The sequence below is a fragment of the Salmo salar genome, chromosome ssa03, assembly GCF_905237065.1.
Source record: "Salmo salar chromosome ssa03, Ssal_v3.1, whole genome shotgun sequence".
Taxonomy (NCBI): Eukaryota; Metazoa; Chordata; class Actinopteri; order Salmoniformes; family Salmonidae; genus Salmo; species Salmo salar.
In genome coordinates this window covers 20,560,069-20,623,989 of record NC_059444.1, presented here as the reverse complement: position 1 = coordinate 20,623,989, position 63,921 = coordinate 20,560,069, and the positions used below count along the sequence as shown (strand labels likewise).

Genomic DNA, 63,921 nt, shown 5'->3' with positions numbered 1-63,921 from the left:
TAGCTCATTCAGGACATCTACATTAGATACATTTAATTTAGATACTGTAATTGTATTACACAAAGGGAAAGGGAAAGGCAGCCAAAAGAGCAATGACACAGACAAGACAAGATGGCAATGTCCCAAGTGACCATCCACTGGATGACTTACTGGAAAATGACACGTCTTTACCGAAATTCAGAACAAAGATAATATTTCTTTATTTTCAAATTTCCAATCAAAGATCCATGTTTAACGTTCAATGTTTTCCCTGCAATAGGATATGTTTGTTTTCCAAGAAAATAAGTAAAAGAATCTTCCATCCACCAACCCCATCCCTGTAAGCACACACTCATGCACGCACGCACCAGGGTTGGGGTCAATTCCATTTCAGTTCCAGTCATTTCAGGAAGTAAACCAAATTGTGGTCTTCCTAAGAACAAGCATTCTCCATGACTGACGGCGGACCGTCAGTTGGTGCTCTCATCCTCTCATGTATTCTCTCCCTGCCGCCTAGCAGCTCCCCAACACTTTAAAGACTCATTCATAAATATATCCTTTTTCATAAACACTGCTTTCGGACAAATTCCTGCTCCCCGGGGGACCCTTCACACCCGTAATGATTAAAGCAGATCTCCCTGTAAACGATCTAAACACAACACCACAGACACATTGGGACATTAGTCACTGCCACTGTCTCTGGGGTTCAGATTGGGGTTCAGACTGGAACTGCGTCCCAAAAAGAACCCTATTCTCTATATTGTGCACTACTTTTGATCAGGGCCCAAAGGGTTCTGGTCAAAAGTAGTGCACTATGTAGGGAATAGGACACCATTTGTGACACACATGGTGTTCAGAGGGCTAAATGTTCTGATCCCAGCACCCCGGCAGAAAGAAAAACACTCAGCCAGTTGTCTGACACTTCACAAGTTATGGATATCGGTGTTTTTATCACTCTCTCATTCTTCTCTTCTTCATTCCTTATTTTTTTCTCTTTGTGAAGGGGGGATCTGGGGATCAGGTGTTTGCAGCTGGTAGTGTCACTCATTTTATATGGTGTGTGTGTGTGTGTGTGTGTGCGTTTTTGTGTGTGTCCATGTATAAATTCATACCAATGGCGGTTGGTGCCGTTTAAGATGAGGGAGGACAATTTTCTTTCTCCATGAGCATGGTCTTGGTCTTATTTCCTATTGGATGACTGTCATTCATATTCCATTCACCCAGTTCAATGTAACATCGATAGGTTTAGACTACTACACGATACTCTCATTTTCTCTATACCCATCATGAGGTTGCACAACCTAGCCTATGAATGAAAGTTTACATCATAGGCGCACAGGTGACAGACAGTGACACATGGACAGACAGTGACGCATTCAATACCGCCTTGCACACTCTTGCCTGCATCTAGGGTGTAATCATTAGTCCAACAGTTGCAAACAAGAGTTTCTATTGGACAAATTCAGGTATGTTTATCCCCGTTTCATTCCATTTGCTTCCATTTAAGAAACGTTTTTCAACAGAATCTGCGGAATAAATACACCCCCGATGACGTATAAACACAGTTCACTTTTATAGCAGCCATGTTGTATTCCTTCTCGCATCTATGCGCTATCCCCCTCTCACCTTTTCCTTTCGTTTGTGTACTTCAATGCACAACCCATCAGTTGTATGTGACCAGGCGAAAAAATACTTTCCAAGCCAAACCATATCATAACCTCTACACACAGCCTACATAGATGTCACCATATTAGCTAAAGTAACGTCATAGTCAACATAGCTAATAGAACTAATGCGTTAGTAAACCTGCTACAATCCTGCAGTAAAGTTACAGTGTATATTCAGTAAGCAGTTTAGCAGTTACACAAGCTGGCCCCGGTGGCAATACATTTGTAAAACCAAAAGCTTACCTTGACTTGGAAGAGTTCCAGTTTTGTGTTGGATAGTCATAGCCAGCTAGCTAACATAGCATCCCTCTGTTTGAGCAGGGCATTTGAGTAGGCTAAACTAGCTAGCTGCATTTTGTAGCTAAGTAAGTGAAACTGAAAGTGAAAAAAATGACAAAATCTCTCTCTCTCTTGCTTCTCCTTCATTTTTGAAGATATGAATTTGTCTTTCTCTCTCTTTGAGACAACTACTCACTACATGTTATGCACTGCCTTGCTAGCTAGCTGTAGCTTACGCTTTCATTACTAGATTCATTCTCTGATTCTTTGATTTGGGTGGACATCATGTCACTTCATGCTGCTAGAACTCTGGTAGTTCGGAGGACGTCCTCTGGAAGTTGTCATGGTTACTGTGCAAGTCTATGGAAGGGGGTGAGAACCATGAGCCTCCTAGGTTTTGTATTGAAGTCGATGTACCCAGAGGAGGACGGAAGCTAGCTGTCCTCCGGCTACACCATGGTGCTACCCTACATAGTGTTGTTGAGGCTACTGTAGACCTTCATTGCAAAACATGTATTTTAATGTGTATTTTAATCAATAATTTGGTGAGGTGAATATATTTGGTAGAATTTTATCTAAAAAGGATAACTTTCTTAATGTTTAACTTAAAAAAAAAAAAAAATCACTGAGGAGGATGGTCTTCCCCTTCCTCCACGGAGGAGCCTACACTGGTTCATACATCTTCCACTATATGTGTGCATGTGTTCCTACATTGTGTATTTACTTGCAATAGTGTTTGTGTGATTGTGTGTTGATGTTTTCTTGTGTGTCCGAGCTCTGAGGTAAACGTTGAGAGATAAAGGCCAGATATCATTTCACTGTTTTCTAAGTCTTTCAGCAAACTCCTTTTAAAGTGCTTAACTTGTTGAACACAATGGAAGTAGGAGAAAAACCTCCTCTGAAGCAAAGTGCCACTCAAGCAGCCACACACTGGAGACAACTTAACCCTTGACCCAACATTCTTTGAAATGAGTAGACTACTTGACCAGAGCTGACAACAACCCCTGTCTCTTGCAGCCTCCAAGCCCTCAAATAAAAAGTGAAGGAAGGCGAGGAGGTGTTTCAGGAGAGAGGTAGGGAGAGAGAAAAGGAGGGAGGGAGGTGTGAAAAATTGTTGATTTTAGAGAAGAGGCCGAAAGAGAAAATATGTTTTGGGTTATGCACAGCTATGATTCAAGGCAAAAAGTTGAAAAGGATAAATTGAGCTGACATGATTTGTCTGTATAGACAATGGCGCATGTATGTTATTTTAGCCTGGTGACATTAACTTTATCAATATGACATTTCAACCATGTTTATAACTTCGTTGAGAGACTGAACTCTCTCTGATATTTTGCAGAGAGTATCTTTGCCCTGTAGCTGCCATGGCCTTTTACTGGTAAGGGTGGTAAGTGGTCTTTATCTCAGCAATGTCTCTTTATCCAGTGTCAGATAGTTGCTAGGTTAGGGACAACATTCCTTTCCCAATGCGGCTCAGTGTCGTCACTTCTCCCTCTCTCTCTCTGTCTCCATTTTTCCATTTTCTCAATCTGTCTCTACACATCTTTCTCCAATGTCTTTCTCTCTCTAGGACTATATTTCTTCATCGTCTCTCTCATTCCATCGAATACTTTTGGATACCATTTGGATACCATTTTTATTTTCTCCGTCTCCTCTTCCTCCATCTGTATTTCTCTCTCTGCCTCATTCCAAACTCCTCTTTATCTCTTTCGCCATGAACCGAACCCTGCTTCTTGCCCTACTCTCCCGATGCAGGAAGATCATCCTAGAAGAACTGGAATCCAACAGTGGCAACAGTGTCCACCACCTCAACACCACATCATCATCATCCCTCCCCATGCCCATCCTGACACCCAGCCAGCCGGCTGTGGACCCCAGAACTTCCTACGACAATGCTTACTTCTACATCCTCTTCGTCATGGGATTCTACTCCTTCCTGGCTATCGCCCTCTTCAAGAGATTCATCAACAGTTCACAGAAGAAGGACCCTTATGAGGAGTTCATGGGCGAAGGAGGAGGAGGGAAGGAGAAATTGAGCGCAGATGATTTTGACTTGAATTTGAACGACAATGAGGCGGTTTAACTTTGAAGAGTAGAGGAGAGGAGGAGAGCGGACTCTGAGCCCTGGAGTTGGATTGGCTGGTGGGCTGGCTGTGAGGCAATGCTGCATGCAGATGTTTTGACAGTTGCCAAAGCCAGGAAAACGTCAATACGAACTTTTCATGGACCTGCTAGTGATTTCGCAAAACCTTTTGCTGCAAAGTTATTTTTTTCCCTCTACCATTCAAAAATGAGAAACTGAAAGCAGGAGGGGGATCAGGGGGGATCGGGGGGAGCGGGGGGTGGAAACATGTAGAACTGTGGGTCATCAGAATTCAGAATCTTCTCCTGTGAGGCCCTATCAGGATAAATTCCAGAGGGGCCTTTTACATGGCACACGCCACAGAACATAAGGGATGCTTAAACTGCCCGGTGCAACAGATAGTGTGTGTGTATGTAGAAAGAGACAAACCATTAAATAATTGTATATATAATCTTGAAAATTATGAAGACAAGCATGGGTAAAGAAACAATGTGAGGGGAATTTTATTCAACAATACGATAAGAGGTTTGTTTGCGTTAGACAGTTATGTCACAGCTTTCTATCATTATACAGCAATTAATATGTGCATATGAAATAAAGAACAATAAAGACATAAAGAGTGATTGCATTTGAGGCGCCAAATCATATAGTGCTCGTTCCACCTGAAAACGCACACGAAAGATGATTTCAACACCCAACATCTCAGATTGTTCTGAAATCGTTTCTGTTGTTAGAAACAGATAAGATTAGCATTGCAGCAACATTATTTTGTTGAAATATAATTTAATCTCTGAGAAATTAAACTAATTGACTGCACCCAAATTAGCCATTTTAATTTACACGATTCATATAATATTGAATAAATATAATACGTAACATCTGATTTGGGCCAAACTTTTCTCTAACAATGAGTTAGACATGAGGAATCCAAAGAAATGGTCAAAAGCCCCCCACGGAATCCACCAAGCCAATCCCACCCAAACAATGAGAATCAGTTCTCTATGTTTGACAAGTAGAATGGAGCTGCAGCTCAGAGTATTGTTTCTTCATCCTATGTAATGTATTCTCAGTGAATTTGGTGATGCTTTTTTCCCCAGTTCAGAGAAATTAGTCATTTAAGTTGTTGGATTTATGTCTCATCCAACATCCTAATGTTACCAGGTTCTGACCACTAGATGGTGCTGTTCCTTTTAAAGCCCCCCCCCCCCCCCCGACAGGCTCTCTTACCCTGTCAGCCAGTGGTCACCAATCAAGTCAATATCACTTTCTCAAATCAAATCAAATGTGATTGGTCACATGCACATGTTTAGCAGATGTTATTGCGGGTGTAGGGAAATGCTTGTGTTTCTAGCTCCAACAGTGCAGTAATATCTAACAAGTAATATCTAACAATTTCACAACAATACACACAATACACACACATCCAAAGTAAAGGAATGGAATTAAGAATATACAAATATTTGATCGAGCAATGTCGGAGCGGCATAGACTAAAATACAGTAGAATAGAATAGAATACAGTATATACATATGAGATGAGTAATGCAAAATATGTAAACATTATTAAGGTGATTAGTGTTCCATTATCTATCCAAGTCTATGTATATAGGGCAGCAGCCTCTAAGGTGCCAGTGATGGCTATTTAAGCTGTTTTTCAGTTGTGTCTCAATTGTGCATCTGTAAAAGTTTGTGAGGGTTTTAGGTGCCAAGCCAAATTTCTTCAGCCTCCTGAGGTTGAAGAGGCACTGTTGCGCCTTCTTCACCACGCTCTCTGTGGGAGTGAACCATTTCAGTTTGTCAGTGATGTGTACGCCAAGGAACTTGAAGCTTTCTACCTTCTCTACTGCGGTCCCGTCTATGTGGATAGGTGGGGGCTCCCTCTGCTGTTTCCTGAAGTTCACGTTCAGATCCTTTGTTTTGTTGATGCCAGGTTATTGTGGTGCCAGGTTATTTTCCTGGCACCACACTCCCAGGGCCCTCGCCTCCTCCCTGTAGGTTGTCTCATCATTGTTGGTAATCAGGCCTACTACCGTTGTGTCGTCTGCAAACTTGATAATTGAGCTGGAGGCGTGCGTGGCCACGCAGGCATGGGTGAACAGGGAGTACAGGAGGGGGCTGAGCACGCACCCTTGTGGGGCCCCTGTGTTGAAGATCAGTGAAGTGGAGGTGTCCTTTCCTACCTTCACCACCTGGGGGCGGCCCATCAGGAAGTCCAGGACCCAATTGCACAGGGCGGGGTTCAGACCCAGGGCCCTGAGCTTAAGGATGAGCTTGGAGGGTACTATGGTGTTGAATGCTGAGGTATAGTCAATGAACAGCATTCTTACATAGGTATTCCTCTTGTCCAGATGGGATAGGGCAGTGTGCAGTGCGATGACGATTGCATTGTCTGTGGATCTATTGGGGCGGTAAGCAAAATGAAGTGGGTCTAGGGTGTCAGGTAAGGTAGAGGTGATATGATCCTTGACTAGTCTCTCAAAGCACATTTAATTCAGTTACCATTGCTTTCTTGGGTACAGGAACAGTGGTGGACATCTTGAAGCATGTGAGGACAGCAGACAGGGATAGGGAGAGATTGAATATGTCTGTAAACACTCCAGCCAGCTTGTCTGAGTTGCAGATCCATACTATTTGTCAAACATAGAGAACTGATACTATATACTTGTTGCGGTGAGATTGGCGTGGAGTGTGGGGGTCCCTGAATGGCTTTTGACTACTTCTTTGGATTCCTCATGTCTTACTCATTGTTAGAAAAAAGTTTAGTCTAAATCTGATGTTAGATAGTATAATTATTGAATATTATATGAATCCTATAAATTAAAATGGCAAATTTGGGTGAAATCAATTTTTCAAAGATCAAATTATATTTCAACAAAATAATGGTTTTCTTACGCTATATATACAAAAGTATGTGGACACCCCTTCAAATTAGTGGAGTCGGCTAGTTCAGCCACACCCGCTGCTGACAGGTGTATAAAATTGAGCACACAGCCATGCAATCTCCATAGACATTGGGAGTAGAATGGCCCTACTAAAGAGCTCAATGACTTTCAACATGACACCGTCATATGATGCCACCTTTCCAACAAGTCAGTTCATCAAATTACTGCCCTGCTAGAGCTGCACCGGTCAACTGTAAGTGCTCTTATTGTGAAGTGGAAATGTCTAGGAGCAACAATGGCTCAGCTGCGAAGTGGCAGGCCTGAAGCTTGTAACGCGTAAAAACTATCTGTCCTCGGTTGCAACACTCACTACTGAGTTCCAAACTGCCTCCGGAAGCAAAGTCGTCACAATAACTGTTCGTTGGGAGCTTCATGAAATGGGTTTCCATGGCTGAGCAACCGCGCACAAGCCTAAGATCACCATGCACAACGCCAAGCATCGGCTGGAGTGACGTAAAGCTCGCCGCCATTGGACTCTGGAGCAGTGGAAACACGTTCTCTGGAGTGATAAAATCAGCTTCACCATCTGGCAGTCAGAAGCACGAATTTGGGTTTTGCAAATGCCAAGAAAACGCTACCTGCACAAATGCATTGTGCCAACTGTAAAGTTTGGTGGAGGAGGAATAATGGTCTGGGGCTGTTTTTCATGGTTTGGTAACTTATGTCATAGGCTTGAGTTGGGCATGATCAAGCCCAAAGTTACATGCTCCTATTCAAAGGATGGCCTGAGTGGCTTTCCTATGCCATTGCCTTGGGAAGTGATCCATTGAGAGCATCAAGCTAATATGTTCAGAGCAAAAACTCTGGTCTGATTTCAACCCCTAAGTGACCCCATATGATCTGAGTTTACAAACCAAACCGAGATGGCGAAAGGCGAACCCTTAGACTATCAGTCAAGATAATTAACATCAGTTGCATCTAGCAGGATTGTGGAGATGTGCTTGAGAACATACGTAATCCATTTGCACCACGTACAGCTATAGCGATGCTTAGAAAGAAGCAACCAGGATAGGGGGAAAAAGAACCTAAAGACCTAGAATTTTGAGTAACAGGCGAACAACGTGTGTTTTGAGTTCTACCTTTAGCGCCTCCTCCTGAGTCCGTAACACGAGACTCATATCATATCTCATTTCACCGTGGCCTTTGAGGCAAATCTGTATGCCAACAAACAAACTCAAATCACTGGTCACTTTAATAAATGGATAAAATAATGGTATCACTAGTCACATTAAATAATGGCACTTTAATAACGTTTACATATCCTATATTACTCATCTCTTATATATATATATACTGTATTTTATACCATCTATTGCATCTTGCCTATGCCGCACGACCATCGCGCATCCATATATGTATATGCACGTATTCTTATTCCATCCCCTTACATTGTTTGTGTATAAAGTAGTCATTGTAAATGTGTTAGATTACTTGTTAGATATTACTGCACTGTCGGAACTAGAAGCACAAGCATTTCGCTACACTCGCATTAACACCTGCTAACCATGTGTATGTCACCAATCCAATTTGATTTGATTTGAAATAAAATCAAGCGTTCGCGCATGGCCCACTGTGATAGTAGATTCCCTTTCCCGTCGTATTATTTTCTCCCCTCTCAGCATGGTCAGATTTCGCCTATCATTTGACATGCGTTCTTGGCTCACAGAGAACGTTTACAAATCCCAGTGGAAACGACAATAACATTCTTGTTGAATTTGGTCTATGAAGTTGCAAACGCAGCAATAATATATAAAACTGTATGTGTTTTACAATGAATCGGCAGAGCAGTTGGTTTTTAGCCTAGTTCAGTGTCTTCAGTGGTGTAAGGGTAACCATAATAGCCTTGGGTACCCCATTACTGTCAGCTCATGACAGCTCGGTCAAAGGCGGTGAGAGTAGGCCTTGAGGACAACCGAATCTCCCGGGTCAGAGGGAGCAGCATCCTGCTGCCCTTATATGATCTATGTAGCTAGTTATAAAAGACATCGATGTCCCTAGGGCGGAGGAATATCGTTTCTCCTCAGTCATAATTCGATTTCTGAGCCGTGCTCCTATCCTCACTTTAGTGCCTGTTGACCTATCTGAAGTTTGGAACATGTGCCACAGCTACTCCAACGAAAAAAACATGCAACTCTGCTCTGGCGGATAGTTTTTCTTTCTTTTTACGCGTATACCAATCTGTATTAGTTAAAAACTGCAAAAATTCTTGAACCTCAAAACGGAAACATGCTTGTCCGTTTATATATACAGTTGAAGTCGGAAGTTTACATACACTTAGGTTGGAGTCGTTTTTCAACCACTCCACAAATTTCTTGTTAACAACTATAGTTTTGGCAAGTCAGTTATGACATATACTTTGTGCATGACACAAGTAATTTTTCCAACAATTGTTTACAGACAGATTATTTCACTTATATTTCACTGTATCACAATTCTAGTGGGTCAGAAGTTTACATACACTAAGCTGACTGTGTCTTTAAACAGATAGGAAAATTCCATAAAATGATGTCATGGCTTTAGAAGCTTCTGATAGACTGATTGACATAATTTGAGTCAATTTGAGGTGTAACTGTGGATGTATTTCAAGGCCTACCTTCAAACTCAATGCCTCTTTGCTTGACATCATGGGAAAATCAAAAGAAATCAACCAAGACCTCAGAAAAAAAACTGTTGACCACCACAAGTCTGGTTCATCCTTGGGAGCAACTTCCAAATGCCTGAAGGTACCACGTTCATCTGTACAAACAATAGTACGCAAGTATAAACACCATGGGATCATGCAGCTGTCATACTGCTCAGGAAGGAGATGCGTTCTGTCTCCTAGAGATGAACGTACTTTGGTGCGAAAAGTGAAAATCATTCCCAGAACAACAGCAAAGGACCTTGTGAAGATGTTGGAGGAAATGGGTAAAAAAGTATTTATATCCACAGTAAAACAAGTCCTATATCGACATAACCTGAAAGGCCGCTCAGCAAGGAAGAAGCCACTGCTCCAAAACCACCATAAAAAGCCAGACTACGGTTTGCAACTGCACATGGGGACAAAGATCATACTTTTTGGAGAAATGTCCTCTGCTCTGATGAAAGAAAAATAGAACTGTTTGGCCATAATGACCATTGTTATGTTTGGAGGAAAAAGGGGGAGGATTGCAAGCCGAAGAACACCATCTCAAACATGAAGCATGGGGGTGGCGGCATCATGTTGTGGGGGTGCTTTGCTGCAGGAGGGACTGGTGCACTTCACAAAATAGATGGCATCATGAGGGAGGAAAATTATGTGGATATATTGAAGCAACATCTCAAGACATCAGCCAGGAAGTTAAAGCTTGGTCGCAAATGCATCTTCCAAATGGACATTGACCCCAAGCAAACTTCCAAAGTTGTGGCAAAATGGCTTCAGGACAACAAAGTCAAGGTATTGGTGTGGCCATCACAAAGCCCTAACCTCAACCCTATAGAAAATGTGTGGGTATAACTGAAAAAGAGTGTGTGAGAGTAAGGAGGCCTACAAACTTGACTCAGTTACACCAGCTCTGTCAGGAGAAATGGGTCAAAATTCACCCAACTTATTGTGGGAAGCTTGTGGAAGGCTACCTGAAACGTTTATACCCAAGTTAAACAATTTAAAGGCAATGCTACCAAATACTAATTGAGTAAACTTCTGACCCACTGGGAATGTGATGAAAGAAATAAAAGCTAAAATAAATCATTCTCTCTACTATTATTCTGACATTTCACATTCTTAAAATAAAGTGGTGATCCTAACTGACCTAAGACACGGAATTTTTACTAGGTTTAAATGTCAGGAATTGTGAAAAACGGAGTTTAAATATATTTGGCTAAGGTGTATGTAAATTTCTGACTTCGACTGTGTGTGTGTGTGTGTGTGTGTGTGTGTGTGTGTGTGTGTGTGTGTGTGTGTTATATATATATATATATATATATATATACACACAGTATATACTGTATATTTACATTTACATTTACGTCATTTAGCAGACGCTCTATATACAGTATATATATTGACAATCCAATTGTTGCGCAGATTTTCCAAAATATATTTTGTTTTGTAGCCAACAGGTGTATAGTGCCCCTTAGAGGCATTTTTACCTATTTGTTTTTAAACAAAGTCTAGTACCTCATGAATGCAAATTGGAAATAGCTGTTGTATTACAGCTTTTTGGGTGTTTTTAGATGAAAAATATAATTGTGACAAAAGGGGTAAAAACAAATCTTTTGAAAGTCACTTATGAAAGTGCATTTATGACAGTGTTGATCCAAAAGTGGAAAGCCTGTGCTTCTATTGGAGAGATGAAACGGTTATACTGCCTCCTTGTGACAAATGACTGAACAGCATTCTAAACCTATAATAGAATATGTCCATATGCTAAACTGACCAACATTCCTAAATAAGGTTAAATATAAATATAGGCTACAATTAATAGGCCATAGATGTAATTCTTCTGAAAAAGACTGAACCAAAATCAAAATGACTTAAAAGCGTAAGCTGGCATTGTTGATTTTCAGATGTAGGTTTATCTGTGGGGTCCAGACTATATTAGGGTTATATGATGAGGGTTAGTTCCAGGAATCTCATAAGATTCTTTGGGTTAGTGTAGAGACATGGTTTGGATTAAATGTTGGTCTCATATTCCTCTGATGTTCCTGATGCGCAGTGTGCAGTCGTTACAGTACTCTCTCTGTAGATTGGCTTGGACCTGCGCTGCAAGCTGGAGAGGAAGAGTAGAATCAAGCAAGGAATAAAGGCTCTCCTGAATGTTATCTCGAACGGGTTGATATAATCTAGCCTAGAAGCCTACTTCTAAATGGTTGATACTGGTTATGTAGTAATGTTTTAGAAACATTAAGCCGTGTAAAAGTGTGAGTTGATAATTGTGAGCTTCACTTACATTATGCAACGCCTCAATGATCTCCTCCTTACTTATGTCCCCAGCCGAAACTATAGAGACCCTCAAATGGGCGGTCAGAGTTTGGGTATCTGATTGAAAAAATCACAATGTAATATGATCCGTTTTGAGATGATGATCCTAGCCCTACTGAGCTGTAAACGATGCCCTTTACAAAATCAATCATGTTAATGCCATGATTCTTGAGCAACTTGGCAGTGGGAACTATAGCCTACCTTTATGAGAGGTTATGATGTTCTTATGGTCTGCCTCAGTTGTTTCCTTGGAGACAGTATTCTGGAACAAGGTTGTTGTGACTGGTGGTGTTGTGTTACCAGTTGTGTCATCAGAATGACTGGTAATGGTCTGTACTAGGTTAGACACAGCAGGGACGGTATGTGTGGCTTGAAGAGTCCATGTTGATCCAAGTTCTGAAATAATCCATGTATATAACTAACACCTTGTCATGAAACTGCTGTATTCATTCTTGGTCCATACAACTAGGGAATAGGTGAGACTAGATGTTGTTTGACAGTTCAGATACTAAACAGTGGTGTAAAGTATTTGAGTAAAAATACTTTAAAGTACTACTTAAGTAGTTTTGGGGGTATCTGTACTTTACTATTTATATTTTTGATTACTTTTACTTTTACTCTACTACATTCCTAAAGAAAACAATATACTTTTAACTCCATACGTTTCCCCTGACACCCAAAGGTACTCTTTACATTTTAAATGCTTAGCAGGACAGAAAATGGTCCAATTCACACACTTACCAAAATAACGTCCCTAATCATCCATAATGCCTCTGATCTGGAGGACTCACTCAACACAAATGCTTTGTTTGTAAATTATGTCTGAAGGTTGGAGTGTGCCCCTGGCTATTCATACATTTAAAAAACAAGAAAATTGTGCTGTCTGTTTTGCTTAATATAAGGAATTATAAATGATTCATACTTTTACTTTTACTTTTGATACTTAAGTATATTTTAGCAATTACATATTTAAAACCGAACACCAATAGACTTTACTCAAGTAATATTTTACTGGGTGACTTTCACTTTTACTTGAGTCATTTTCTATTAAGGTATCTTTACTTTTACTCAAGTATGACAATTGGGTGGTTTTTTTCAGTACTGATACTAACCTAGATTAGTGAAGGCTGGGACTTTTGTGACTGTACTGCCCTCTCCTGGTGACGGTGTAGTATTGCTGTCTTCTTTTATTGGCGCTGTTGTGTCGTTTTTGCCAGAACAGAATACTTGGATATCATCATACTCACCAACAGGAGTGGACGTTGTGACTTCTAGTGTGCTGCCATCTTCTGGTGAAGGTGTAGTACTGCTGTCTACTGCGTTAGACGGTAAAGGCATAGCACTGCTGTCTACTGATGGTGAAGGTGTGGAATTGTTGTCTACTGTGTTAGGCGCTGAAGTTGAAGTACTGCTGTCTACTGTGCTAGATGGTGAAGGTGTAGTATTGCTGTCTACCGTGTTAGATGGTTTAGGTGTAATATTGCTGTCTACTGTGCTAGATGGTGAAGGTGTAGTATTGCTGTCTACCGTGTTAGATGGTTTAGGTGTAATATTGCTGTCTACAGTGTTAGATGGTGAAAGTGTAGTACTTCTGTCTACTGTGTTAGATGGTTTAGGTGTAGTATTGCTGTCTACTGTTCTTGGCTCTTGTGTGACTGGCTTTGGAGTGGTGGACGCTTTAGAAAACAAGGAAATGATGGCAGTTAGAAAGTCACGATTCAAACAACCGACTGTTGAGAAAACATGTCATATGTTATGAAATAAGTATAATTTCAACTGGTTGCTTTTGTATGTACTGATAGGACTGGTATTCTATCTGTCCCTCACGTTGTGTGCAGGTGGTCCTGTAGTCATGACAGCAGTCTCCATACAGCTCACAGGCCTGGTCACAGAAACAGCTTCCTCTAATACAGCTGCTATTCGGCCCCAAACAACACAGAACTGGAGGAGATGAGCATCTGTCTGGAAAACAATGGAATAGTGAACACTGAGGCTTCACCTTGTAAAAAGCTAGCCACACTTCTTACAAGTGATCATTATACTGCAGGCCTTCTTAATGCGTTAATATCACTTAGGGACTCCCGTTGAACAGGCAAGTGGGGTATTTACTCACCCTGTGATAGGGTCGATTGGGTTGTTGTGGTAGGTAGGCTTGAGGTGTTGATGGTGGTATTAGAGGTGGAGTCACCCTCTTGGGGCCTGGCTGTGGTGCCTGAAACATGGCTGGTCAGACTACTGCTGGGGTCCTGGGTGGAAGTAGCCATGCTGGGTCGAGCAGAGGTGGGGGTAGAAGGGGTAGTTGGGTGGGATGCGTTCACAGAGCTGTAGTCAGTCTGAGTAGCTGTTGTATGGGTTGGAGAGATAGCTGTAACTAAAGAGAGAAGACAGTGAACACTATCTAAATGATGACACATCCCTTTAAATCATATCTTGTGTTAGTAGTGTGTGCCCATTGTATAGTAAGGCAGTTGACTGACAGATGGGCTGACATCCAGACAGACACCCACACAACACAAGCTATATTAAAGAGATGTGACAACAACAAGTTCAGTGTTATAGTGGCATTCTTCTCCCTAGACGTGAGGTCTCAAGTATCAAGCTATTCACTTATCAGACTAGTCAACATTCCTTACACTGATTTGCACCTTCACTATGATCTCATATTTTGAAGATGAAAAATGGACTGAACATACAGTGCTGTGAAAAAGTATTTGCCCCCTTCCTGATTTCTTATTTTTTTGCACATTTCTCACACTTAAATGTTTCAGATCAAACAAATTGAAATATTACACAAAGATAACCCAAGTAAACACACAATGCAGTTTTTAAGTGATGATTTTATTTATTAAGGGAAAAAAGCTATCCGAACCTTCATGGCCCTATGTGAAAAGGTAATTGCCCCCTAAACCTAATAACTGGTTGTGCCACCCTCAGCAGCAACAACTGCAATCAAGCGTTTGCGATAACTGGCAATGAGTCTTTCACATCGCTGTGGAGGAATTTTTTTAATTCAGCCACATTGGAGGGTTTTTGAGCATGAACCGCCTTTTTAAGGTCACGCCACAGCATCTCAATCGGATTCAAGTCCGAACTTTGACTAGGCCACTCCAAAACCTTCATTTTGTTTTATTTAAGCCATCCAGAGGTGGACTTGCTGGTGTGTTTTGGATCATTGTCCTGCTGCAGAACCCAAGTGCACTTCAGCTTGAGGTCACAAACTGATGGCCGGACATTCTCCTTCAGGATGTTTTGGTAGAGAGCAGAATTCATGGTTCCATCAATCACAGCAAGTCATCCAGGTCCTGAAGCAGCAAAGCAGCCCCAGACCATCACACTACCACCACCATATTTGACTGTTGGTATGATGTTCTTTTTCTGAAATGCTGTGTTACTTTTACACCAGATGTAACGGGACGCACACCTTCCAAAAAGTTGAACTTCTGTCTCGTCAGTCCACAGAATATTTTCCCAAAAGTCTTGGGGATCAAGATCTTTTTCCCCAAAAGTGAGACGAGCCTTTATGCTCTTTTTGGGCAGCAGTGGTTTTCGCCTTGAAACTCTGCCATGGATGGCATTTTTGCCCAGTCTCTTTCTTGTGGTTGAGTCATGAACCCCGACCTTAACTGAGGCAAGTGAGGCCTGCAGTTCTTTAGATGTTGTTGTGGGTTATTTTGTGACCTCTTGGATGAGTCGTCGCTGTGCTCTTGGGATAATTTTGGTGGGCCGGCCACTCCTGGGAAGGTTCACCACAGTTCCAAATTTTCTCCATTTGTGGATAATGGAACTCACCGTGGTTCGCTGGAGTCCCAAAGCTTTAGAACTGGCTTTGTAACCCTTTCCAGACTGATAGATGTCAATTACTTTGTTTCTCATCTGTTCCTGAATTTCTTTGGATCGCGGCATAATGTCTTGCTTTTTGAGATCTTTTGGCCTACTTCACTTTGTCAGACAGGTTCTATTTAAGTGATTTCTTGATTCATCAGGTCTGGAAGTAATCAGGCCTGGGTGTGGCTAGTGAAATTGAACTCAGCTTTCCAAAAAATGTGATTAACCACAGTAAATTCATGATTTAACAAGGGGGGGCAATTACTTTGTCACATAGGGCCATGAAGGTTCGGATAGCTATTTTCCCTTAATAAATAAAAGTATCACTTAAAAACTGCATTTTGTGTCTACTTGTGTTTTCTTTGTGTAATATTAAAATGTGTTTGATGATCTGACAAATGTGCAAAAAAATAAGAAATCAGGAAGGGGGCAAATACTTTTTCACAGCACTGTAGATGTTTGCCTAGTAAGTTATATAGATATGGTGACAGATAAATCTGATCAGTAAGAGAAAAGTGATATATTATTGTTATAACACAAAACGATACTTTCTTACGTCATGCAATAATGGACTACACTTTTGATACGTGATCTTCGTATATCTTGGACTTTGAAACATTGTAAGCTTCATATCAATCTTTTTAGAATTTCAACATTGGCTATCAAGTTAAATCATACTTTCTGCCCACACCCATCAGATCTTTAGGAGGAACCATCAACAAACAATAAACATTTCAAAATGATGTCTAAGATAACCCAATATTCTAAATAAAAACAACATCAAATAGATTGTATGTCAATAACTGTCCTTTCCCTTTGTTCCCTACCTGTTGACAAGGTCCCCTGTGTATAGGGAAGAAGAATCAGCATCAGAAGCACGATGTGTACGGTAGACCCATCCATCCTACTGTCTTACAGCCAAATGTGGTGAACATTCATTTATGTGGGTATGAATGAATACACTGGCAATCATACACACGGTCGCACACGTATGCAGACAAACGCAGAGTGAGTAATCCCATGGTTTGCTAGGTGCACAAACACATATTTTCCTTCAAGTTTGGTAATATCCTATTACCTCAGACTTGACACCACAGTCGTATCTGTTTCCCTAAAAGTCACAGTGGCGTCTACTGGTTTAGTAACAAGAACATTCTTTTCATTATTGGTTCATGTTTGACATGTAAGGAATGGTGTGTATTTCCTCTGACTAGACCAATGGAGGCACACATGACCAGACTGATTGAGGAAATAAATAATACACCATAACCAGGGCCCACAGTTTTTCGAGTTTTTCAAGTCACATGAGTTACAACCACGGCCTCTTTGTTATCCCTTATTTAAACTGGACTTCCCTATTGCTTTCAACACATACACAATCGGTGCAGTGTGAATAATTATTTATTATTTATAAGATCTCATAAAATTCATATCAATCATAGATATATAATTCAAGAAATAAAACATACATTCAGTGGGATAAAACATCAGCTAAAACACTTGCATCCTTCGTTTACATAGTTTTCTATTATCATACAGTAATATTGCACATTACAGTCACTGAACTATTGGACATCAGCCTAAAGCTAAAGGAATGTGGGCTTTTGAATATATAGTACACATTAGCAGTAATACACAAATATGTAACTTGTGTACATTGATTCATACACTAGGTGAACTGTGCAAAGAACCTACAGTAAGACTGAAAGAGATCTCAGAAGGCATACAGGTGGGTCATAAGCCACAGTAACAACAGGATTTAAACCAACAGTCATATAGAAGAAGTAGAATACTTCATTGATCAAGTTTCCATACAGTCCACAAAAACCCAAGCTTTTTTTGTTTAACCCAAGTACTTTCAAATACACTGTGTCCATTGTAGGAAGGAAAGTGTCTGCCTATGAGAAGAATATTACACAATCAATGGTCTTGATGCATGGAGGTCAGGTCACTGGCCATAGACAACGTTACGAAGGGAAGATGAAAACATAAAAGAACGAGCAGTCAGTCTTGGCGTTGGTGCTCTTTAAATATGTAACATATGCAATTAATAAAAAATAAGAATGACTAGCATTGTTCCCCGATAAATCAAATCTCTCTGCTTGGTACAGCGATAATTCAAGTGAAACTTGAAATTCTAAAAAAGTTAAATAAGGAGTGACAACTGGGGGAGATCCTAATATGGATGCCGTACTATACACTCCACACAAGATATGGCAGACAATAACATGGTAGTGGTAGCTAGTACTGGTTTCTGTGACTACATACTTCCATGTTATGCTCAGTCTGTCCTTCGTCACTCTCTAGCTCTCTCTGAACTCCTTGATGCTCTTGGCCTGGTTACCGTCGGGCTTCATCATATCGTTCTTCTTCTTGCCGTCAAAGTTGCCACACAGGCCGCCCACCCTCCTCTTGTAGGTGTGGGGCAGGATGATCTCTACAGAAAGTAAGCACATGGATATCAGTTTACTGCAATACATAAAGCAGTTTACTGCATATCATAAAGCAGTTTACTGCATATCATAAAGCAGTTTACTGTATATCATAAAGCAGTTTACTGTATAGTATAAAGCAGTTTATATCATAAAGCAGTTTACCGCATGTCATAAAGCAGTTTACTATATATCAAAAGCAGTTTACTGCATATCAGAAAGCAGTTGACCGCATATCATAAAGCAGTTTACATCATAAAGCAGTTTACTGTATATCATAAAGCAGTTTAATGTATATCATAAAGCAGTTTACTGTATGTCATAAAGCAGTTTACTGTATGTCATAAAGCAGTTTACTGCATATCATAAAGCAGTTTACTGTATATCATAAAGCAGTTTACTGTATGTCATAAAGCAGTTTACTGCATATCATAAAGCAGTTTACTGCATATCATAAGGCAATTTACCGTATACCATAAAGCAGTTTACTGCATATCATAAAGCATACATTGCACATCTATAGCATATCGTAAACATTACACAGATGTGTTTGGATTGATATGTTGTCTTGTTAACACATTTTCACCAAGATATGAAAAAAGGTGTCAATGATGCCGATAATATTATGATTATATTCTTTGTACACAGATAAAGCCATATTGTGTGGTCTGTACAGCTGTCTTGCTGTCCTATCATTAGAGCGACTACTGAGATACCACTTATTTAAACTCTCCTTTGGCTGTACTATAACAGTGGTGTTACCTGCTCTGCTGTCTCCATCAAACTCCACGGAGAGGCCGAAGTCTGTCTTCAGGTAGATACGAGAGGAACGCTCCAGAATCCTCAGACCACCTGCTGGTGAGACAGGGGCATGGGTGCTCCTACCGTCCAGCTAGAGAGAGGGAGAGAAAGAGAAAGAGAACAAGCGAAAGAAGTGAAAATATTATATATGACTAGTCCTGCATTCCTCTGAAGTTCAGAGTGTACTACAACCCTGTCATGAACCATTTATTTGATACTGCACAGATAAGGCTCAACCAGTGCCGAGCGACTGCCCTTTTGCCCTCCTATGAAAAAGTGCCCTTGCAGATTGTGGATTTTTGGAATTACTTTTGAATTTTATTTTGAGTCTCTTGATTTTTTGTTAAAATTTTAAATGTAACGAATTGCACATCAATCTAGATAATTTCTTAAACTCTTGAATCTCAGAATATTATACCCCTCCCTGCCTTCCCGCCCCAGATTGCACTCGTCTGACTTGCATGCAGTGGCTACCGGCTGCAGGCACCAGACGGGGAGACGTGAATACTGGTAGGAGGCTACTTTAGAGTTGGATCTGTTTCCCACTGTTAGGGACAAAGAATGGGGCAATCTGACTGCTTGTTAGTAAGAGGCAGATGTCAGCAACGGAACAAACTTAAATTAAATCAAGTCAAATATAGTTTTTGTTTGCCTTTTTTATTTTGAGCACCTGCCCTCCCAATGGGCTGTGCATGGTTTTGCCACACGCGCTCACACATCTCATGTGTATTTACTGTTTTCTATACTATTGTACGGTATCTCATTCACTTAATAATGCTGACATATCTGGCATTACTCATCTCATATGTATATACTGATTTTGCTATACAATTCTACTGTGTCCTAGTCCGTTCCGCTCTGACATCGCTCGTCCATACTGTATGTATATAGTCTTAATTCATTTCTACTGAGATTTGTGTGTATTGGGTATACTGTATGTTGTGTAATTTGTTAGATATTACCTGTTAGATAGTACTGCACTGTCAGAGCTAGAAGCACAAGCATTTCACTACACCCGCAATAACATCTGCTAATCATGTGTATGTGACCAATACAATTTGATTTGTAACAATTCTAACACCTAGACAGAGATAATGTTTTAGAGAGATGTTCAATATGACATGGGGCAACTGATTACAAAATGCTGAGAATGAAAAACCCTAGAAAGACCGCTATAAATAATGTATAAAGAGAAGTACAGGCTATGAATTGCTTTATACTGTACTTGCCATTTTACGTAACGTATATGTCCAGAATACTTACAACAAGTTTCCTGTTGTTTCTGAACTCCACTGTGTGGTTATAGACTCTGATCTTCAGTCCTCTGAGTCGCAGACGGTTGTCGTTCTCTTTGCTGTGATCATGGCTGTCTTCATTGCTGTCCCTTTCCTTGCTGTCTTTATGCTTGTCATCCTCGTCATTGCTGTCACCATGACTACTGTCACCATGCCTACTGTCACCATGACTGTCAACACCATCCTGGTTGACGATCTCAATGATGGCCTCGATGTAGACGTCTGGCTGGTTCTTGGACAGGCCTGTGGTCTGGACCAGAATGTAGGAGTTTCTGCCCTCAAAGTCGTGCTTCATGTTGTCAAAAGTTCTGTACTCTGGCTCTCCATTGATAGAGCACTCGCTGAAGTCTGGAAGGCAACAGTAGGGACATCATCATCATTAGTGCATCATTAGTGCGTAGGCATAGCCGCGGGAATTAGGGGTGCTGAGGGTGCTGCAGCACCCCCTAAAAATGACAATTAAAATAATTTAATATATTAATATATAACTTCTTTAAAAAAAAAATTAAATCCCAGAAATAGTGCAATGGGCCTGGAGTAAGATATAGCCGTCTGTAGCATGGGAAAACATTTTTCCAGCCCATTGAACCAGTCAAGTGTGGCCTATACCTGTTGACTTGCAGAAATACTGTCCGGCTTCATTCTGAAAACAGACGGTATCCTCATCACACCCATTTTCATCATCGCAGTCAATCTCCCCCACACCATCGTCTTCATCACACTCACACTTTTGATGGCAGTGCTCAGTGTACCAGTTCTCTTTAAACTGAAATACATCATTAAAGAAATTACACTGCACTTGTTACACATATAACTAGGTAGCTACATCTAAAAACAGAATTTTGTGCTGGGTTACTCACGTTATGACTGTTGCCATTGCTGCCCACACAGCCACACTGCTGGATGGGCACACACACCCTCTGTTTGAGAACAAAGCCGTCGTCACATACACAACCCTGTACACAGGGCTCGTCAGCACGGCAGTCGGGCGGGCCGTGGAGGTGCTTACAGGTGGGCTGGCAGGCGGAGATGCAGGAGATGTAATGGCTGTTCTTCAGGCAAGATGGCGCTAGAGAGAAAATAACAAATACGATGTTGAGTGTAAAGAATATGTATCACACTGACTGTGAGTACAGAGATTACATTTCCCTTGTACTTAGTGTTTTTCCATTTGGAAAAGACAGATTGTATAAAACTTGTTTTAAAGGAGGGGTATGTGATGAATGAAGATTGTAACTTGTGTTATCGAAGGACACAAAGACTTACTTGGTCTTGCTGTGGTGGGTGGTCGTGGTCTTTCAGTTGTTGGTCTTGGTGGTCGTGGTCTTTCAGTTGTTGGTCTAGGTGGTCGTAGTCTTTCAGTTGTTGGTCTAGGTGGTCTTCGTCTTTCATTTGTTGGTCTAGGTGGTTGTGGTCTTTCAGTTGTTGGTCTTGGTGTTTCTGGTCTTTCAGTTGTTGGTCTTGGTGTTTCTGGTCTTTCAGTTGTTGGTCTTGGTGTTTCTGGTCTATCAGTTGTTGGTCTTGGTGTTTCTGGTCTTTCAGTTGTTGGTCTTGGTGTTTCTGGTCTTGCAGTTGTTGGTCGTGGTGTTTCTGGTCTTGCAGTTGTTGGTCTTGGTGTTTCTGGTCTATCAGTTGTTGGTCTTGGTGTTTCTGGTCTTTCAGTTGTTGGTCGTGGTGTTTCTGGTCTTGCAGTTGTTGGTCTTGGTGTTTCTGGTCTATCAGTTGTTGGTCTTGGTGTTTCTGGTCTTTCAGTTGTTGGTCTTGGTGTTTCTGGTCTTGCAGTTGTTGGTCTTGGTGTTTCTGGTCCTTCAGTTGTTGGTCTTGGTGTTTCTGGTCTTGCAGTTGTTGTTCTTGGTGTTTCTGGTCTTGCAGTTGTTGGTCTTGGTGTTTCTGGTCTTTCAGTTGTTGGTCTTGGTGTTTCTGGTCTTGCAGTTGTTGGTCTTGGTGTTTCTGGTCTTTCAGTTCTTGGTCTTGGTGTTTCTGGTCTTTCAGTTGTTGGTCTTGGTGTTTCTGGTCTATCAGTTGTTGGTCTTGGTGTTTCTGGTCTATCCGTTGTTGGTCTTGGTGTTTCTGGTCTTTCAGTTGTTGGTCTTGGTGTTTCTGGTCTTTCAGTTGTTGGTCTGGGTGGTCGTGGTCTTTCAGTTGTTGGTCTAGGTGGTCGTGGTTTTTCAGTTGTTGGTCTTGGTGTTTCTGGTCTTGCAGTTGTTGGTCTTGGTGTTTCTGGTCTATCAGTTGTTGGTCTAGGTGGTCGTGGTCTTTCAGTTGTTGATCTAGGTGGTCGTGGTCTTTCAGTTGTTGGTCTAGGTGGTCGTGGTCCTTCAGTTGTTGGTCTTGGTGTTTCTGGTCCTTCAGTTGTTGGTCTTGGTGTTTCTGGTCTATCAGTTGTTGGTCTTGGTGTTTCTGGTCTATCAGTTGTTGGTCTTGGTGTTTCTGGTCTTGCAGTTGTTGGTCTTGGTGTTTCTGGTCTATCAGTTGTTGGTCTTGGTGTTTCTGGTCTTTCAGTTGTTGGTCTTGGTGTTTCTGGTCTATCAGTTGTTGGTCTTGGTGTTTCTGGTCTTGCAGTTGTTGGTCTTGGTGTTTCTGGTCTATCAGTTGTTGGTCTTGGTGTTTCTGGTCTATCAGTTGTTGGTCTTGGTGTTTCTGGTCTATCAGTTGTTGGTCTTGGTGTTTCTGGTCTATCAGTTGTTGGTCTTGGTGTTTCTGGTCTATCAGTTGTTGGTCTTGGTGTTTCTGGTCTATCAGTTGTTGGTCTTGGTGTTTCTGGTCTATCAGTTGTTGGTCTAGGTGGTCGTGGTCCTTCAGTTGTTGGTCTTGGTGTTTCTGGTCTATCAGTTGTTGGTCTTGGTGTTTCTGGTCTATCAGTTGTTGGTCTTGGTGTTTCTGGTCTATCAGTTGTTGGTCTTGGTGTTTCTGGTCTATCAGTTGTTGGTCTTGGTGTTTCTGGTCTATCAGTTGTTGGTCTAGGTGGTCGTGGTCCTTCAGTTGTTGGTCTTGGTGTTTCTGGTCTATCAGTTGTTGGTCTTGGTGTTTCTGGTCTATCAGTTGTTGGTCTTGGTGTTTCTGGTCTATCAGTTGTTGGTCTTGGTGTTTCTGGTCTATCAGTTGTTGGTCTTGGTGTTTCTGGTCTATCAGTTGTTGGTCTTGGTGTTTCTGGTCTTTCAGTTGTTGGTCTTGGTGTTTCTGGTCTATCAGTTGTTGGTCTTGGTGTTTCTGGTCTATCAGTTGTTGGTCTTGGTGTTTCTGGTCTATCAGTTGTTGGTCTTGGTGTTTCTGGTCTTTCAGTTGTTGGTCTTGGTGTTTCTGGTCTATCAGTTGTTGGTCTTGGTGTTTCTGGTCTATCCGTTGTTGGTCTAGGTGGTCGTGGTCTTTCAGTTGTTGGTCTTGGTGTTTCTGGTCTATCAGTTGTTGGTCTAGGTGGTCGTGGTCTTTCAGTTGTTGGTCTTGGTGTTTCTGGTCTTTCAGTTGTTGGTCTTGGTGTTTCTGGTCTATCAGTTGTTGGTCTTGGTGTTTCTGGTCTATCAGTTGTTGGTCTTGGTGTTTCTGGTCTATCAGTTGTTGGTGGTTGTGGCCTAGTTGTTGTGGGTGGTTCAGGTCTTGTAGCAATTGGAGCTGGTGCAGTGGTGGACTTGTCCACTGGAGGGAGTACAGGTTTCTCTGTTGGTGTTGGTGGCTTAATCAAGTCTAGAAGATAAAATAATATCCAAATTATGACAATGACCCCAAACATGGTTGTGTTTTTGACCAATATGAACTATAGAGGGAGTGACCCTTACCTGCACAACGTCCACGATGCAGAGATACATCATCTATAGTCACGTCGGACTGATCAGTGGTGCCTCTGTGGCCCTCGAAGATGATCTGAGATCAAAGTAATAGCCAAGGGGAAAAATTCATAATAGCAAATTGATATATAACAAACAGGTAAAGTAAACACATTTTGTCAAAAGGACCTCTGGATGAACGGTAGTACACAAGTCCGAGCTAGTCTTTAAATTACAACATACAGGGTGGAAAAGGCCAGGGGCTACACCAAGACCAAGGTCACATCACTACCTGGAAAGGTCCAGTGGTCATCAGATCCACCTGAGCCCGTTGCCATGAGTCTCCCTGGTTGTTCCTCTTCCCCCACACCCCATCCACGTAGCGGCCCTGGAGCAGGTAGACATGCAGACCCATGGTCTCGGCCGAGCCAGACATGTGGTACCAGAACTGCAGACACTGAGGACCAGGGTCAGAACACTCAGAGCTAAGGAGGCGAGCCATGTCTCCGCTAGACACACTGTTGGCCTCGATGTACAAGTAGTGACCAAATGGACCTGCAGATTATAGGTGAGAGTAGATTAGATAAGATTAGAGCTGGGGTCACAGGGCCTCCTGAGTGGCGCAGCATTCTAAGGCACTGCATCACAGTGCTTCTAGGCGTCAATACAGACCCGGGTTCGATCCCGGGTGTTAACAAGCGCGGTTAGGCGGGTCATGTTTCAGAGGACCATTGACTCAACCTTTGCCTCACGAGCCCGTTGGGGAGTTGCAGCAATAAGACAAGATTGAAAAAGGGGAAAAAAAGAGATGGGGTCACATGAAATTCCTTTAGATTTTATTAGGGGTTATAACAGCAATGGGAAAGGTCAGAGTGTTTATGTAAGGGTGTAGGTCTAACGATATAGCAATTGCAGTTAATTGAGCAAAAAGAATAGTTGAGGGTAAGTCTTTCAATCCAATTTGGACTTTCAAGTCCGTTGTTTGAGTTTCTGAATTTTTCCACCATTACAATGCATTAAAAAGCATTACAATGCCCAACAATAAGCATATTGGTGCACATTCAGGCGGTAGCCCCGACCGGGACTGAAACCTGCGTCCAGTGACTGTCAAGCCAAACACATTCTACGAACACCTACTTCCTTTTGTGTGGTCAGCTGATGGCCCAGTCATGACAGTGGGGGTGGAGCCACTGTGCCTTGTCCAATCAAAAACGTCTGTCATCAGCTGGGTAAAACCGCAAAGGTCCTGCTCGAAAGCGCAATCAAGGTTGCAGACTGAACATTGGGAACATTTGTAAATGTCAACATGAGTCTGAAATTGTAACATATTATTCTGAAATATCTTTCCATAACAAAATGTGTCTATAGATGTTATGTACCTGGGTGTGGGGCAACTCCTCCATCAACTGAGGAAGGAACTGAAGCTCCACTTATAGCACCAATCGAAGACCCTGCCAGAGGAAGCAAAGGAATGGCATTGGTCATAAAGGGTGAACGTTTTCTTATCTGACATTCAGGGATTAGATAAAGCATGTGTCCCTATGATAATTAAAAGCTCACCTGAGCATGATTCATAGTGGATGGAGACGTCATCAAATGCCACATCAGACCGAGGGTCAGAGCCTCGTATTCCCTCCATAATGATCTGAAACAGAGACCTTTTGTGTTGGATGAAAAACAATCTCCCCTCTTTTTATAAAATCACAATCTTTTCACACTAGTTAACCCTCTAAAACCTCTGTGACCTTCTCCTACCTTGAATGACCCATCGATTATAATATCCACTTCTGCCGGATACCATGTGGAGCCCTGGTTGTTGGCTTTGGACCACAGTTTTTTGTTTCTGTTGTGCTGGTCAAGCTGGTAGACATTGAGAGCCATGGCTGTGGCCTGTCCGTACATGTGGTACCAGAAGCGCAGGCAGTATCGGCCTGGCCCGTTTTGGCACTTAGGGCTCATCATACGGGCAGAGTCTCCGTGGTAAACACCGTCACCCTCAATGTACATGTAGGAGCCACCTGACCAACAAACACACACAGACACTCTTTAACATCACGACTCACAGCATATTAGTTCTGAAATGGCTTGCTTCCATGGTGTCTATGGTATCTTCTATGTAGACAGGTATTTATATATCACTATCTGTACAAGTCGAAAGGCTACAACCATGTATTGACGCATTCATTGAATAATGTGCAATCTCAGAAACAGTGACTGATGCACATTTGAACATTGAGATTGGATCTGGGTGTGTAAGATATTTTTTTGTCACAACCATGTAACCTCTCACCTCCTGTGGTATGGTCCTGGGTTGGCCCTGTGAGGTCAGATGGGGTTGGGCCTCTCAGTCTCCTCCAATCAAAACTGTCCTGAATAATTTGCTCCCACCCACACTCGCTGTTGTCAAAGTTGCAGTCTAGAGGACAAACTGTAGGAGGCAGAACCATAGAAAAAACTGTCATCAAATTAACCAGCAGGTATAAAAGGCATGGAAATGCTGCCATTGATCAATTTGATACAAAAATAATGTGGTCAAGGTTCTTACGTTCCTTGTCAGGTGTAGTAACTGGTGGTATTGTGGGAGGGCCAGGTAGACTATCTACAATGATAAGACAGACAGCAAGGTTTTTCACAGGAACACATTGGACAAGCCTCAGGTTCAGGTGGATGTGAGGGAGGGCAATGTAAGAGAAGTAGGGCGGAGGGGAGGAGGAAAAAAAGGGCAGGAATTAGGGATGAAAGAGGGGAAGGAAAAGAAGAATGGAGTAAGGAATGAAGGATCCAAGCTCAAGACTACAGCAAAAAGCTAAGTGTACAATGATGGATGGGGTGAGCAAACTCCATACAATCATGGTACGGCGTTCATATTAGGATAGCCTCACCGTAGTAGTGGGTCCATAACCAAATACAAATTAGATTAAAACCTAAAGATTGCCTCTAAACCCAATCCATCATCATCATCATTACGAAAACAACACCATCAAAAAACACTCACCACAGGCGGTGTCATTCCACCAGGGAGGCAGGGTCACATTGGCCACTTCGCAGGTGGTCACATAGGACCTCAGGGAGTCACATGTCACATGCATGTTCCCGCCGGAGGCACAGTGGTCGGACATACAGCTGTCGATGTAGGGTGTGGGGTGGACGAAGGGGTGGCAGGGCTTGAAGGCTTCGCTCAGCAGTTTGGAACACTCCCGGTAGCCCTGTTCGTCCAAATGGGAGTCACATGGTTGGGGGGCAGGGGGGGAGGCAACACATCTAGGGTAGAAGGGAAAGGAGAGGAGATCAGTGGTGGACTGGATTTGTTCATAGAATAGTGTTGATGACACAACAACGGATCCGCATTTCAGATTATGCACCGGATATGGTCAAACCGAATGACCTTTGTACGTTACCGTTATGGTTTAAAACAATTAACCCACTCACCGATCGTCTTCTGAACTATTCACTCTCCAGCTGTTGGCGAACGTGACCACGTTAGTCTCGGGTTTGGTGCCGTTAGGGGTCAGGAAGTCATCCCCCTGGTCGTCGGAGTAGGTACCACAAAGGCCGCACATCTTACCCTTGTAGCGCTCGTCCAGCTGCAGGAAAAGCCTGCTCTGGTCGTCCAGCAGCATCCGGAGGCCAAAAGTCGTCTCCATGACAGTGTACTGCTTCTTCTTGTACAGCTTCACCTCGCCGTATGTGCCGTTTACTGTAACAGGAAGATGCTGCCAAACATGGTTCACCTACAGTGGAGAGTAGGGAAGGGTAGAGTAGAGTAAGGTAGAGTGGAGCCAAGTAAAATAGATGACAGTAGAACTGAATTAAATGGAATTGTTGTTGGAGTAATGTACAGTACCAGTCAAAAGTTTGGACACACCTACTCATTCAAGGGTTTTTCTTTATTTTTACTATTTTCTACATTGTAGAAAAATAGTGAAGACATCAAAACTATGAAATAACACATATGGAATCATGTAGTAACCCAAAAAGTGTTAAACAAATCAAAATATATTTTATATTTTATATTCTTCAAAGTAGCCACCATTTGCCTTGATGACAGCTTTGCACACTCTTGCCATTCTCTCAACCAGCTTCATGAGGTAGTCATCTGGAACGCATTTCAATTAACAGGTTGTCACGTCCTGGCCAGTATAAGGGTTAATTGTTATTGTAGTTTGGTCAGGACGTGGCAGAGGGTATTTGTTTTATGTGGTCCGGGGTGGTGTTTTGGTAAAAGGGTGTTTGATTTAGTATTTCCGGGTTTTTGGTTTATGGTCTATGTTTATGTATTTCTATGTGTAGTCTAGTAAGTGTGTTTCTATGTAGAGTTAATTGGGGTGGACTTCCAATTGAAGGCAGCTGTGTGGTGTTGCCTTTGATTGGAAGTCCTATATTAGTTGGGTGTGTTTGTCTGTGTGTTTGTGGGAGATTGTTCTGTGTTTAGCTGTGTGCCTTGCCAGACTGTTATTTTGTCGTTCATCGTTTTGTTATTTTTGTATACGTGTTTGTTTGGTTTTTCCTTCTTTTCCCGTAAATAAAGAGGATGAGTATACACATACCTGCTGCGTTTTGGTCCGCCATTTGTAACGACGAGTGTGACAGAATCTCCCACCAACACAGGACCAAGCAGCAGAAGAAAAGGGACTTCGAGTTGGACTGGCGGGAGATATGGACCTGGGAGGAAGTTCTGGACGGGGCTGGACCTTGGCACCAGGCTGGGGATTATCGCCGCCCGCAGTGGGAAATTGAGGCAGCCAAGGCAGAGAGGCGGAGGTACGAGGCCTTGGACGCGCTGAGGGAGAAGCACGAGAGGCACCCCGAAGATTTTTTTTTGGGGGGGCACACGGGTAGTTTGGCTAGGCCTAGGAAGAGCCGGAAGCCAGCTACCCGTGGTTATATGGAGGAGCGTATGAGGTGGAGAGCGCCATGTTTCGCTGAGGAGCGCACTCTCACACCCATACGCACGCACAGTCCGGTGCGCGTTATTCCAGCCCCTCACAGGTGCCGTGCTAGAGCGGGCATCCAGCCTGGTAGGAGGATGCCTGCGCAGTGCATCTGGTCGCCGGTACGCCTCCGAGGACCAGGCTACCCAACTCCCGCTCTACGCACGGCTACCATCAGGCCCCTGCACAACCCAGTCCGCCCTGTACAAGCACCCCGCTCGTGCAGGGCTACTAGTTCCATCCATCCAGGACGTGTTGTGCAGGAGGTAAGATCAAGACCGCCTGTGCGCCTCCATAGCCCTGGGCATCCAGCTCCTGTCTCTCGTGCGGACCCGGAAGTGCGTCAACCCAGTCCGACTCGTCCTGTTCCCGCTCCCCGCACTAGCCTGGAGGTGCGTGTTCCCAATCTGGTACGCCCAGTACCAGCACCACGCACCAGGTTTCAAGTGCGTAAACCCAGCCTCGCCAGTCAACAGTCACCAGAGCTGCCCGCCAGTCAACAGTCACCAGAGCTGCCCGCCAGTCAACAGTCACCAGAGCTGCCCGCCAGTCAACAGTCACCAGAGCTGCCCGCCAGTCAACAGTCACCAGAGCTGCCCGCCAGTCAACAGTCACCAGAGCTGCCCGCCAGTCAACAGTCACCAGACTGCCCCGAACCGCCGGAGTGGCCGGACTGCCCCGAACCGCCGGAGTGGCCGGACTGCCCCGAACCGCCGGAGTGGCCGGACTGCCCCGAACCGCCGGAGTGGCCGGACTGCCCCAAACCGCCGGAGTGGCCGGACTGCCCCGAACCGCCGGAGTGGCCGGACTGCCCCGAACCGCCGGAGTGGCCGGACTGCCCCGAACCGCCGGAGTGGCCGGACTGCCCCGAGCCGCCGGACTGGCCGGACTGCCCCGAGCCGCCGGACTGGCCGGACTGCCCCGAGCCGCCGGACTGGCCGGACTGCCCCGAGCCGCCAGACAGCCCCGAGCCGCCAGACTGCCCAGACTGCCCCGAGCCGCCAGACTGCCCAGACTGCCCCGAGCCGCCAGACTGCCCAGACTGCCCCGAGCCGCCAGACTGCCCAGACTGTCCCGAGCCGCCAGACTGCCCATACTGTCCCGAGCCGCCAGACTGCCCAGTCTGTCCCGAGCTGCCAGACTGCCCCGACTGCCCCGAGCTGCCAGAGTGGCCCGACTGCCTGGAACGGCCAGAACCGGAGCCACCTCCTGATATAGGTGGGTTGGGGAGGGGGGGGGGTATAGCACAGTGCCGTCGTTGACGGCAGCCACCGTCAAGACCGCCTGTGCGCCTCCATAGCCCTGGGTTTCCAGCTCCTGTCTCTTCCCTCCCTTTTAGTAGAGGGGAATTTTTGTTTTGTTGTTTGGGGTTGTTTTTATTTTTTTTATTTTTTTTAAAGGTTAGCACCTTTAAGGGGGGGGTACTGTCACGTCCTGGCCAGTATAAGGGTTAATTGTTATTGTAGTTTGGTCAGGATGTGGCAGAGGGTATTTGTTTTATGTGGTCCGGGGTGGTGTTTTGGTAAAAGGGTGTTTGATTTAGTATTTCCGGGTTTTTGGTTTATGGTCTATGTTTATGTATTTCTATGTGTAGTCTAGTAAGTGTGTTTCTGTGTAGAGTTAATTGGGGTGGACTTCCAATTGAAGGCAGCTGTGTGGTGTTGCCTTTGATTGGAAGTCCTATATTAGTTAGGTGTGTTTGTCTGTGTGTTTGTGGGAGATTGTTCTGTGTTTAGCTGTGTGCCTTGCCAGACTGTTATTTTGTCGTTCATCGTTTTGTTATTTTTGTATATGTGTTTGTTTGGTTTTTCCTTCTTTTCCCGTAAATAAAGAGGATGAGTATACACATACCTGCTGCGTTTTGGTCCGCTATTTCTAACGACGAGCGTGACACAGGTGTGCCTTGTTAAAAGTTAATGAATGCGTTTGGGACAATCAGTTGTGTTGTGACAAGGTAGGGGTGTTATACAGAAGATAGCCCTATTTGGTAAAAGACCAAGTCCATATTATGGCAAGAACAGCTCAAATATGGCAAGAACAGCTCATCATTACTTCAAGACACGAAGGTCATTCAATCCATAACATTTCAAGAACTTTGAAAGTTTCTTCAAGTGCAGTCGCAAAAACGATCAAATGCTATGATGAAACTGGCTGTCATGAGGACCGCCACAGGAAAGGAAGACCCAGAGTTACCTCTGCTGCAGAGGATAAGTTCATTAGAGTTACCAGCCTCAGAAATTGCAGCCCAAACAAATGCTTCACAGAGTTCAAGTAACAGACATATCTCAACATCAACTGTTCAGAGGGGACTGCGTGAATCAGGCCTTCATGGTTGAATTGCTGCAAAGAAACCACTAACAAGCGACACCAATAACAAGAAGAGACTTGCTTGGACCAAGAAACACGAGCAAAGGACTTCAGACCGGTGGAAATCTGTCCTTTGGTCTGTTGAGTCTAAATTTGCTGTTTTTGGTTCCAACAGCCGTGTCTTTGTGAGATGCAGAGTAGGTGAACCGATGATCTCTGCATGTGTGGTTCCCACCGTGAAGCATGGAGGAGGTGTGATGGTGTGGGGGTGCTTTACTGGTGACACTGTCAGTGATTTATTTAGAATTCAAGGCACACTTAACCAGCATGGCTACCACAGCATTGTGCAGCAATTTGCCATCCCATCTGGTTTGAGCTTAGTGGGACTATCATTTGTTTTCAACAGGACAATGACCCAACACACCTCCAGGCTGTGTAATGGCTATTTGACCAAGAATCAGATGACCTGGCCTCCACAATCACCCGACTTCAACCCAATTGAGATGGTTTGGGATGAGTTGTACCGCAGAGTGAAGGAAAAGCAGCCAACAAGTGTTTAGCATATGTGGGGACGCCTTCAAGACTGTTGGAAAAGCATTCCAGGTGAATCTGGTTGAGAGAATGCCAAGAGTGTGTTATATATGGGGGATACAATCTTCCCAGGATGCAGAGTCATTAGACCATTTATTTTGGTAGCTCGTTTTTGGTCACAGGTCCAGGAATGTCTGAAGTATTGCAACATTTACCTAGAGCTAACGCTACAGATAGCAATACTGGGTGATTTGAAAAGTCATAGTCAATCGATCAATAATATAATCATTATTTTAGCAAAAATGTTTATCTTTAATTTACAATCTGTAGAAACTATGAGAATAGAAAGGTTCAGTACTTTTGTGAAGCATCACAGCACAGTTGAAAAATATATGGCAAATATAAATCCAATATGGATGGTGTTTTAAGAGATATATGGGAGGGGCTGAATGGAGCTGATGGGTGGGACTAATAACAACAAGATAATACATGTAAAACATTCGGGGTCTGTAAAATGTATATAGGTTCAGAACTTTTGTGAAATAGCACAGTTACAAATATATGGCAAATAGAAATCAAACTGGATGGACATCAGAAATAGAGGAAGGCCAGGACTAAAAACAAAGAAAATATAACTACTGTAAAATAGATTGTGTCTATAAAATGTGTATAGTATGAATAAGCTGGAAGTAGAAGCCTAAGTGTTATTGTTTATTAGTTTACTCCAATTGGTAGATTTTGCGTGGAACAACAAAGGAAGGTATATTCTTAAAAAAGTGAGTATATGTATATATGTATATATGTATGTGTGTATGTGTATGTATGTGTATATGTATGAATGTTTATACACCTGAAGTGGGAAGTTTACATTTCACTTAGGTTGGAGTCATTAAAACTCGTTTTTCAACCACTCCACAAATTTCTTGTTAAAAAACTATGGTTTTGGAAAGTCGGTTAGGACATCTACTTTGTGCATGACATAAGTAATTTTTCCAACAGTTGTTTACAGACATATTATTTCACATATAATTCATTGTATCACAATTCCAGTGGGTTAGAAGTTAACATACACTAAGTTGACTGTGCCTTTAAACAGCTTGGAAAATTCCAGAAAATGATGTCATGGCTTTAGAAGCTTCTGATAGGCTAATTAAAATTATTTGAGTCAATTGGAGGTACCTGTGGATGTATTTCAAGGCCTACCTTCAAACTCAGTGCCTCTTTGCTTGACATCATGGGGAAATCAAAAGAAATCAGCCAAGACCTCAGAAAGAAAATTGTAGACCTCCAAAAGTCTGGTTCATCGTTGGGAGCAATTTCCAAACGCCGGAAGCTACCACGTTCATCTGTACAAACAATAGTATGCAAGTATAAACACCATGGGACCACGCCGCTGTCATATTGCTTCAGGAAGGAGACGCGTTCTGTTTCCTAGAGACGAACGTACTTTGGTGCGAAAAGTGCAAATCAATCCCAGAACAACAGCAAAGGACCTTGTGAAGATGCCGGAGGAAACAGGTACAAAAGTATTTATATCCACAGTAAAACGAGTCCTATATCGACATAACCTGAAAGGCCGCTCAGAAAGGAAGATGCCACTGCTCCAAACCCACCATAAAAAAGCCAGACTACAGTTTGCAACTGCACATGGGGACAAAGAGCGTACTTTTTGAAGAAACGTCCTCTGGTCTGATGAAACAAAAATGTTAAATGTTTGGCCATAATGACCATCGTTACATTTGGAGGAAAAAGGGGGAGGATTGCAAGCTGAAGAACACCATCCCAACCGTGAAGCATTGGGGTGGCAGCATCATGTTATGGGGGTGCTTTGCTGCAGGAGGGACTGGTGCACTTCACAAAATAGATGGCATCATGAGGCAAGAAAATTATGTGGATATATTGAAGCAACATCTCAAGACATCAGTCAAGAAGTTAAAGCTTGGTCGCAAATGGGTCTTCCAAATGGACAATGACCCCTAGTGTACTTCCAAAGTTGTGGCCAAATGGCTTCAGGACAACAAAGTCAAGGTATTGGAGTGGCCATCACAAAGCCCTGACCTCAAGCCTATAAAAAATTTGTGGGCAGAACTGAAAAAGCATATGCGAGCAATGAGGCCTACAACCTGACTCAGTTACACCAGCTCTGTCAGGAGGAATGGGCCAAAATTCACCTAACTTATTGTGGGAAGCTTGTGGAAGGCTACCCAAAACGTTTGACCCAAGTTAAACAATTTAAAGGCAAAAATAAATATATACAGTTGACGTTGGAAGTTTACATACACCTTAGCCAAATACATTTAAAATCAGTTTTCACAATTCCTGACATTTAATCCTGGTAAATATTCCCTGTCTTAGGTCAGTTGGGATCACCACTTTATTTTAAGAATGTGAAATGTCAGAATAATAGCAGAGAGAATGATTTATTTCAGCTTTTATTTCTTTCATCACATTCCCAGTAGGTCAGAAGTTTACATACACTCAATTAGTGTTTGGTAGCATTGCCTTTAAATTGTTTAACTTGGGTCAAACTTTTTTTAAGGTCAGGGCTTTGTGATGGCCACTCCAATACCTTGACTTTGTTGTCCTTAAGCCATTTTGCGACAACTTTGGAAGTATGCTTGGGGTCATTGTCCATTTGGAAGACCCATTTGCGACCAAGCTATAACTTCCTGACTGATGTCTTGAGATGTTTCTTCAATATATCCACATAATTTTCTTGCCTCATGATGCCATCTATTTTGTGAAGTGCATGAGTCCCTCCTGCAGCAAAGCATCCCCACAACATGATGCTGCCTCCCCCATGCTTCACGGTTGGGATGGTGTTCTTCAGCTTGCAAGCGTCCCCCTTTTTCCTCCAAACATAACGATGGTCATTACGGCCAAACAGTTCTATTTTTGTTCCATCAGATCAGAGGACATTTCTCCAAAAAGTATGATCTTTCTCCCCATGTGCTGTTGCAAACCATAGTCCGGCTTTTTTATGCCGGTTTTGGAGCAGTGGCTTCTTCCTTTCTGAGCGGCCTTTCAGGTTATGTCGATATAGGACTCATTTACAGTGGATATAGATACTTTTGTACCTGTTTCCTCCAGCATCTTCACAAGGTCCTTTGCTGTTGTTCTGGGATTGATTTGCACTTTTCGCACCAAAGTACGTTCATCTCTAGGAGACAGAACGCGTCTCCTTCCTGAGCGGTATGACGGCTGCGTGGTCCCATGGTGTTTATAATTGCGTACTATTGTTTGTACAGATGAACGTGGTACCTTCAGGCGTTTGGAAATTGCTCCCAAGGATGAACCAGACTTTTGGAGGTCTACAATTTCTTTCTGAAGTCTTGGCTGATTTATTTTGATTTTCCCATGATGTCAAGCAAACAGGCACTGAGCTTGAAAGTAGGCCTTGAAATATATCCACAGGTACACCTCCAATTGACTCAAATAATGTCAATTAGCTTATCAGAAGCTTCTAAAGCCATGACATCATTTTATGTTATTTTCCAAGCTGTTTAAAAGGCACAGTCAACTTGGTGTATGTAAACTTCTGACCCACTGGAATTGTGATTCAGTGAATTATAAGTGAAATAATCTGTCTGTAAACAAATGTTGAAAAAACTACTTGTGTCATGCACAAAGTAGATGTCCTAACCGACTTTCCAAAACTATAGTTTGTTAACAAGAAATGTGTGGAGTGGTTGAAAAACGAGTTTTAATGACTCCAACCTAAGTCTATGTAAACTTCTGATTTCAACTGTATATATATATGTGTGTGTGTGTGTGTGTGTGTGTATGTGTATATATATAGATTTACCCCCAAAATATATGGGTGATTGGAAATGATGCAGACAATCACATTGATGGACGCAACAGTCTATCTGCAATATTAAAGCTGATCCACCCGCTAAAAATATATATTTATATACAATTATAAATAATAAGAAAAAAAGAGTGTGCAAAGCTGTCATCAAGACAAAGGGTGGCTACATTAAAGAATCTTGTTTAACACTATTTTGGTTTCTACATGATTCCATATGTGTTATTTCATAGTTTTGATGTCTTCACTATTTTTCTACAATGTAGAAAATAGTAAAAATAATGAAAAGCCCTTGAATGAGTAGGTGTGTCCAAACTTTTGACTAGTACTGTATGTCTCCACCATATCACAGGACAAATTGTAGACACTAAAGTACACTGAATTGTCACAAATACAAATGAAGACATATAATGGATAGGCATAGTTAGATTCTGTACTACTAGTCTACATAAAGTTTATTTGACCTGTCATGCCAAAACAATACAGAACAGTGGGGAGGGCTTAGTGGGAATCCAGTGGGTCAGCAATGCATGCTAATGTTATCACAACAAGTAAAGAAAGATTATTCAGAATTTTGTAGTTTTCATGCTTACTGTGGCACTGTAGTTTTGCATCTTCACATGCAGATCGCTTGTCTCCAGAACCACTGCGCCCAGCTTGGCACTGCTCTCGTTTTTGGGGTTCCAGTTCTGGCCCGTCACTGAGAACTGGACGGGTGTGTATCCGCCGCAAGTCTTGGCCAAGGTATAGCTGCAGCCCCCCTGGAAGGTGTATGCCTTGCCGTCGAAGGTGATGTAGTGGGGGTCTCCGTAGACGTGGCATGTGGCCGGGTTGGAGAGGAAGCAACCGTTGACCCCCTCCTTGACCTTGCACACCTCGTCGGACGCGCAGGAGGAAGCAGCACACTGGAGTCTGTCCTCACCCATACACTGGCACACACGATCACACTCACCTTCCATGAACGTCTCTCCTCTCTAGAAAAGGGTGAAGAAAAGAGATTGATGAACACCAACATTCTCTGTGTGTGTGTTGTGTGTGCTTCTGTCTGTCCGTCCGTCCGTCCGTCCGTCCGTCCGTCCGTCTGTCTGTTTGTCTGTCTGTGTGCGTGTTAACATTCCCTACTTCATAGTGTTCTCCCTTCATCCAGCAGCCGCAGTCCTCTGCAGGTACACAACTTCCCCCGCTGAGCTTGAAGCCTGGGTCACACACACATCTCTCCTCACACCTCCCACATGCCCCTGGATTATCCATGCTGGAGCAGACCTCAGGGCAGCCCTTAGCACAGACATTGTAGTGGCTGTTCGCACCACACTTCAGGGCTGGGGGAGGAAGAGAGAGAGAGATGAGACAAAAATCTGGTCATGGTGTAAAAGAGGGCTATCATCATTCTCATCACCACCACCAACATCATCATCATCATCATCATCATCATCATCATCGTCATCGTCATCAAGTTCTCTCCAACTTCACCAGTTAATAAGAGCAAACTGTTTACTACAACAGGAAGGTTAAAAGAGGAAACCATAAAACAACTTACGACACATAGTCGAGTTCCTCCAGGCTGGTACGAGCACCCCGGCCTTGAGACACATATCAGAGTAAGACTGCAGGGCTTCACACAGCACCTCTAGGTCACCATCCGCTCCACACATCCCCGCCACACAGCTCCGGAAGTAGCTCTCTGCTCCCAGAACAGACTGGCAGCCAGAGAAAGGCCCCTGCCTGGAGACCAGGGATCCCACAGTATGGCTCGCTGGCGTACTGCGCCTCCTCAGTTGGTTGACAGTCAAGGGGGACGACGGTCAAGTCACAGGCCTCGCTCTGCCAGTTCTGGCCCAATGTGGCAGAGTCTTCAGCCTCGGAACTGCCAGGTGTGCGGTAATCATCGTCTCTCAGGTGGTTGAAGTTCCCACACATGCCACAGACTTTACCGGAGTACGATACGGGAACGGTGATATGGACAGCACCGGCGTCGTCGTAGGATACAAAAAGGTTGAAGTTTGTCTCCACAACGATGGAAGCGGCGTTGCCTTGGATGTTGACAGTGCCACCATTGAGGCTCAGAGGGAGTTTCCTCCAAATGCCGTTGACCTGAAAACATGATACAGATTAGTGTGCTTGAAAGACTTTGGTCTTTCTTTGCCGTTCGCACATCTATTGTAGTATGTAGTAAATATTTACTGGATCAAGGTGTTCAATACTTTGGAATAGGGGACAAAATACTAATGCCCTAATGGCTAATAAAACTTTGAAAAACCTGATAAGGTTTCATATTATTGTACATTATTGTGTAACAGAACTTTGAACTCATCTGAACTTAGTTGTATTGTAAATACTTTTTAAGATATCAGTTCATGGAAACAGCAGATACAGTGAGCTCCAAAAGAATAGGGACAGTGGCAAATGTTTTATTGTTTTGGCTCTGTACTTCAGCAGTTTGGATTTGCAATAATATAATGATTATGAGGGTATTTCATCAATATCGGATTAACTGTTTAGAAATTACAGCACTTTTTGTACATAGTCCCCATATTTTAGGGGACCAAAAGTATTGGGACAAATTCACTTATATGTATTTTAAAGTAGTAAAAAGTGAAGTATTTGGTCCTATACTCATAGCACACAATGACTACATCAAGTTTGTGACTGTACACATTTGTTGGATGCATTTGCTGTTTGTTTTGATTGTGTTTCAGATGATTTTGTATGTTTCTAAACATTTCTACATTGTGGATGCTACCATGATTACGGATAATCCTGAATGAATCATGAATAATGATGATTGAGAAAGTTACAGAGGGTCAGTGGCATTGTCTGCATAAATGGCTGCATATTTGCATTTCACAGGAGAGAAACACACCATATCTGTGGCAATCTCAATGAAGAGATGTTCCCCCAGAAGTCTTGGGGTCACTGACACCAGGAGACGTGTGATGACTGATGAAAATGTGAATTGACTAAATGAATGTTACTGTGCGAATTACATTTTCGTGTTTGATTTGTTTCAAGAGCTCATAAAGAGCTGCACATTTGGTTATGTCTAACTGCATTGTATGTTTTCTGGTTGATGCATTTTTAAAGTGACAGATTGAAATTGTTTGTTGGGTTGATTGGTTATCAGGCACATTCCTGTTGTCTGGTCAGAACATTCCAATTCAGTTGATTAGATTAGAATCTGGGTGTGTTGTTCCTGCCTTTTGTTTTCACTAACAAAGAGCTCAGAAATGTTAATTCAGGTTGGGGATGCGTTCCCACTTGAATTTGGTTAAAAGGGCAGTGAATTCGTTCATACTTTGAGAACTTGCTACCAAGCTCCTGTGTGTATCAGACACATATCGTTTTTTCTCTTATAGGTTATTCTGAACTGGAGACACGTGTAACAACTTTAAGTCTTCACCTATCGGCGATAGTTACTTACTCTGCGTTATTCTCTAATGTATCATGTATTTCATGTACACTGTAATTGTTTGATTGTCAATTATTTTGTGACTAATACATTCTAATTGTTGAATTGAGTAAATGCATTCCTCGTTTTACAGAGTAATTCTTTGATTGACTATAAGCCTATAATGCAATAGGTCTATTGATAGTGGTTATATACACTAAACACATATCACATGCTTGGGTACCACCTTGACATCCCTGATCTGCTGGCCTCAATAACTTAATGCTAGAACACTGATTGCCAGGATTAGCTATTTGCATCTAGTCTTAATAATTGCATAACGGTGCAAGGTAGACATTATAGTCATACTGAGTCGGTGATCCAATGATTCGCTATCTTGCTAGGTCCTCCAGAGACCCATAGGGCCTGTTGCATTCATTCACATCATATTGGACTCAGATTGATGACTTTAGTTTAGTATTATTAAACATCATTTGTACTTTATGGTTGGATCATTTTTATACATCTACATAATGGTGACCCCTCATCCTCAGTCGATGGGGATTTCCACCAACCTCCAACCCTGTTATTGTAATGGTGAGAGGGTTAGCATGTCTTGGGGGTATGATATTTGTGCGTCTGTAACTTTCTCACTCATCATTATTCACAATTCATTCAGGATTATCCGTAATCATGGTAGAATCCACATTAATGTAGAAGTGTTTAGAAACATATTATGTTTTTATTTACAATAAAAGTGACTCCAAAATGACACAACACATTATTTACCATTCATTTCTATTTGGCACAAAATCATCTGAAACCCAACCAAAACAAACAGCAAATGCATCCAACAAATTTGTAGTCACAAGCTTGATGTAGTCATTGTGTGCTATAAATATGGGACCAAATACTTCACTTTTTACTACTTTAATACACATAGAAGTGAATTTGTCCGAATACTTGTGTTCCCCTAAAATGGGGGACTATGTACAACAAGATGAAAATACCCTCAAATTAAAGCTAACAGTCTGCACTTTAACCTCATAGTCATTGTATAATTTCAAATCCAAAGTGATGGAGTACAGGGCCAAAACAACAACAAAACATGTTACTGTCCCAATACTTTTGGAGCTCACTGTATATCTACGTTTAGACCCAGTGACTTAGTTTAGCACTATTATGCAGTGACTCAATTACAAATAGCACAACTAAAGTCAGGATATTTTATATTATTTAACATTAACGTGGTCAGTTGGAATTTGCAAGACTAAAATCACACGTGAAAGTGATTAGAACCAATAAACCATTATAACCCATTTTATAATAACAACCTACACGGTACTCACCATGACCCGGTGGTTTTGTCTCTTGTGCAGGGAGACCCTGAGGTTCTCCACTTCCACCTTGACCTGCTGAACAGCAGACACGGAGGAGTTCCCTCTCAGCTCATTCTCCACCTCCACACTGAAGTGGGACAGGGGTGTCTCAGAGGGCGAGCACACCTGGGTCAGGACGTAGGTACAGGGTCCCACGAAGCGGAAGTTGGCCCCGTCAAAGGTGCTGTAGTGGGGGTTGCTGTGGACAGTGCAGGTCCCTGAGAGAGAGAGAGAGAGAGAGAGAGAGAGAGAGAGAGAGAGAGAGAGAGAGAGAGAGAGAGAGAGAGAGAGAGAGAGAGAGAGAGAGAGAGAAAGAAAGAAAATGTATAATGTTTAATACACTATTCTGTGTTTTGGCTTTTAATAAAGGTGTTTTTCTCCAAAGTTACTGTAGCAAGAAAATGGTGGTGTGGATGACACTGGAATTAAGGACGTGAACTGCACACAAGTGTAGCCTATAAGCCAGACTGATGAATAGGTTGCTAGTTCTACTGACAAATCCCATTTCTCCTTTAGCAATCATTGTGTTGTTTGAAAAAAAAACCCAGCAAAACAATGCTAAGCATTATTTGTTTTTAAAACTATTTCGCACCTGCATCTGTCCTGGTAACTGATGAGCTGTCACCTTCAATGCTGAAGGAAGAAAAACAACATCAGGATCAAATCAAAACATTGGAAGAGAAATGGATATCAAAGTAAAACACTTTGTTTGCCTGTCAATACATCAACATCATAACCTCGATGTCATGGTGCTATCAGAGAACAAGTTGCAAACAAAAGTTCAGCATTTGTATTATTAATAATAATGTGGACATAATAAGGACTTAGACAGTAATCATAGGAGTGAAAGACTGAGATGCAGCCAGAGAGAGAGAGAGAGAGGGGAGGGAAGAGGGGGCAGAAAAGAGAGAGAGGGACACAAACACATAGAGCCCCAGTGTCCGATACCTATGCCAAGGCAGATGGATGGATGGATGGATGGATGGATGGATGGATGGAGGGAGGGAGGGAGGGAGGGAGGGAGGGAGGGAGGGAGGGAGGGAGGGAGGGAGGGAGGGAGGGAGGGAGGGAGTGTGTTGGAGAAGAAGGGAAAGTGATAGAGAGAGAGTAACTAAAAGTATGTTAGATGCTAGACATTAGACCAAGAGATACAGTATGATAGTGAGACCCACCTTGCGTTGGTTCCTGCCTGCAGCAGGCAGAGGAGGGCTGCTGTAGCCACCAACCCAGTGTTGGTGCCTCCTAGCATGGCTGTTCTCCTTGCTATGGTCCCTTATGGAGGCTAGAGATAAAACACTCTTTGCACTCTTTGTACAGAGAGAGTGGAAAGTACTGAGTCTCAGAGTGTTGTCAGGTCTCACTCTGATTCTGACTGGGGAGAGGAGAGCAGGCAGGCTTTTATAAAGGGGAAGCACACACCTGATAAGGTAAAACCCAGAGCAGTGGGCGGGTAAAGTATAAAATGGGGGTGGTCAGGTGTATGGCGTCAGACATTGAATTGACGAATTGATTGAGAAACAGTTACTATAAAGGGTGTCAGTCCCCAGGTCAGGGATTTAGTATAGGATCAAAGCTATGGCATGGCTAGTAGACTACGCCACGCTGATTAGAGATTGATGATAATCAAAAGATGCTGTTCTATTATGCTTTTTTTCACTTCTTAGGAGCTTGGACCATATAAAAATCACAAGGAAAAAGTGAGGACAATCACTGAGATTAATTTTTATAGAATTAATTAAAAATGTATTTATTGATAAGATCAAGAGTGGAAATGAGGGGAAATTCAGGGGAATCGGGTTCCGGGAGTGAATTCTACGGGAGTAAAATTGTGCTTTTTAAGGTAAATTCAAGGATTTTACATTGGTGGGTTCCCAGAGTGATTTTCCCCCCATTTCCACGCCTGGCTTAGACATTGTTCTATTGGAAAACTACATCACTAAAGTTTGTTTATTTGCTTATTTCGGACACCTCATGATTCAAAAAGTAAAAGGTGAGTGTAAAGCAGTGTAGTTAGTTCCACTATGAACAAAAAACTGAAACAAAGTAAAAACATGATTAATACTTAAACAAGGTGGCATTTATAGAAATCTTGGGTTTGACAATGGGTTTGTTTATGAACAGGAACAGACAATGCAGATATAAGCAAGCTTGGTAGTACTGTTTGAAATTAGAACAACTTTCACTTTTCTTATAACCTATATTCATCAATATTAACCTGGTTTGTGGGTCATTCAATCAATGATGGCAAAACAAAATCATGCAAAACCTAAAAAAACATACTTTGTTGCATATTGGTCATAGAAAAGGAGTGTTATTTTAACAGGTAAAAGAGAAGGGTAAATTGTCTGTACAGATGTAGGATCTTAATTCAATCATTATTTTGTTGCTGAGAATTTTCCTGCACCGCAAACTTGTAGTGTATTTGAGGTTTAAAAAGGCTTCTAAAATTGGTCATTTCCATTTAGAAATGTCAGACTTGATTTTCCCTAACGAAAAATGTATCAACCCCTATAAAAATGTCAATTTATTATATTCCACATAATAATTTCCATTTCCCTTTGCTGCAGGATAATTTTTCTGCTCTAGCAAACTGGCTCAAATTAGGATCCTACATCTGTACTATATAACAGATCAGAATGTGAAATACTCCAGGTTGTTGACATGCACTATAACATGTATCATATTAGCCACTTCCTCCTCAATGAAAACTTAATCTGTAATCCAGGGACATCAAAAGGAAATGAGCCTTTAAGCTAAATTGCACATTTACAGAAGATACATGTGCATTCATTAAAGTCCAGTCAAGTAAGAGTAAAGCAAAGTAAAGTTCAGTGACTTCAAGGAGGAATAATATTATGTGTCAGAGTGTGTGTCTAGAGAGCATTCATGACATCCGTTAGGGTGGCAGGTAGCCTAGCGGTTAAGAGTGTTGTGCCAGTAACCGGAAGGTCGCTGGTTTGAATATCTGAGCCGACAAGGTGAAGAATCTGTTGATGTGCCCTTGAGCAAGGCTCTTAACCCTAATTACTCCTGTAAATCGCTCTGGATAAGAGCGTCTGCTAAATGACATAAATGTAAATTACAAAGCTACTCCTTATCACTGTAAATGCATGTAAGCAAATACTTTGCCCAGACACTGAACATTTCCCAAAAGGGAGGCAGATGATGCCACACTAATCTATTGATTTATGCATTCTTATCTATCTGAAGAGGGTGGCACTACCCTTTAAAACCATGCAAACCTGCTGCTAGCCAGATAACAATGCACCCATAAGGGAAACCGAATACAATTACAACAAAACCACATTAAGGGAACTGTGATATGAAATTAATAATGGCACATCTTACGAAAAAAGATTGCAGTATAATTGCAGTTATTCTGCAATTACTGCGTCCAAAATACCCCAGTCACTGCAGTTACTGCACTTTTACTGCAGTTTCAAAACTGCACTCTTTCATATAAGGGACTAGTATCTGATTGATAATATGTTCCCATATGTCACGTAGTAAAGTATTAATGGAGTATCAATAACTCTGTTTACGAAATGTCCTGAGCATACGGGTTAGGCTGAAAAGTTGTAAGCAATAAAAGCAGATTACTGTTGGAAATCATTAATTTTACATCGACAAAATGGCAATGGACATTTAAACACTTGGTCAAAATACTATTTTCTAACGTGTGTCATTACATATTTATACATTAATTTATACATATGGTGCTTACACATAGAGCTATATCAATATCACATGCACAATGAACAGAGTTACCATGTGTTTGCCCCTGTAATAATATAAAAGTCTACTTTTTTCCCCCCATCAAAAGTGACTGGTGACCGTCTTCGTACTGATGTACTGTTGTACTGTTTGTTGCTACTTGGCTACTTGCCAAACGTTTTCGATGTTTACTCTAAATAACTATGCCTTCTCATTGCAGTCGCTGTATACAGGAGAACTATCGCCTTATGGTGAGGATAGCCGAGTTGCAAGCCTAACTTTAGACGCAATCATTAGGCAAGGGCAATTTAAGTGTAGGAAAGGATGATAAAGCGTCTGTGACACCAGTAAATACAGGTAGTAGTGCACAGTCCCTGAAGACGGACAATTTTCTCATGGCTTCTGGAAAGAAATGCTTTCTGCATGCTCAACCAGTGTAGCTCATTCAGCGGATAGAAACGGTCAGCCGATTTCCCCCACTAAGCAATGAGTCGGAGTCAGAGCCCGAGTCTTTGCAGGTCTCTCCACCGGTTATGTGCAATAGTGGTGCGCGGGTCAGCTGTTTGTTCGCCCGCAATTACTAAAACCCATCCGCAACCGCCCGACTGCATTTGATAAAGTGAATATCTGAGGCCTGTACCCAACCCTAACACGCAAATATAGAAAATGCGCTATATGCTACAGTCAAAGACAGCAGAACGATTTAGATGTTTCTGCTTCTAATTCCCGACATATTGGTAGGCTATGTGTTAGTAAACTTGTCTATAATTAGATACTTGTAGTTTCTCTTTTGTCATTATATGTTGGTCTAGAAGACTAAATAAACCCTTTATCCACATAATAATGTAATAGATCTGTAATGCTTTCGTTTGGAGAAGTATGGAGTCAGGCGCAGGACACAGGGACAAGTGCAAACAAACGTGTTTACTAAAAAAACACAATCAAAACTTCTCCCACAGCAAAATAACAGGGTTGGGAGAAACACCTCCAACAACCACTAAACATGAACAATCACGGACAAGACAGAAAGGGAAGCCAGAGGGTTAAATAAGGAACACAATTTGGGAATTGAAAACAGGTGTGTATAATTAAGACAAAACAAGACGAACAGGGAAACATAGATCGGTGGCGAATAGTAAGCCGGTGACGTCGACCGCCGAACGCCGCCCGAACAAGGAGAGGGACCGACTTCGGTGGAAGTCGTGACAAGATCGATAGAATGAATGCTTTAATCTAGTTGACATTGTGTAACGCCCTGGCCATAGAGAGGGGTTTTTTGTTCTTTATTTTGGTTAGGCAAGGGTGTTACATTGGGTGGGCGTTCTATGTTCGTTTTCTTGTTTTTTTTGTATTTCTTTGTTTTGGGCCGTGTGTGGCTCCCAATCAGGCACAGCTGAAGTTCGTTGTTGCTGATTGGGAGTCACACATAAGGAGCATGTTTTTCCTTTGGGTTTTGTGGGTAATTGTTTCTGTTAGTGTTTTGCACCTGACAGGACTGTTTGGCTGTCGGTTTTCTTATTTTGTTGTATCGTGTTCGTTCTTAAATTAAAATTCAATGATGAACACTAACTCCGCTGCACCTTGGTCTACTCTCTCTTCAGACAGCCGTTACACATTGGGACAGTTTTCTCTCTCATCTTTCGCGGAGCAAAGGCATTTCGGGACTGGGGAGAAAATATTATAATGCAACAAAAAAAAGTCAGTTTTATCGGTTGTAAGGAAAAAGAAAGCTGTGAAAACGACCCAACGTGTTTCTGATAAGATTTCAGTTCGGCTTCGATGCATATTTTATGTTTATTTATTTTTTAAATAACCTTTATTTAACTAGGCAAGTCAGTTAAGAACAAATTCTTATTTTATGTGTAGGAAATTGTGATTGAAATACAATCAGCTTTTATGTTGCTTTTATGATGAAGATAGAACCTCTACAGATGGTAACTTACTGAGCATTACCTTCTATCAAGAGGCTGAAAAAAATAAATGATATTTCTCCACTCCTGTTCCCAAATCCACATTTTGCCTGCATTTGGTGTATCAATTTACTACAATAAATGCTTAATTCTGCAGGAGATATTATTAAGGCAATGTGAGAGGTTATAGACCTACAGTAAGTGTCCAGATTTCAGTTTCCCATATAAACAGTAGGTTACAGTTCCCTTGACATGTTATAGGCCTATTTGAAGTCCTGTCCTGTGACTGTCGAATTTGTATAGCACCTCACAATCATCACACATACAGTTGAAGTTTACATCCACTTAGGTTGGAGTCATTAAAACTCGTTTTTCAACCAGCCCTTCTTGTTAACAAACTGTAGTTTCGGCAAGTCATTTAGGACATCTAGTTTGTGCATGACACAAGTAATTTTTCCAACAATTGTTTACAGACAGATTATTTCACTTATAATTCACTGTATCACAATTCCAGTGGGTCAGAAGTTTACATACACTAAGTTGACTGTGCCTTTAAACAGCTTGGAAAATTCCATAAAATGATGTCATGGCTTTAGAAGCTTCTGATAAGCTAATTGACATTATTTGAGACAATTGGAGGTGTACCTGTGGATGTATTTCAAGGCCTACCTTCAAGCTCAGTGCCTCTGCTTGACATCATGGGAAAATCAAAAGAAATCAGCCAAGACTTCAGAAAAAAATGTAGACCTCCACAAGTCTGGTTCATCCTTGGGAGCAATTTCCAAACGCCTGAAGGTACCACGTTCATCTGTACAAACAAAAGTACGCAATTATAAACACCATGGGACCACGCAGCCGTCATACCGCTCAGGAAGTAGACGCGTTCTGTCTCCTAGAGATGAACGTACTTTGGTGCAAAAAGTGCAAATCAATCCCAGAACAACAGCAAAGGACCTTGTGAAGATGCTGGAGGAAACAGGTACAAAAGTATTTATATCTACAGTAAAACGAGTCCTATATCGACATAACCTGAAAGGCTGCTCAGAAAGGAAGAAGCCACTGCTCCAAAACCGCCATAAAAAAGCCAGACTATGGTTTGCAACAGCACATGGGGACAAAGATCATACTTTTTGGAGAAATATCCTCCGGTCTGATGAAACAAAAATAGAACTGTTTGGCCCTAATGACCATCGTTATGTTTGGAGGAAAAAGGGGGAGGCTTGCAAGCCGAAGAACACCATCCCAACCGTGAAGCATGGGGGTGGCAGCATCATGTTGTGGGGGTGCTTTGCTGCAGGAGGAACTGGTGCACTTCACAAAATAGATGGCATCATGAGGAAGGAAAATTATGTGGATATATTAAAGCAACATCTGAAGACATCAGTCAGTAAGTTAAAGCTTGGTCGCAAATGTGCCTTTCAAATGGACATTGACCCCAAGCATACTTCCAAAGTTGTGGCCAAATGGCTTAAGAACAACAAAGTCAAGGTATTGGAGTGGCCATCACAAAGCCCTGACCTCAATCCTATAGAAAATCTGTGGGCAGAACTGAAAAAGCGTGTGCGAGCAAGGAGGCCTACACACCTGACTCAGTTACACCAGCTCTGTCAGGAGGAATGTGCCAAAATTCACCCATCTTATTGTTGGAAGCTTGTGGAAGGCTACCCAAAATGTTTGACCCAAGTTAAACGATTTAAAGGCAATGCTACCAAATACTAATTGAGTGTATGTAAACTTCTGACCCACTGGGAATGTGATGAAATAAATAAAAGCTGAAATAAATCATTCTCTCTACTATTATTCTGACATTTCACATTCTTAAAATAAAGTGGTGATCCTAACTGACCCAAGACAGGGAATTTTTACTAGGATTAAATGTCAGTAATTGTGAAAACTGAGTTTAAATGTATTTGGCTAAGGTGTATGTAAACTCCATGAGTTCCATGAGACTTTTTGAAAAAAAATATGCAGGGCTTAACATTAACCTGTTTATTAAATTATGCTACCCTCTGCCTATTGTCTACTTAGTTTATTCAACCTTGTCTCAAAATACAACACTGCCCCTTTAAGACAAAAAAAAGCTCTTTACCTAACTGGGTTTTCAAAAATGGCTAGAAATGCATGTTTTGTGCTCTTGGAGGAAGCAATCACTCCCCCATTGCTGACTACAAATGATCTATAACTGGGCTAATAACTCACTAACCAGCAAAGGATATGAACAAATGTGCACACGTGGCTGCATGTAACTCAAAACACACACCTCTACTTCTCACGACCGCTCATGCTGTAAACACAGTTCAGTTCAAAGTGAATGGAACAGATCTATATTTGGCAGTGGTCTATTTGCATATACAGTGGACCTACTGCAGCTCTGATTGGTTATGGCGCACCGGTCTGTGTAGAGTACGGGCCTGAGTCGTGCATGTCAATGCAATAAAATTCTACTCTGATGCATTCTGACAACAACAAAATCACTTCCATAGTTAGTCTTGCATAGTTTGTTTTGTTTTGGTATGTTGCACTAAAAGTGGCTAATATTGCATTGCTTCGATCACAATTCCCACAGTAAAAGGAAACGTTGATAGTGTTAACTAACGGGGAAAACTCTAGAAAGTTGAGTGAAGTTCAATCTCCTGCTTCTCTGTGCGGGCTGATATTCATTCTGCTGGCATTCCCGGGGGAGATGCCCGCCCACGCGCAGCTTAGAGGGAACATTGGGTAAGGGGTCTGAGCCACTGAAGCCTCCTACCATTAGCTTTGACAAATTGAAAACCCTAGTCATTGGCAACTCTTTTACCCGCAATATTAGGCTTAAAAAGAATCATCCAGCGATCATACATTGTTTACCAGGGAGCAGGGCTACTGACGTAAAAACTATTCTGAAGATGATGCTGCCTGAGGCTAAAACTGGCGAGTGTAGATGGTATAGGGATATTGTGGGAGGTCCTGTGTAAACACAAACTCCCTTCCTTGACAACTTCCTTCACAACAGCTCTGCGCTGCTCTGCGAAGCGCAAGAAGTATGAATGCCCTGACTTCTCCAGAGGCCATATCACCGTAAATGTTGCACGGTCATTGCAGATGTCGAATTGACCAGGCAGTTAGCCAGTCTTCCAGCTTAGTGGTGTATGCCAGTAGCACAGTCAGTATAGTCAGCTTAGCTTTCCCCATTGAGACTGTGTCTGTGTCTCGATCTAGTTCGGGCAAAACTAAACATGCCGGTGTTCGCCTTAGCAATCTCTCTGGAATAAAGACCTCCTCCATTCTTGTCATTGTTAAAATGGACTGTGATAATATCTCACATCTCAAAATAGGACTACTTAGTGTTTGATCCCTCACTTTCAAGGCAGTCATAGACAAATAACTAATCATTGATCATAACCATATTTTGATTGGCCTGACTGAAACATGGCTCAAGACTGATGAATTTACTGTCTTAAATGAGGCCTCTCCTCCTGGTTACACTAGTGACCATATCCCCCGCAAATTCCACAAAGGAGGATGTGTTTCTAACATTTACAACAGCACATTTCAATTTACGAAAAAAAAGACAGCATTTTCGTCTTTTGAGCTTCTAGTCATAAAATCTTTGCAGCCTACTCAATCACTTTTTATAGCTACTGTTTACAGGCCTCCTGGGCCATATACAGCATTACTCACTGAGTTCTCTGAATTCCTATCGGACCTCGTAGTCATGGCAGATAACATTCACATTTTTGGTGACTTCAATATACATATGGAAAAGTCCACAGACCCACTCCAAAAGGCTTTCGGAGCCATCATTGACTGGGGTGGGTTTTGCCACAGTCATACCCTGGATCTAATTTTGTCCCGTGGAATAAATATTGGGGATCTAAATGTTTACAACCTGATTTTAGGAGAAGAAAAACAATCCTAAATGTGTTTTTGATACTGTCGCAAAGCTAACTAAAAAGCAGCATTCCTCAAGTGAGGATGGCCTTCACTTCAGCAGTGATGAATTCATTAACTTCTTAGATGAAAAGATCATGATCATTAGAAAACAAACTACGGGATCAGTGAAGACACTCAAGTTTTTTTATCCTGTATCTCTCGACACATTCACTAAAATAGTCATGGCCTCTAAACCTTCCAGCTGCCTACTGGACCCTATTCCAACTTAATTACTGAAAGAGCTACTTCTGTGCTTGGCCCTCCTATGTGCATCAAACTCACTAAAAGTGGCAGTAATAAAGCCTCTCCTGAAAAAGCCAAACCTTGACACAGAAAATAAAAATAAACTATCGGCTTATATCAAACTATCGTCCTATTCATCTCAAATATTTTAGAGAAAGCTGTTGTGCAGTAACTCACTGCCTTCCTGAATACAAATAATGTATACAAAACGCTCCAGTCTGGTTTTATACCCCATCATAGGTACTGAGACTGCACTGTGGTAAATTACCTTTTGATGGCGTCAGACCAAGGCTCTGCATCTGTCCTCATGCTCCTTAACTTTAGTGCCGCTTTTGACACTACCAATCACCAAATTCTTTTGGAGAGATTGGAAACCCTAATTGGTCTACACGGACAAGTTATTGCCTGGTTTAGATCTTATTTGTCCGCAAGATATCAGTTTGTCTCGTTTTAGGACCACTATTGTTTTCACTATATATTCTATCTCTTGGTGATGTCATTTGGAAACATAATGTCAACTTTCACTGCTATGCGGACAACACACAGCTATACATTTCAATGAAACATGGTGAAGCCTCAACATTTCCTACCCTGGAAGTTTGTGTTTCAGACATAAGGAAGTGGGTGGAGGCACATTTTTTTTTTTTACTTTTAAACGCTGACAAAACAGATATGATAGTTCTAGGTCCCAATAAACAAAGATATCTGCTGTTTGATCAAACAATTAATCTAGATGGTTGTCTCTGTCGTCTCAAATAATCCTGTGAAGCACCTCGGCGTTACTCTGGACCCTGATATCTCTTTTGACAAACATACAGTATTAAGAATATTGCAAAGGCAGCTTTTTTTCATCTTCGTAACATTGCAAAAATCTAAAACTTTTTGTCCAAAAATGATGCAGAAAAGCTAATATGTGCTTTTGTCACTTCTAGATTAGACTACTGCAATGCTCTACTCTCTGGCTACCCAGATAAAGCACTAAATAAACTTCAGTTAGTGCTAAAATACGGCTGCTAGAATCTTGACCAGAACCCCAAAATTTGAACATATTACTCCAGTCCTAGCCTCTCTACACTGGCTTCCTGTTAAGGCTAGGGCTGATTTCAAGGTTTTACCGCTAACCTACAAAGCATAACATGGACTTTCTCCGACCTATCTATGCGATTTGGTCCTGCCGTACATACCTACACGTACGCTACGGTCACACGACGCAGGCCTCCTTATTGTCCCTAAAGCAAACAGCTGGAGGCAGGGCTTTCTCCTACATAGTAAAATTCAGTAAAGACTTAAAAGTCTCTACTTTTAAGACTTTACTGAAGATGCATCTCTTCAGTAGGTCCTATGATTGAGTGTAGTCTGGCCCAGGGGTGCAAAGGTGAATGGCAAGACACTGGAGTGACGAAACGCCCTTGCTGACTCTGCCTGAAAGGCTCCTCTCTCTCCCCTGTCTCCACTGGGATTCTTTGCCTCTGACCCTATTACGGGGGCTGGCTTACTAGTGCTCTTCCATGCCGTCCCTAGGAGGGGTGCGTCACGTCGTGCCAGGCTTTTTCCACTATACTCGACTTGAGTGGGTTGAATCACTGACGTGATCTTCCTGTTCTGTTTTGCGCCCCCCCCAGGCTCGTGCGGTGACATAGATCTTCGTGGGCTATACTCAGTCATGTCTCAGGGTAGTAAGTTGGTGATCTGTTGATATCCCTGTAGTTGTGGGGGCTGTGCCATGGCAAAGTGGGTGGGGTTATATCCTGCCTGGTTGGCCCTGCCACAGTATCCCCCAACCCCCCCTGTCTCAGCCTCCAGTATCAATGCTGCAATAGTCTATGTGCCGGGGGGCTAGGGCCAGTCTGTTATATCTGGTGAAATTCTCCTGTCTTATCTGATGTCCTGTGTCAACTTAAGTATGCTCCCTCTAATTATTCTCTCTCTCTCTCTCTTTCTCTCTTTCTCTTTCTTTGTCAATACAAACAAATATTGACACTGTTCTTAACTGCTCCATTGATAAAGTGTGTGTTGGCGTCTCAGAGAGAGAGTCTGATTTGACTGTATGTACAGTATAAGAATCAATGAAATCTATAATGGTTCTCAACAGATGGATCACAGATTATCTACACATCAATTTTAGGTGTGTCCTCCTCAGGAATTTATCAGAATACATTCCAGCATCTTAATGGGGCCTGGCTGCAGTTTGGAGCCTAATGGTTGCTAAGGCATGCCAACACATTGTTGCTTGTAAGGAACAGTAGCATGTTAAAATAGTACAGCAAGAGAGCATGATATTTTAAATCTAGAACATTCTCTTTTGACTGGTAGAAACCTGCTTGAGACCACTTAGATCTGTTGGTCATTGGAACCACGTAACAATTTAGTTTCTATTTTGTAATTATGAAATTATCAATATAGCCAATGAATTATTCACCTCCTATTTTACCATTGGATTTGGGCCATGGATTGATGGTCAAATGGCCTAATCTTGCCCTTTGCCCAGTCTTAATGCCTTGGAAGGGTGTTGGCTGTCAATCGATATGGGTCTGAGTGACCAAATAGTCATGACAAGCACTGCCTTGAACCGTCTTCTCAGTCTCTTTATCAAGTTATAAAGTCGACCTAGCAAATCAGGTAGAGGGTGCTCTGATGACTGTATGACGCAAATTCTCATGCATGAAGTGTGGACCTGACTGGAAATAAGGATAATTGATTATTGATATTATTATTGTTATTGATGTCAGGAAGTGAGCCTCTAATGTGAAGTACATTTCTTATCCATTACTAATTGGTACAGCAAAGAAATGTAAGGAAAGCATTGACTGTACACATACAGTATGTTTCCGCTGCATGGTATGATTTTAGATGGGGCTACAGTCTTTGAGAAATAATTGTGAGGTATGCGTACTGAAATTATTTGTATTAATTATACTGTCTCTGATTAATTAGTCCCTCTAGCAAACATTCATAGTTTCTGATATTAATTAAACGAAAGCTCACAAGTATATACTGTTTTTATAATATCTTACAAATTATTCTGCCCATTAATCTGAATCTATTCATCTGAATAAAAATGTTTAACATACAATTACTGTTACATAAGTGTGAAACTGAATATCGAATCAATTGATAACCCAAAATGATGTCTCATCATGATCATATTGAATTAGGGCTGTCAGAGTTGATCAGTTAACTTGCGTTAACATTTTGTAATTTTAGTGCACTATTTTGTATTAGGGCTGGATTCAATCCATATCGCAGAAGTATCGAGGAATATCTGCGTTACAACTCAATAGAAATGTAATGTCACTACTTCCGCCGAAGTCGGCTCCTCTCCTTGTTCGGGCGGCATTCGGCGGTCGACGTCACCGGCTTTCTAGCCATCGCCGCTCCATTTTTCATTTATCCATTTCTTTTGTCTTGTTCCCTGCACACCTGGTTTTCATTCCCCAATCACACTACATGTATTTATTCCTCTGTTCCCCCTCATGTCTTTGTGTGTGATTGTTTCGTGTTACGTGTCATTTTTGACGCGCAATTTCTGGTGTGCGTTTATTCCGTGTTTTATATTTCACGAGGTATGTTTGTTTGTACTTTATTATTGTGACTGTTTGCACGTTTTTGCACTTTGGCATATTGGATGGAGGTCTGTGCATATTTGTAAACAACAGCTGGTGTACGAAATCTAAACAAGTCTCTAGATTTTGCTCTTCTGAAGTAGAGTATATTGTGATAAATTGCAGGCCACACTACTTGCCTAGAGAGTTTCCAGCTATACTTTTCGTGGCTGTTTATTTACCACCACAGACAAGATGCTGGCACTAAGACCGCACTCAGTCAGCTGTATAAGGAAATAAGCAAACAGGAAACCACTCACCCAGAGGCGGGGCTCCTAGAGACTTTAATGCAGGGAAATTTAAATCAGTTCTACCATATTTCTATCAACATGTTAAATGTGCAACCAGAGGGAAAAAAAATCTATATCACTTGTATTCCACACAGAGAGACGCATACAAAGCTCTCCCTCGCCCTCCATTTGGTAAATCCGATCACAACTCTATCCTCCTGATTCCTGCTTACAAGCTAAAATTAAAGCAGGAAGCACCAATGACTCGGTCTATAAAAAAGTGGTCAGATGAAGCAGATGCTAAACTACAGGACTGATTTTCCATCACAGACTGGAACATGTTCCGGGATTCTTCCGATGGCATTGAGGAGTACACCACATCAGTCACTGGCTTTATCAATAAGTGGATCGAGGACGTCCCCACCACAGTGACTGTACGTACATACCCCAACCAGAAGCCATGGATTACAGGCAACATTCGCACTGAGCTAAAGGGTAGAGCTGCCACTTTCAAGGTCCGGGACTCTAACCCGAAAGCTTACAAGAAATCCTGCTATGCCCTGCGATGAACCATCAAACAGGCAAAGCATCAATACAGGGCTAAGACTGAATCACACTACACCGGCTCCGACTCTCGTCTTATGTGACAGGGCTTGCAAACTATTACAGACTACAAAGTGAAGCACAGCCGCGAGCTGCCCAGTGACATGAGCCAACCAGACGAGCTAAATCACTTCTATGCTCGCTTTGAGGCAAGCAACACTGAGGCATGCATGAGAGCATCAGCTGTTCCGGATGACTGTGTGATCACGCTCTCTGTAGCCGACGTGAGTAAGACGTTTAAACAGGTCAACATACATGTGTGCTCTGGGCATGTGCTGACCAACTGGCAGGTGTCTTCACTGACATTTTTAACATGTCCCTAATTGAGTCTGTAATACCAACATGTTTCAAGCAGACCACCATAGTCCCTGTGCCCAAGAACACAAAGGCAACCTGCCTGAATGACTACAGACCCGTAGCACTCCCGTCCGTAGCCATGAAGTGCTTTGAAAGGTTGGTAATGGCTCACATCAACACCATTATCCCAGAAACCCTAGACCCACTCCAATTTGCATACCGCCCAAACAGATCCACAGATGATGCAATCTCTATTGCACTCCACACTGCCCTTTCCCACCTGGACAAAAGGAACACTTATTTGAGAATGCTATTCATTCATTGACTACAGCTCAGCGTTCAACACCATAGTAGCCTCAAAGCTCATCACTAAGCTAAGGATGCTAGGACTAAACACCTCCCTCTGCAATTGGATCCTGGACTTCCTGACGAGCCGCCCCAAGGTGGTGAGGGTAGGTAGCAACACATCTACCATGCTGATCCTCAACACTGGAGCTCCACAAGGGTGCGTGCTCAGTCCCCTCCTGTACTCCCTGTTCACCCATGACTGCATGGCAAGGCACGACTCCAACACCATCATTAAGTTTGCAGATGACACAACAGTGGTAGGCCTGATCACCGACAACGATGAGACAGCCTATAGGGAGGAGGTCAGACACCTGGCCAGGTGGTGCCAGAATAACAACCTATCCCTCAACATAACCGAGACTAAGGAGATGATTTTGGACCACAGGAAAAGGAGGACCGAGCACGCCCCCATTCTCATCGACGGGGCTGTAGTGGAGCAGGTTGAGAGCTTCGAGTTCCTTGGTGTCCACATTAACAACAAACTAGAACGGTCCAAACACACCAAGACAGTCGTGCAGAGGGCACGACAAAGCCTATTCCCCCTCAGGAAACTAAAAAGACTCGGCATGGGTCCTGAGATCCTCAAAAGGTTCTACAGCTGCAACATTGAGAGCATCCTGACTGTTTGCATCACTGCCTGTTACGGCAATTTCTCGGCCTCTGACCGCAAGGCACTACAGAGGGTAGTGCGTACAGCCCAGTACATCACTGGGGTTAAGCTGCCTGCCATCCAGGACCTCTACACCAGGCGGTGTCAGAGGAAGGCCCCAAAAATTGTCAAAGACCCCAGCCACCCCAGTCATAGACTGTTCTCTCTACTACCGCATGGCAAGTGGTACCGGAATGCCAAGTCTAGGACAAAAAGGCTTCTCAACTGTTTTTACCCCCAAGCCATAAGACTCCTGAACAGGTAATCAAATGGCTACCCTTACTATTTGCATTGTGTGCCCCCCCCAACCCCTCTTTTTACGCTGCTGCTACTCGCTGTTTATCTTATATGCATAGTCACTTTCACTATACATTCATGTACATATTACCTCAATTGGGCCGACCAACCAGTGCTCCCGCACATTGGCCTTTTTGGACACCAATCATGGCCGATTACATTGCCCTCCACGAGGAGACTGCGTGGCAGGTTGACTACCTGTTATGCGCATGCAGCAAGGAGCCAAGGTAAGGTGCTAGCTAGCATTAAACGTATCTTATAAAAACAATCAATCTTAACATAATCACTAGTTAACTACACATGGTTGATGATATTACTAGTTTATCTAGCTTGTCCTGCATTGCATATAATCGATGCGGTGCCTGTTAATTTATCATTGAATCACAGCCTACTTCGCCAAACGGGTGATTTAACAAGCGCATTAGCGGAAAAAACACTGCCGTTGCACCAATGTGCACCTAACCATAAACATCAACGCCTTTCATTAAATCAATACACAAGTATATATTTTTAAACCTGCATATCTAGTTAATATTGCCTGCTAACATGAATTTATTTTAACAAGGGAAATTGTGTCACTTCTCTTGCGTTCTGTGCAACAGAGTCATGTTATATGCAGCAGTTTGCGAACTGTGTGAAGACTATTTGTTCCTAACAAATGCTATTTTATGAGAAAAATAGCATAAAAATGGATTTTAAACAGCGTTTGACATGCTTCTAAGTACAGTAATGGAATATTTTGCATTTTTTTGTCACGAAATGCGCTCGCGCGTCACCATTCGGATAGTGACCTGAACGCACAAACAAAACGGAGCTATTTGAATATAACTATGGATTACTTGGAACCAAAACAACATTTGTTGTTGAAGTAGAAGTCCTGGGAGTGCATTCTGACGAAGAACAGCAAAGGTAATCCAATTTTTCTAATAGTAATTCTGAGTTTAGTGAGCCCCAAACTTGGTGGGAGTCAAAATAGCTAGCCGTGATGGCCGAGCTATGTACTCAGAATAAGCGTCCCACCTAGCCCATAGAAGTTAACAAAAGCACAATCGTTGCACGAATGTACCTAACCATAAACATCAATGCCTTTCTTAAAATCAATACACAGAAGTATATTTTTTTTAAACCAGCATATTTATTTAAAAGAAATCCAGGTTAGCAGGCAATATTAAACTAGGGAAATTGTGTCACTTCTCATGCATTCATTGCACACAGAGTCAGGGTATATGCAACAGTTTGGCCGTCTGGCTTGTTGCAAACTAATTTGCAACAAGTATATTTAGACTTATGGATACCACCGTTCGATAAAATATGGAACGGTTCCGTATTTCACTGAAAGAATAAACGTTTTGTTTTCGAAATGATAGTTTCCGGATTTGACCATATTAATGACCTAAGGCTCGTATTTCTGTGTTTTATGTTATAATTAAGTCTATGATCTGATATTTGATAGAGAAGTCTGACTGAGCGGTGGTAGGCAGCAGCCGGCTCGGAAGCATTCATTCAAACAGCACTTTCGTGCGTTTGCCAGCAGCTCTTCGCTGTGCTTCAAGCATTGAGCTGTTTATGACTTCAAGCCTATCAATTCCCTAGATTAGGCTGGTGTAACCGGTGTGAAATGGCTAGCTAGTTAGCGGGGTGCGTGCTAATAGCGTTTCAATCGGTGACGTCACTCGCTCTGAGACCTTGAAGTAGTTGTTCCCCTTGCTCTGCAAGGGCCCCGGCTTTTGTGGAGCGATGGGTAACGATGCTTCGAGTGTGGCTGTTGTCGATGTGTTCCTGGTTTTAGCCCAGGTAGGGGCGAGGAGAGGGACGGAAGTTATACTGTTACACTGGCAATACTAAAGTGCCTATAAGAACATCCAATAGTATACGAAATACAAATCGTATAGAGCGAAATAGTCCTATAATATCTACGACGTAAAACTTTTTACCTGGGAATTTTGAAGACTCAAGTTAAAAGGAACTACCAGCTTTCATATATTCTCATGTTCTGAGCAAGGAACTTAAATGTTAGCTTTTTTACATGGCACATATTGCACTTTTACTTTCTTCTCCAACACTTTGTTTTTGCCTTATTTAAACCAAATTGAACATGTTTCATTATTTATTTATGTATTATATTAAGTTAAAATAAAAGTGTGTAACGGCTGTCTTTGGAGAGAGTGGACCAAGGCGCAGCGTGGTTAGTGCTCATCATGAATTTATTAAAGATCGAACACTTTAAACACAAAAAAACAAGAAACCGACAGCCAAACAGTTCTGTCAGGTGCAAAACACTAAACAGAAAATATCTACCCACAAAACCCAAAGGAAAAACATGCTGCCTAAGTATGACTCCCAATCAGCAACAACGATGTACAGCTGTTCCTGATTGGGAACCATACCCGGCCGAAACAAAGCAATCCCCAACATAGAAATGCAGACATAGAATGCCCACCCAAATCATACCCTGGGCGTGACAAAGTGTTCATTCAGTATTGTTGTAATTGTCATTATAAAAAAATATATATATATCGGCTGATTAATCACTATTGGCTTTTTTTGCTCATCCAATAATCGGTATCGGTATCGGCGTCGAAAAATCATAATCGGTCGACCTCTAATTTGCATTGTGTCCCGCCACCCACCACCCGCCAACTCCTCTTTTACGCTACTGCTACTCTCTGTTCATCATATATGCATAGTCACTTTAACCATACATGTACATACTACCTCAATCAGCCTGACTAACCGGTGGCTGTATGTAGCCTTGCTACTTTTTATAGCCTCGCTACTGTATATAGCCTGTCTTTTTACTGTTGTTTTATTTCTTTACTTACCTATTGTTCACCTAATACCTTTTTTGCACTATTGGTTAGAGCCTGTAAGTAAGGATTTCACTGTAAGGTCTACTATACCTGTTGAATTCGGCGCACGTGACAAATAAACTTTGATTTGATTTGATTGACCTGTTCCTCATTGGTGACAATGTGTCAACCCAGGCTTACAGTAGAACACCTGAGCAGGCATTGGAATGTGGCTTTTCAAACACACATAAATGGAACACACAAGACATTGAAACAGAACGATAGCTGTACCATATGTCTCATTCCTTTACAAGGCACCCTAAGACCACACAACATGCTGTTCAATGTAATGGGACCTTATATAAGTCTATGAATTGGACCCACTTGAGATGCAATATATAATTTTCTAACATATTCCACTCAGTCAATAAAAATCTAACAAACAGAAAACAGGTGCTATTCATAGGTAGTGGTTGGCGTGACTTTCCACACTTTCCCTTATAAAATGTAAAGTGCTCTTTGCATTTATATACTGTATATAAAAAATTACTAATCCAAACCATACAGAATGTATTTGTCTGAGCTGAAGGCACCATTATACAGTCGTTTATCTGGTTCTCTGGGGTCTATTTCTAGTGAATTTTCACCTGTGTCATCATAATAAGTCTGTGTGCCCTCTCCCTCTTTCTATCATCTCCTTTCTCTAAAACTCCAAGCCCATTAATGGACACACCTCCACCCTATCTCTCTCTCCTCTCTCCCCCCCTGATGAGGCGAAGACCCAAAAGGTCACCTCTGTTAAGAAATCAATCCAGACAGCATTCTTTCATCTGGGGATAGGTCAAGCGTGGCATATGGATATCTTCAACCCTCTTCTCTCTTCGCTGACTCCAGTCTCCAGAGCGCTCGGGACACCCACTCCTACAGAACACTGCCAGGTCAAGGTCATGAGTGATGAATAACAGTGGGTTCTCTAGGGCAGACGTTGAGCTTTCCCTCATGTCAGAGACATTACTAGTTGGCTCTAGTGACTTTTTGTTTCTCTCTTATTCTCGTCCCTATTCCCTATGTCTAAGACAAAATACTGGAATAAATAGAGATGTTATGGAACACTTAAAAGCAGTATGTGGATAGCTTTGTTTCTCCTGTTTTGTCTGCATCTTTTTCTGGATATTATGATTCACAAATGTTGAATTCCCTAACACTCCTAAAGCTCTTATACATGTGAGGGCTTGTGCCCCATACTAAATACTACGAGAGGCAAATATTTGTACCCAGGCACCAGCAGATTTATGTTTGAGCTAAAGTGGATCCATAGCATTATGGTTGTAGCCCTTTCCTGCAGTCAAATTACCAAATCGCCTTCAAGTGGCCTCATGTGTCACGATTTTCGTAATAATTGGACCAAGGCGCAGCGTGAGTAGCGTTCCACATCTTTATTATAATGCGAAACTTAGCAAAATACAAAAACAATAAATGAACAAATGAAATGTGAAGACAGTGAAGTGCAAATAGGCACCTACACAAAAACAAGATCCCACAAACACAGGTGGGAAAATAACTACTTAAATATGATCCCCAATTAGAGACAATGATTACCAGCTGCCTCTAATTGGGAATCATACAAATCACCAACATAGAAATAATAAACTAGAATAATGCCCAGTCACGCCCTGACCTACTTCACCATAGAGAAACAATGGCTCTCTATGGTCAGGGCGTGACAGTACCCCCCCCCCCCCAAAGGTGCGGACTCCGGCCGCAAAACATGAAACCAAATAGGGAGGATAAGGGGGGTGATTAGTGTCGGTGGTGGCTCTGGTGCGGGACAAAGTACCCGCTCATCCGCCAGCATTGGGGGCGGCTCTGGTGCGAGACAAAGAACCCGCCCAGCTCGCGGATCCACCATCTTTGGTGGTGGCTCTGGTGTGGGCCGAAGAAACCGCTCATCCTGCGGATCCCGCCATGGACCCAGGCTGAACACTGTGCCTGGACTGGATCTCGATGCCGAGGAAGGCTCCTGCCATCGAGCGGGACTGGACACCGGCCCTGGCCTGGACATCGGTGCAGAGGAAGATTCCTGCCATGGAACGGGACTGAACGCCATGTCTGGACTGGGCATCGGCGCCGAGAAAGACTCCGGCCATGGAGCAGGACTGGACGCCGTGCTTGGACTGGGCATCTGTGCAGGGGAAGGCTCCGGCCTTGGAGCTGGACTGGACGCTGTGCCTGGACTGGGCATCGGCGCAGAGGGAGGCTCCTGCCCTGTAGCAGGACTGGACACCGTATCTGGACTGAGCACTGACGCAGAAGACGACTCCGGCCATGGACCAGGACTGGACGCTGTGCTTGGACTGGGCATCGGGGCAGAGGGAGGCTCCTGCCCTGGAGCAGGACTGGACGCCTTGCCTGGAAGCTCTGGACCATTGACCCCCGCTGAAGGTTCCGGACCGTTGACCATCTCAGGAAGTTCAGGACTGTGGAACCATCGCCGGAAGCTCTGGACTGGGAACCGTCGCCGGAAGCTCTGGACTGGGAACCGTCGCCAGAAGCTCTGGACTGGGAACCGTCGCCAGAAGCTCTGGACTGGGAACCGTCGCCAGAAGCTCTGGACTGGGAACCGTCGCAGGAAGCTCTGGACTGGGAACCGTCGCCAGAAGCTCTGGACTGTGAAGGCGCACTGGAGGCGTGGTGCGTGGAGCTGGCACAGGACGCACTGGGCTGTGGAGGCGCACTGGAGACCTGGTGCGTAGAACCGGCATCAATGGTACCGGTTCGATGACACACTTCGCACGGTGAGTGCGAGGAGCTGGCACAAGACGCACTGGGCTGTGGAGGCGCACTGGAGACCTGGTGCGTAGAACCGGCATCAATGGTACCGGTTCGATGACACACTTCGCACGGTGAGTGTGAGGAGCTGGCACAAGACGCACTGGGCTGTGGAGGCGCACTGGGGACCTGGTGCGTAGAACCGGCATCAATGGTACCGGTTCGATGACACACCGTGCGAGGAGCTGGCACAGGACGCACCGGACTGGGGACACGCATTTCAGGGCGAGTGCGAGGAGGGGACACAGGACGTACCGGACTGGGAATGCGCACTGGAGGCCTGATGCGTGGGACCGGCACAAGTTGCACCGGACTGTTGACACGCTCCTCCAAACGCCTGCATTGCCGCATACTCTTAGCCAACTCCATTCTCCGGTATACCTCCTCGCACTGTTCCATTGACTCCCAGGTGGGCTCTGGTACTCTCCTTGGGTCGACCGACCACCCCTCTATCTCCTCCCAGGTTGTCACTGCCTCACTCCCCGGCTCCGCCGACCACCCCGTGTGCCCCCCCCAAAAAAACAATTCGGGCTGTCTTTGTGGCCGAGAACCCCGTCGCCGTCGCTGTCCTCCCTTCTCTCCCTGCGTCCTCTGTGACTCCTGCCAAGGAAGGATCTGCTGTCCTTCCATTATTTCCTCCCAGGTCCAACTTATTTTCCCCATCGTAGCACGCTGCTTGGTCCTGTGTTGGTGGGATCTTCTCTCCTCGATCTCCTCGTAAGTCCAGGAGGCCATCTCCTCCTGGGCACGCTGCTTGGTCCTGTTGTGGTGGGATCTTCTGTCACGATTTTCGTAATAATTGGACCAAGGCGCAGCGTGAGTAGCGTTCCACATCTTTATTATAATGTGAAACTTAGCCAAATACAAAAACAATAAATGAACAAATGAAACGTGAAGACAGTGAAGTGCAAATAGGCACCTACACAAAAACAAGATCCCACAAACACAGGTGGGAAAAATACCTACTTAAATATGATCCCCAATTAACCTAGAACCCCACATAGAAATAATAAACTAGAATACCCCCCAGTCACGCCCTGACCTACTTCACCATAGAGAAACAATGTCTCTCTATGGTCAGGGCATGACATCATGGGTGGAATGTTATTCATATTTTTCTTAATTTCATACTTAAACATTATTTAAAAAATCACGCTGAAAATCAGGTGTTGCTATGTCAAACCGTTTTGTTATATTTCAGTCTTCTGTGATGTATATCAAGTGTAATATTAGGATGCGAACTCAAATTTGAATACATTTCAACTCTGTATCTGACTACCGAGTTCCAAACTGCCTCTGGAAGCAATGCCAGCACAAGAACTGATGCAATGAGTTTCCATGGCCGAGCAGGCGCACACAAGCCTAAGATCACCATGCGTAATCCCAAGCGTCGGCTGGAGTGGTGTAAAGCTTGCTGCCATTGGACTCTGGAGCAGTGGAAACGTATTCTCTGGAGTGATTAATCACACTTTACCATCTGGCTGTCCGACAGACAAATCTGGGTTTGGTGGATGCCAGGAGAACGCTACCTGCCCCAATGCATAGTGCCAACCGTAAAGTTTGGTGGAGGAGGAATGGTCTGGGGCTGTTTTTCATGGTTCAGGCTAGGCCCCTTAGATCCAGTGAAGGGAAATCTTAACGCTACAGCATACAATGACATTCTAGATGATTCTGTGCTTCCAACTTGGGGAAGGCCCTTTCCTGTTTCAGCATGACAATGCCCCTGTGCACAAAGCAAGGTCCATACAGAAATGGTTTGTCGAGATCAGTGTGGAAGAATTTGATTGGCTTGCACATTGCCCTGACCTCAACCCCATCGAACACCTTTGGGATGAATTGGAATGGCGATTGCAAGCCAGACCTAATCGTCCAACATCAGTGCCCGACCTCACTAATGCTCTTGTGGCTGAATGGAAGCAAGTCCCCGCAGCAATGTTCCAACATCTAGTGGAAAGCCTTCCCAGAAGAGTGGAGGCTGTTATAGCATCAAAGGGGGGACCAACTCCATATTAATGCCCATGATTTTAGAATGAGATGTCTGATGAGCAGGTGTCCACATACTTTTTGGTCATATAGTATAGAGTAGATTTGTCTACCAAGAAAGACTCTGTGTGACCCTAATTTAGCCTCCTGCAGTAAAAGTTTAAAGTTA

The 63,921-nt window shown here is 42.8% G+C and overlaps 2 protein-coding genes across 3 annotated transcripts; both read right to left on the bottom strand.

Annotated features, from left to right (window-relative positions):
* Positions 1-11,196: 11,196 nt before the first annotated feature.
* Positions 11,197-16,884, bottom strand: LOC106599620 (flocculation protein FLO11). 2 transcript variants are annotated; one of them, XM_014190910.2, is made up of 7 exons: positions 16,544-16,884; positions 14,005-14,232; positions 13,719-13,853; positions 13,139-13,567; positions 12,093-12,287; positions 11,860-11,948; positions 11,197-11,679 (listed from the first exon to the last, which is right to left on the bottom strand). In XM_014190910.2, exons 1-7 carry the CDS (start codon positions 16,617-16,619, stop codon positions 11,596-11,598), a joined length of 1,236 nt encoding a protein of 411 aa, XP_014046385.1. In that variant the 5' UTR covers positions 16,620-16,884; the 3' UTR covers positions 11,197-11,595. The 2 variants fall into 2 exon arrangements, with proteins under 2 accessions (XP_014046385.1, XP_014046384.1); XM_014190909.2 differs by having other exon boundaries at positions 14,005-14,262; positions 16,544-16,883.
* Positions 16,885-17,099: 215 nt separating this feature from the next.
* On the bottom strand, positions 17,100-41,737 carry LOC106599527 (zonadhesin-like). Its single transcript, XM_045714626.1, is given in 24 exon segments — positions 17,100-18,153; positions 18,911-19,040; positions 20,213-20,592; positions 20,854-21,010; positions 21,105-21,313; positions 21,511-23,022; positions 23,053-23,925; positions 24,018-24,102; positions 24,298-24,560; positions 25,143-25,280; positions 25,385-25,456; positions 25,566-25,650; positions 25,761-26,023; positions 26,296-26,433; positions 26,551-26,604; positions 27,001-27,266; positions 27,435-27,736; positions 36,176-36,556; positions 36,705-36,901; positions 37,120-37,321; positions 37,323-37,673; positions 40,317-40,564; positions 40,939-40,979; positions 41,519-41,737. Coding segments are annotated over 24 exon segments (6,558 nt in total). The 5' UTR covers positions 41,596-41,737; the 3' UTR covers positions 17,100-18,019.
* Between the last annotated feature and the right edge of the window lie 22,184 nt (positions 41,738-63,921).

What these genes read in the sequence shown, in the direction of transcription:
- LOC106599620 (XM_014190909.2), bottom strand. Translation starts at nt 16,619, where the DNA reads ATGGATGGGTCTACCGTACACATCGTGCTTCTGATGCTGATTCTTCTT. An exon ending in ACAGGGGACCTTGTCAACAG is followed by an intron (nt 14,263 to 16,543) that starts GTAGGGAACAAA and finishes TTCTCTCTTTAG; the next exon opens with TTACAGCTATCTCTCCAACC. An exon ending in CCAATCGACCCTATCACAGG is followed by an intron (nt 13,854 to 14,004) that starts GTGAGTAAATAC and finishes ATTGTTTTCCAG; the next exon opens with ACAGATGCTCATCTCCTCCA.